Source organism: Aquarana catesbeiana, linkage group LG11 (genome assembly GCF_042186555.1).
Source record: "Aquarana catesbeiana isolate 2022-GZ linkage group LG11, ASM4218655v1, whole genome shotgun sequence".
Lineage (NCBI taxonomy): Eukaryota > Metazoa > Chordata > Amphibia > Anura > Ranidae > Aquarana > Aquarana catesbeiana.
Genome location: NC_133334.1, coordinates 207,647,113 through 207,719,201, shown reverse-complemented (window position 1 = coordinate 207,719,201; position 72,089 = coordinate 207,647,113). Strand labels below are relative to the sequence as shown.

The window sequence follows — 72,089 nt, the reverse complement described above, 5'->3', positions numbered from 1 at the left end:
TTGTTCTTCTGGTTCTTCTTGTTCTTCTGGTTCTTCATCCAGTCTTCTTGTCCGGCATCTTCCTCAGCGGCGCCGTCTTCACTTCATCTTCTTTCCCTGTGGCATTCCCCGTGACGTCAGAGGGGGGCGGGGTCACCCGCCCTGCGTCAGAGGGGGGCGGGGTCACCCGCCCTCTGTTATTTAAGAACTGTCAGAAGAGGAGAAGCGTCACACAGCGGGAGCCTCCCATCCAATCGTGGATGCGGAGCGGCCCGAGGAAAGAAGATGAAGTGAAGACGGCGCAGCTGAGGAAGATGCCGGACGAGAAGACCGGATGAAGAACCAGAAGAACAAGAAGAACCAGAAGAACAAGAAGAACCAGAAGAACAAGAACCAGAAAAAGAAGAAGATGGAGGAAGAAACCGAAGGAAGATAGATGAAAGAAGATAGAAAATAGAAGAAAGAAGAAGCATTTAAATAAAGGAATTGTCAAAAACTGTCTCTTGTCATTTTTAACATTTTTGACATTTTTTTGGTGAAATGGTAGGGGTACTTTTGTATCCCCTTACCATTTCACACAGGGGGGAGGGCCGGGATTTGGGGGTCCCCTTGTTAAAAGGGGCTTCCAGATTCCGATAAGCCCCCTGCCCGCAGACCCCCACAACCACCGGGCCAGGGTTGTGGGGATGAGGCCCTTGTCCTCATCAACATGGGGACAAGGTGCTTTGGGGGGCTACCCCCAAAGCACCCTCCCAATGTTGAGGGCATGTGGCCTGGTACGGTTCAGGAGGGGGGGGCGCTCTCTCGTCCCCCCCTCTTTTCCTGCGGCCTGCCAGGTTGCGTGCTCGGATAAGGGTCTGGTATGGATTTTTGGGGGTACACCACGCCATTTTTTAAAAAAATTTTGGTGCGGGGTTCCCCTTAAAATCCATACCAGACTTGAAGGGTCTGGTATAGATTTTGAGGGGGACCCCACGCCAATTTTTTTTTTAATTTTGGCCGGGGTTCCCCTTAATATCCATACCAGACCTGAAGGGCCTGGTATGGAATTTAGGGGGACCCCCACATCATTTTTTTTAAATTTTGGTTCGGGGTTCCCCTTTGGGGAATTCCCATGCAGTTTTTATCAATGAACTTTTATGTGTATTGTCTAGCCGGCAATTCAGTATAGCCGCGAGTAGTTTTAAATAACTTTTTTCCTTTCAAATGTCATTTTGCTGTCAGACTGTTCTAAACTCGGGAAACATGCGCCCCTTTACAGGCATACTATAGACACCCCCCAGGTACGAAATTTAAAGGAATATTACACTTTTATTGTTTCACTCAAAGCATTATTAAAATCACTGCTCCCGAAAAAACGGCCGTTTTTTAAAAAAAAATTGGCATTGATCCATGTCCCCTGGGGCAGAACCCGGGTCTCCAAACACTTTTTATGGCAAAGAACTTGCATATAAGCTTTCAGTGAGAACTTTGGATTTTGCAGGTTCGAGCCCCACTGACTTCCACTATTCCAAAATATGTGATCTGACAGGCATTATTGCCGCAATAGCGCTGCTTTCCATTTGCATTAGCGCTGACTTTCTGAGAGTTGAAGTCTTCCTGGTCTTCTTTGAGAGTTATTTTTTGGTACTGCAGGAGAATTTTTTGGCGCTATAGTAAATGACCCCCTAAATGTCCATAAATAATAAAGAATGATGAAAATAACTTAGTTGCAGAATATATAAGTGACTTCCACCGCAACAAACGCCCATCACCTTGAAAAGATTAAAGGCTTACCAGACAGCCTTTTAAAAAGGCATGATGACACAAATGTCGAAATCCTAGGTATTTCCTTTCAGCAGGTAATCTTCTTCTGTCATGAAAAGGAACTTCCTCACAGATATCCGGGTGACACTCCAAGCTGCTCACCTTTGGAATGATGGATAGGTATTAGCAGAGTGAACCATATGCATTCATTATCGTTCCAATCAGGAGACCGCTGTTTCTGCTGATACCGACACCTGACTCCAGTCATTTCCTGTGTGTTTGTGGGTCTGTTATAATCACATCATGTGATATATTCTGCAACAAAGTTACTTTCATCATTCTTTATTATTTATGGACACTTAATCTCTTGCTATATATATATTATTTTACCCATTTTTGGTAATATTCACAATAAGTTCATTTGTCCAGCTCTGCACTCTTTTTTATATATTTTAGTGGCCCTTGAGGGACCCCTGCCGGGAAGAAGTTTTATCTTGGGCTGGAGCGTGGCAGGCTGGCCTGCAAGGATCCCATCACAGGAGGCAGTTGGCGGGACCCTAACTGGAGAGGCAGTGGAGAGCAAGGAGAGACAGTGAGTAGATCAGCACAGTGCAGGAACAGACAATGGGAGAGACTTCCAGCTGTAGCAGTGCTATTATCCCCTAATAAAACAACACAAACAAACCAAAGGTCTGACCACTGTATCTGGATGCAAGAAGGAAATGCTGTGTGACAGGCTGTACAGCAATGGGGAACCCTGACATCAGCAACTCTAACGGGAAGGGGGGAGGTAGTGCTACATGACATTACTATCACATCGGGAAGAGGCATGATTTGTTTGACACAGTGATGCTGTGGGGCGGGGTACTGCCCACAAGATGAACAGATTGAAGGTGAATCTCCTCTCCCTGCAGATTCGGGTGCTCTGATTGAGGACTCCAACCATGTGAACCTCCTGGAGGCGGAGCCTGCCTCCTCTTTGGTTTGTCTTGCAGTTTGAGTGGGCAGGAGGGGGTGTGGCTGGCCTCAGAGATCATGCCCAGCCCACCTTCTACATGTGCCTGTTCTCATCAGTAGGAAACTATCCCCGTGCTGAGTGCTTAGCCCCGCCCCTCCAGGAGACTGTCACTATCACCGAACTACCCACACTGGAGTGGTGACAAGAAGGTATGTGTGTTCCATTACAGGGACAGGGACAGGGACAGTGACAGCTCCAGCATCGGCTCTCTGTAATAACACTGCACTCTGTATTTATATGTGTTTTACTGTGGCAGCCTAACAACATACTTGTAGCTCCCAACTGTCCCTGATTCCGAGGGACTGTCCCTGATTTGAAGCAATGTCCCTCTGTCCCTCTTCCCCCTCATTTGTCCCTCATTTTGGTCTGATCCATATAGTTGTATACAAAATGCACTTTTTATCTTTCAAAAAGTGTTTCCCAGTGCTTAATCCTTTCATGCGATTTCTAAATTGCTGCATTTGTACATTTTAAAAGCTAATATAAGGAATAGTAGTGGTAAAAAAAGTCCTTGTGGATTTAATTATTTTTTTTTGTTATTTCTCCTTTAAAGGGGTGTGGCAGGGGGAGTGTCTTATGCCTACATACGTTTGTTAGTAGGTGTTCCTCATTTCCATCTCAAAATGTTGAGAAGTCAGGGAGATGGGCGGAGCCTAGTAGAGCAGACATGCATTGTTAGAGCTCCGCACCGCTGAGGAGAGAAGAGAAGGACAAAGCGGAGCCTGCAGGCTCAAAAGGTATCCATTTGAACCTTTTTGCCCCAGGGAACAAACTGTGAAAGTTTGGGCAGGAAGTATGGTACTGGGAGGAAACCATGGCAGAAATAAAAATCACCTCACAAAGAGCTCACAGGCACTGTAACTAAAGCAGCTCCAGTCACCTCACAATATACAGCATCAGGGCGCTCTCACAGACAGAAAATGTCACAGCAAGACTCTCCATTTGAGTCAGATACAGAACAAATCCTCTCACAAACTTCTCCACAAGCCTCCTCAGCATCCCCAGTAATATTATTACAATTTGAAAAGATGCTTCATAAGGCTTTAAAACAAACCTCAGACCAAATAACAAAAAGCCTAACCAAAGAAATAAGAGAGCTGGGAAACCGCACCGCAGCCCTAGAAATAAAAATGGATGAAATTGAAATTACAACCCAAGTAAATATAACAGAATTGGAACAATTAAAAGAAGAGAATTTAATACTTCAAATAAGCTCGAAGATTAGGAAAATAGAGCCAGACGTTCAAACTTGCGCATAAGGGGAATACCTGAAACTGTGACAGACCTGCAATCTACTATTACTGCTCTATTACAAGAACTAAAGCCAGATATCCCTATTGAACGTTTAGAACTGGACAGAGTACACAGAGCCCTCACAGCCAAAAAGAAAGATGGACCCCCACGTGATATAATCACAAAATTTCATTATTACAGAACGAAAGAACAAATACTAATTGCTGAAAGAGAAAAAAAGGAACTTAATTTTCAAGGACACAATTATCAAATTTTTGCTGACCTATCCCAACTTACTATTACTAAAAGACGATCCATGAAACCCCAACTAATGGAACTGCAACGCCACAACATTATGTATCAATGGGGCTTCCCCTTTTCAGTCAGATTTAACTACCAAGGTACAATTTACAGAAGCAGATCAGCAGATGAACTGCAACAAACCCTTTTAAAATTAAATCTGACAGAACCCACAAGCAGCAACTCTCCCACACGCAGAAGAATGGCATCATCTTCACCTTCAGGCAGCACTCAGAAAATTTCAGAACAAATTGGGAATCATCATTCTCACAAAAGAGGCCGTTATTCCACATCATCCATGGACCAAGAAGATTCAATGGACTGACATCCTAATTCCTGATATCTCTTCATTTATTATACTAAGAGATGGTTCTCTATAAAAAACCTGTATTTATAACTGAATGTAACTGCATTCTGATAGTCACACACTGTGTGGGATCATGTTACATTCCAGTTATATTTCTTATTACTTCTGATTCATATAGCCTTAGAATATATAAGTGAAATAAGGAAATTCTTGTTCAGTTATATATTATCAGGTAATAACAATAGATTTATTACTTTTTAGGACAAATATGTTCAATAATCCAGAAGTAATGGAAGCTTTTTCTTTCTTTTCTTAAAACAAATATATTATTACCTAACTAGTTCCTAGAATTATGTTTTTGTTTATTCTAATCTGAAGCAATACAACCTCAATTTTATGAGTTAACATATCTAAACAGTTACATATGAATAAAATATGTAATTGTTTACTCTAAAAGGGTTAAAATCCCAAAATAATTCAAACTATCTTCATCAATACCAAAGTTATTAACAGTACCTTTCTAACTGAATTATTTAGCCTAGGGCAAGACTAACCATATACAACCACCCTGGAATAAATAATTTCAACAAAAACTATATTCTGCACTCCAATTAATGAAACATCATTTTGATGTCTTTTGACATAGCACTTCTCTCCTGTAAGCGGAAGATCCGTGTACCCCCATTAGCCCTCCTCATTCTCCCAACCATATTATGTGGGAGTGTGACGAAGGCACTTATTCCCCTGAGAGAGATATTTATTCTCTTTCACGGGTAAATTGTGATTACTTGCAAAAAATAATTTATACAATGTATCATCTAATCTCATATGTTTTTTGTTTACTCTTTACTCCAGAATTCACTGGTTTCTTTTCTATCTATTCATCTCTTCAGTCCACACAGGTTGATCTGCGCAGTCAGCTCTGCATAACAAAAAGTAAGTCAAAACTATTTGATCTGTTGCCATGGCACCACTAAATATACTTTCCCTGAATGTTCAGGGAATAAATGTCCCTCAAAAAAGGACCAAAGCCTTCCGTACTTTCCATAACAAGAAGGCTCACATAGTATGCCTCCAAGAAACACAATTTCTCCTTTTTATCAACAAATTTACACGGCTTCTGCCTGTACCAAGCAAAGGGGAACTCTAATTGCATTTCACCGATCCACACCATTCACCTTATCATCAGAAATTAAAGACCCAGAAGGTAGATACCTGATACTCATGGGTTATATAATGGATACAGCAATCACGGTGATTTCCTACTACGCTCCTAACAAACAACCTACACCATTCCTCTCACAAATATTACAAGTGATTAATACACACAAAATAGGAACAGTGATAATGTGTGGGGATTCGAACCAGGTCCTCCTCCCATTTCTAGATAAATCACCTTTTACACCATCCAAAATAACCTCTAGATTACCTTTTTCTCAACTTCTTTCCAAATACAATCTGGTAGATTCGTGGAGAGAAAGTAACCCAATGAAAAAGAAATTCACTTATTTCTCGCACCCTCATCAAACCTTCACCAGAATAGATCATATTTTTCTAACAATAGGAATGATACCAGAAATTATTGCATCAGATATAATTCTGATTCCGTGGTATGACCATAATGCAGTATACACTACTATAGCCTCAGCCATACCAAGAGCGCATGACCCAACGTGGTACTTACCGGACATAATGCTCAGACACACACTACATCAGATGGCCATTGAACAAGCTTTAAAGGAATACATATCAATTAATAATACAACAGACATCTCCCCAATAACACTGTGGGAAGCTCATAAGCCTGTCTTGCGTGGTACAATACAAAGACAAATGGCACTATTTAAACGGGAACGCAAAAATCTAGCAAAAAAACTAGAACTCAGTTTTAATGCAGCCTACATATCATTTCAAGATAATCCATCTCAGAGTACAAAATCTCATCTGGAAAAATCTAGATTGGAATACGATCTATTTCTCACTGAGTCAGTTGATAAATCCCTCAAACGCTCCAAACACAATTTCTACATGAATACAAACAAACCAGGTACATATTTGGCTCGGGCATTAAATTCAACTAACAAATCTTTCAAACCAATACGTTTGAAATTATCAAAAAATGTTTACACTTGTAATCCAGTTAAAATAGTCCATAAATTTCACTCACATCTCGCAACTTTATACAAGACAAACAATGAATTTAATCCTACAGAGGCTGAATCCTTCTTCTCAAAAATAACCTTACCTGAGTTATCTCAGAATCAAAAAAGCAGTTTGGATGAGCCTATAACTATAGATGAAGTTGCTAACGCCATAAAAGACCTAAAACTTAACAAAAGACCAGGCCCAGAGGGCTACTCGGCTTTATACTATAAAACATTCTCAGAAATACTCTCTCCCATTCTCACTGAAACTTTTAACAAACTTCTAGATGGACATTCTTTTCGGCAAGAAACACTAATGGCAATTGTTTGTATGATCCCAAAACCCCTTTCTGATGATACTTCCTGTGTGAATTATCGGCCTATCTCTCTGTTAAACCTCGATATTAAATTATTAGCAAAAATAATAGCAAAACGCCTCAATAGCATTATAGGAAAATTAATACATAGAGATCAAGTAGGCTTCATGCCAAATAGACCAGCAGGCGATAATATACGCAGGGCAGTGTTATTGGCACATATTGCTAAAAAACGGAAAATCCCTTTATGTTTTCTATCTCTCGATATTAAGAGGGCATTTGACACAGTATCCTGGCAATATATGCAATATTCATAACAAAAATGGGGTTTTGGACCCCACTTTTTAACATGGATCAAAGCATTATATAATAAACCCAAAGCCTATATAAAATATGCTGGATACAAATCTGAAGCCTTTAATATCGAAAGAGGTACCCGACAGGGTTGCCCATTATCTCCCTTATTATTTGCCCTTATACTCGAACCCATGGCCCAATACATCAGAACAAACCAAACTATAACTGGCATTGAAGTAGGAGGTATTACACACAAATTATGTATATTTGCAGACGATATATTACTTTTTCTATCATCACCACAGGTCTCTGGTCCTAACTTAATACCAGCTCTTGATGGATTTGCAGCCCTATCCAGCCTTATGATTAATCCTAAGAAATGCTTAGTGCTTAATATTTCGCTCACAAACATGGAATTGATCCCGGCTAGGGCTGCACTCCCATTCACATGGGCAGAAAAATCAATCCCATATCTTGGAATTCATTTAACAGCATCTCATTCTGACTTATTCTCAACCAATTATCCTCCTGTATTAAGACAGATCACAAATCTAATAAAACAATGGTCGCAACTTCCTTTATCCTGGATAGGGAAGATTAATGCAATCAAAATGACTATTCTACCCAAATTGCTTTATCTATTCAGAGTCCTCCCTATTCCAATTCCTTCCTATTTTTTGAGAATAGTACAAAAAAGAGCAACTTCGTTTATATGGGGCTCTTCTAAACCACGTATACCTATACACACACTACATCTTCCCAAAAATAAAGGAGGCCTGGGATACCCTAATTTTACTAACTACTACAGAGCAGCACATTTGGCCAGTCTGTCCAAATACCATGCAAAACAGGAAATCCCATTATGGGTATTTATAGAGGCTTCAGAAAATGACCCTCTATTAATATCAAATTTATTATGGCTTGATCCTAAAGACCGCTTTAAAATTCATAATCCCATAACTAAACACTTCTTATCTCTCTGGGATAAACTAAAAACCAAATATCAGTTACAATCTCCACACAATCCTCTCCTTTCTTTTATCAGAAATCTGGCCTTTTATCCGGCATGGATCTACCCAAATTCTTTTAAAGCTTGGACAACATCAGGCATTCAGACACTAAATGACTTCATAGCATCTAAATCATTCCTTTCATTCCCATCGCTTAGAGAAAAATATGATCTACCAAACTCTGAGATATTTAGATATCTCCAAATCAAAAATTTCTATACACCATTCCTAAAGGGGATACACCATTATCCCAATTATCCATTTTTGAATCAATCCGTACAAAAGATCCATTTGCTAAAGGTACAATTTCATCACTTTATAATCAATTATATGGAGTAGCAAATCTTAATAGACCCTCTTACGTTCAGAGGTGGGAGGAGGACCTGGGACGAACTTTAGAAGACACGGACTGGTCTAACATATGGCTCACATCTAAGTCATCTTCACCCAACATCTTAGCACTGGAGACAAATGATAAAGTCCTAACTCGCTGGTACCTTGTACCCGCTAGAGTGGCAAAATATTCACCTAATACCTCAGCTCTTTGTTTTCGAGGATGCCCAGAAATAGGCACATATTTACACATATGGTGGACGTGCCCAGTAATCCAAACCTTCTGGAAGGAAGTCTTCGTGAAATAATACAACCAGATCCATATTTAACTTTACTTAATCTAAAACCGGAATGGTTAACATTCTCTCAATTCAAACTTATGATCCAACTAATAACGGCTGCAAAACAAACAGTGGCCAAGGCATGGAAATCTCCTACATTGGTACTAGCAGAAACAATTCACAGAATGAATAATACAATGTCCCATGCTAAGATGGTAGCCATTGATCAAAATCAAATTCCAAAATTTGAAAAACTTTGGCATCCTTGGATAAAACAACAGTTCCTGTCAAACTTCAATGACTCTGTCCTGTTGCCATGGTAACAGATTAAATGACTTACAGAGACACCCATTCTAAGGCTTCAAAGAGAACTAAAAAGAATAATAAACTGACGAGCGGGACAACCATACCTCTACCTTTCAACCCTTTTTCTTCTTTCTCTTTCCTTTTCTCCACCTTACGATTAAAGCTCATTATCAGAATTTATTTGACCTATATACACTCTACTTGTAAACAATATGTATAGTAGGTATAAATCATTTAAATACCTACAAAAGTAACTAAGGAAATGATATATATCTTTAATTTAGGTTTACGTGAACCCAATGTTTAATATTTGAAATTTCATGATATTTACCTATATAAACCCTACTGTAAAACAATGAGCTTACTTTATAGATCCTTGTAAACTTACTTTATGTATCTTTATAACATTGTATACTCAATAAACTTCTTTTGACAAGGAAAATGTCGAGAAGTATGCATACTGGTAGGTTAAAAGACAAGTTCACCTTTCTGAACATATTACACCCATATTTAGGGTGTAACATGTTCAAAATCAGACCCCGATCCCCGCCACCTCTCCTTGTGGCAGTGAGCCAGGGATCTTCTCCCCATACTCGTGGCCACAATTAAAAGAAAGAGTGGCCATGTGGGGCTCTGCCCACACAGTCGCCTCATTGATTCACAGATCCCTGTGAATCAATGAATTACAAGTACCGACAGCCTTTGTGGCTGTCAGCTTGGAGTTCTCAATAAACTACCACGATGCTGTTGAACGCAGTGGTAGTTCATTGATTCTTCCTGTCAGTGTGAATCTGCCTGCCTGTACAATGTATGATGTACAGGTAGACAGCTTACACTGACAGCAGTGGCGGCTGGTGAAGTTTTAGGATGGGGGGGCGCCAGACCCCGTCCTTCCTTTTTGACCCCTCCAACTTGACGAAAATGGGCGCGGTTTCAGCAAAATAGTGGGTGTGGCTTAAATGGTGTGGCTCCAGGGGGATGTGGTTAGTGTCTGAGATGAACGAGGGATGGAGGAAGAGGGAGGAAGAGAGGGAGGGACAGCAGGCCCAGATCCTACACAACATTAGAAATATGTGTATTCTAGAAAGTTTAACAATCAGCAGATAAAGATTCTCCAAACACCTGGTATTAGCACTTCAATCATCCTGGCACCATGGTTGTTATGGTGACAGAATGATTGAAGCTCATTATTTCTATTATTACATTGTACATCAGGTGCCCCAGCGGAGTCCGTTCGTACATCAGATACCCCCAGCGGAGTCCGTCCTTACATCAGGTGCCCCCAGCAGAATCCATCCTTACATCAGGTGCCCCCAGCGGAGTCTGTCCTTACATCAGGTTCCCCCAGCAGAGTCCATCCTTACATCAGGTGCCCCCAGCAGAGTCCGTCCTTACATCAGGTGACCCCAGCGGAGTCTGTCCTTACATCAGGTGCCCCCAGCGGAATCTGTCCTTACAGCAGGTGCCCCCAGCAGAGTCCGTCCTTACATCAGGTGCCTCCAGCGGAGTCCCTCCTTACATCAGGTGCCTCCAGCGGAGTCCCTCCTTACATCAGGTGCCCCCAGCATAGTCCCTCCTCACATCAGGTGCCCCCAGCGGAGTCCCTCCTTACATCAGGTGCCCCCAACGGAGTCCCTCCTTACATCAGGTGCCCCCAGTGGAGTCCCACTTTACAGCAGGTGCCCCCAGCAGAGTTCATCCTTACATCAGGTGCCCCCAGCAGAGTGCCTCCTTACACCAGGTGCCCCAGCAGAGTCCCTCCTTACATCAGGTGCCCCCAGCGGAATCCGTCCTTACATCAGGTGCCCCCAGTGGAGTCCATCCTTACATCAGGTGCCCCCAGCAGAGTCCGTCCTTACATCAGGTGCCCCCAGCAGAATCCATCCTTACATCAGGTGCCCCCAGTGGAATCTGTCCTTACATCAGGTGCCCCCAGCGGAGTCCGTCCTTTCATCAGGTGCCCCCAGCGGAGTCCATCCTTACATCATGTGCCCCCAGCAGAGTCCCTCCTTACATCAGTGTCCCGAGCGGATTCCCTCCTTACATCTGTGTCCCCATCAGTGGAGTCCCTCCTTACATTTGTGTCCCAAGCGGAGTTCCTCCTTACATCAGTGTCCCCAGCGGAGCCCTTCCTTACATCTGTGCACCCATCAGCAGAGTCCCTCCTTACATCTGTGTCCTCAGCGGATTCCCTCCTTACATCAGTGTCCCCAGTGGAGCTTCTATTTACATCTGTGCCCCCATCAGCGGAGTTCCTCCTTACATCTGTGTTCCGAGCGGAGCCCCTCCTTACATCAGTGTCACCAGCAACGGAGCCCCTCCTTACATCAGTGTCCCCAGCGGAGCCCCTTCTTACATCTGTGTCCCCAGCGGAGCCCCTCCTTACATCTGTGTCCCCAGCGGAGCCCCTCCTTACATCTGTGTCCCCAGTGGAGCCCCTCCTTACATCAGTGTCCCCAGCAGAGACCCTCCTCACATCTGTGTCCCGGGTGGAGCCCCTCCTTACATCTGTGTCCCCAACGTAGCCCCTCCTTACATCTGTGTCCCCAGCGGAGCCCCTCCTTACATCAGTGTCCCAAGCGGAGCCCCTCCTTACATCAGTGTCCCCAGCGGAGACCCTCCATACATCTGTGTTCCCAGTGGAGCCCCTCCTTACATCAATGTCCCCAGCGAAGCCTCTCCTTACATCTGTGTCCCCAGCAGAGCCCCTCCTTACATCTGTGTCCCCAGCAGAGTCCGTCCTTACATCTGTGTCCCCAGCGGAGCCCCTCCATACATCTGTGTCCCCAGCAGAGCCCCTCCTTACATCAGTGTCTCAAGCAGAGCCCCTCCTTACATCTGTGTCCCCAACGGAGCCCCTCCTTACATCTGTGTTCCCAGCAGTAGAGCCCTCCTTCATATCGTGTATGTCTTTCTCTCCCCTTCAGCTAGTTCCTGTCTTTCTCCGTGTGTTCAGTGGAGAGGGGCCTCCCCTCTCCACTGAATTTAAAAGGATTAGGCGGCGGCCATCTTATTGTAGCCCGCCGGGAGTCGGAAGTGACTTTGTTCTCACACTGAGAACATCAGCGCAATGGATTGCACTGCAAAGCAGCTCCAGACCCCGCCAATGAAGCACCGTGTCTGCAATCTCGTGATTGCATAGACATGGCGCCTGAACTCAATGCACTTAAGGACTTTTTTTTTTTTTTTTAAGGGCCATGTTTAAAAATTTTTTTTTTTTTTTTTTTGTGACTGCCTGGGGGGGGGGGGGGGGGGGGGCCCTATGGACGGGCCGCCACTGACTGACAGTCTGCAAGAGTCTTGCATGGCATCAGCGATCTGCTGATCACTGGTGGAATGCTTTCAAAACAAAAAAATAGTTAATGCAAATTTCTTTACCTGCAAATTTTTTTTTTTTATATTTTTTTGTTAAAAGGTGAACTTATCCTTTACAGGGGCGGCCCATTCATTAAGGGCGCATGGGCTCCGCCCCCTCTCTCCAGCCACCTCCTCTATCACTAATGGATAGATTCATGCATTACATGAATCTATCAATGGCTGCCGCTGCCACCCCCTATTCTGGCGTCCGGCCCTTTTTCGGTCGCCGGGCGCCTGAATTCCAGCGGCGGGGGTGTTTTTTTTGAAGCACCTGATTAGAGCCATAGGATCAATGGCTGCAATTAATAGCACAGTGGCTGCATTTGATGGGCACAGTGAGGCTGCAATCAATTTTTTCTTTTCCGTATTTTTCAGCTTGTTTGCTCCCTCCAAAAGATTTGGGGCATGAGCCACCACTGATCCTTTAATTGCTATGTGGCTACATTGGCCCTATTGTCAGTAATAATATCATAGCATCTACTAAGACTGTCATAGAAAAGGAAGGAGACGTAGGCATATAACTACAGTAGAACATTTTCTGTGAAAAGACTTAAAATGACACAAACTGTTTAAAAAAAAAATCCATTCTTATATAGAATATATAGTATATATTCTTAACTCAGAAAAAGTGTATTTTATTGCTGTCAGCCTTCTTCTTTTTTGCTTCTTTGATCAGACTTCCTGTTAGGGGGGTAAGTTACCAGTACATACCTCCCAACTTTTGAACTTGAATGAACAGAATGAGGGACACTTGAGGGAGGAAGTGACCTGTGGTACATGTCGCGCGGCAAAATGGGTGTGGCCAAATGCTTAAGAGTGGGAGGGACTTAAGGAGCGTGGTTAGAAAAAAAAGCCCGTGCTTCCTTGTACTTATAAAATTTGCTTTGATTGCTGTGCCACAAGCTGGAGTCTCACGGACTCAAACTCCAGCACAATCATTTAAAAAAAAAAAAAAAAAGAGTAAAAAGCTTACATTATAAATGGTTTTGCACAAACTGTGGTTTCAGGTTCAGGAATGCATTACGTGCAAGGTGCAAGTTTCAGAAGTGCGTTTTTGATACAGAGTGCAAGGTTCAAAAATGCATTAGGTACAGAGTACAAGGTTCAGGAATGCGTTACGTACAGAGTGCAAGGTTCAGGAATGTGTTATGTACAAGGTGCAAGGTTCAGGAGTGTGCGCGTTATGCAGTCCTGAACCTTGCACTCTGTATCAAAAACACACTCCTGAACCTTACACCTTGTACATAACGCATTTATGAACCTTGCACTCTGTATGAAATAAACCCCTGAACCTTGCATTCTGAAGGTAACGCATTTCTGAACCTTGCACTCTGTATGTAACGCATTCCTCAACGTTGCACTCTGTATCAAAAATGCACTCCTGAACCTTGCACTCTGTACATAATGCAGTTCTGAACCTTGCACTCTGTATCAAAAAACCAGTGCAAGGTTCAGGAGTGCATTTTTGATACAGAGTGAAAGGTAAAGGAGTGCAATACGTAAAGAGTGCAAGGATCAATAAAGTGTCACGTGCAGAGTGCAAGGTTCAGGAATGCAATACATACAGAGTGCAAGATTCAGGAATGCAATACGTACAGAGTGCAAAGTACAGGAGTGTGTAACGTACAGAGTGCAAGGTTCAGGAATGCATTTCGTACAGAGTGTAAGGTTCAAGAATGCGTTACGTACAGAGTGCAAGGTTCCGGAGTTCATTTCATATAGAGTGCAAGGTTCAGGAGTGCGTTATGTACAGAGTATACAAAACAGATTTGTTGCGCTGACAAAGAATAATAAATAAAAGCCGCTAACAATATTGTTTGGTGCAATAACAAAAATTTGAGGTATAGGTGTAGCGCTATTAAAAAAAGAAAATAATAATAATGCAAAAGTCCATATATTCAATAATAAGGAAAGTTCCAGATTTGATTAATTCTGAATCAGTTCATGAGGACTCTTGGTTAAGATGAAAAAGGAAAGAACCCATCACCAACATCCAAAAACACTTACCCTTACTGTCAGCAAATGGGTTAAACAGCACAACACTAGTAGATGGTGTCCACGTTTCCTCACAAACATAAGAAACTCCCCTCGGTGCCTAGAAATCCTCACTCCACTGATCGACCCAGAATTATGATTATGCCTTTTTACCAGGATGGTTTAGCCATAGAAGTGCACTCCAAAGATTTAGCACCAATAGTCATATATGCAAGGTAATAAGAAAGAACAAACTCATTGCGCAGACATCACAGGTAAGGACAACTTTATTTATCATAAAATCCCAAATACAAACTCACATGTGAAAAATAAATGTAAGGCAATAAAGGAAAGCAACCAGCGCTTCCTACCAATAAGATGGCCGCCGCTCCTCCTTCCTCTCCAGTGCCTCACTCGTCCCTTTGCTCCGGGCACTTCAATCATCATACAGAGTGTAAAGTTCAGGAATGCGTTACGTAAAGAGTGTAAGGTTCAGGAGTGCGTTTCATACAGAGTGCAAGGTTCAGGAGTGCATTTCATATAGAGTGCAAGGTTCAAGAGTTAAACTGCAAAGACACCAATTAAACATAGCACACTTACGTTCTAAAATGTACAATTTGTACATTTTAAAAGCTAATAGAAAGGAATAGTAGTGGTAAAAAAAGTCCATACTGGTAATTTAAAAGATAAGTTCACCTTTCTGAACATGTTACATGTTACACCCATATTTAGGGTGTAACATGTTCAACATCAGACCCCGATCCCCGCCACCTCTCCTTGTGGCAGTTAGCCAGGGATCTTCTCCCCATACTTGTGGCCACAATTAAAAGAAAGCGTGGCCATGTGGGGCTCTGCCCACACGGTCGCCTCATTGATTCACAGATCCCTGTGAATCAATGAATTACAAGTACCGACAGCCTTTGTGGCTGTCAGCTTGGAGTTCTCAATAAACTACCACGATGCTGTTGAACGCAGTGGTAGTTCATTGATTCTTTCTGTCAGTGTGAATCTGCCTGCCTGTACAATGTATGATGTATGGGTAGACAGCTTACACTGACAGCAGTGGCAGCTGGGGAAGTTTTAGAATGGGGGGGCGCCAGACCCCGTCTTTCCTTTTTGACCCCTCCAACTTGGGGAAAATGGGCACGGTTTCAGCGAAATAGTGGGCGTGGCTTAAATTGTGTGGCTATAATCCCCAATCCTCATTAAATTTAATAGGTACGATGCCGGCGGGTGTGGAGAGGAGACTCGTTGTACATATTGCGGCATGTATGAGTTCCTTGATCATCTGATTGAGGGTGAATACTGCTGTGCAAAATGTAAGCTCATTGTTTCCCTGGAAGCCCAGGTTCTGAATCTGGGGAAGCAACTGTCAGCACTGAGAAGTCCCTCCATACTAAAGTAGAGCCAGGAACGTACACGGCAGGTGCCGGCTGGGGCCAGCACAGGGGCAGGTGGAGATAAAGAGGTGCAGGCACTAGCAGAGAGTAGATGGGTGACAGTCAGGAAGGGTAGAGGGGGAAGTGTCAGGGAGGCCGATCCAGGGCTGGAGCATTCCAATAAGTACGCTCCATTGAGTGACATTGGTGAAACCAGTCAGGGACCAGCACTGCTGGAGCTGAGGGACTCTCCTAGCTGCCGGGGAGCCTCCAGTGAGAGTGGGGGGGAAGGAAAGACAGATTCTGGTGGTAGGAGACTCAAATCTTAGAAGGACAGAGAGGCCAATCTGTAACAAAGACCTGAAGCGCCCGAACAGTATGTTGTCTACTGGGCGCTCGGGTTTGGCACATCACAGATCTGGTGGACAGATTACTGGGAGGGGCTTGGGAAGACCCAGCTGTCATGGTGCACGTTGGCACCAATGGCAAAGTCAGAGGCAGATGGAGTGTCCTAAAGAATGAATTTAGGGACTTAGGAGCTAAATTGAAGAAAAGACCCTCCAAGGTAGTATTCTCAGGAATACTACCGGTACATCGAGCCACACCAGAAAGGCAGAGGGAGATTAGGGAAGTAAACAAGTGGCTGAAGAGCTGGTGTAGTAAGGAGGGGTTTGGGTTCCTGGAGGACTGGGCTGACTTCTCAGTCAATAACCGGTACCATAGAAGGGAAGGACTGCACCTAAATGAGGAGGGTGCAGATCAACTGGGAATGAAGATGGCCAAAAAGTTAGAGGGGTTTTTAAACTAGGCGATGGGGGGGAGGGTCCAGAGGTAGAGAACAGCACGGAACATATTCCAGAGGGTAGTATTGGGGGCATTAGTGGTAGGTTGACCAAAGCACATAAACCCAAGGTAAGTATAGTAGCAATCTCTGAACACCCAATAAGAGGATAATATGCGACTGGTCTAAACTACGTGGCATGTTCACTAGACATGTGCACACTGAAATATTTTGTTTCGGAATTTCGTTTTTGTCCGAAAAATACATTTATTTAGTTACTCCCGAAATTCGTTTTTATTTATTTCGTTTTTCGTTAAAAATTGCATTCGTCCAAAAATCCAAATTAAGGTAGAATCTGTCATTGAAGACTTATGGTGTCTGTCGAATGTTCAAAGAAGTTTCGACGGAGCAGCTAAACTGTAGGACGCCGTATAGTTTACCTGCTCCGTCGAATCTTCTTAGAACTTTCAACAGACACCATAAGCCAAAATATGTGTGTACTTAGTTCTAGCTATTTTACTGCTCTTCCTCTTTGGTTACAATCAGCCAATAACATTCATCATCATCATTATTTTTATTTATCTTTTCTCCCCTACGTCGAATCTTTTCTCTCTATGTAGAATAATCTTGGACTAATAGAGCTAAGGTTAGGCACATTCGACCACAGGTTTGATGGACACAGATTGTTATTGTCATCATCATGTCGAATCTGCTATCTATATCGAACTGTTGTAGCAACGAAAATGAAAATAAAGCATTTGTTTATGTCGGATCTTTCGTTTTTTGGACTCTGCACTTTTGTCATCGTTTGTTAAAACGATAACGAAAATACCTGAAATTCGGACGAAAATGCATTTGGACGAAAACGAATGCACATGTCTAATGTTCACCAATGCCAGGAGCCTGGCGGACAAGATGGGTGAACTAGAGATACTGTTGTACGAGGAGTATTTGGATTTTGTGGGAATTTCAGAGATCTGGTTCAACAGCTCTCATGATTGGCTGGCAAAAATTCATGGGTATACCCTTTATCGCAAGGATAGAGAAGGTAAAAAAGGGGGAGGGGTATGCCTATATATCAAGAATAATGTACAAGTGAATGTGAGAGATGAACATCACTAAGGGAGCTAGGGAGGCGGTGGAATCCTTATGGGTGGAGCTCCAAAGGGATGAAGCTAAGGGGACAATAATACTGGAATATGCTATAGGCCCCCTAACCTGAGGGAGGAGGGGGAGACAGATCTCCTATCACAATTTGGATTAGCAGCAAGGATGGGAAGTGTTATCATAATGGGGGATTTCAACTATCCAGACATAGACTGGGTGGAGGGAACTGCGCATTCATCTAAGGCTTGCCAGTTCCTAAATGTCTTGCAGGACAATTTCATGGGTCAGCTGGTAGACACACCAACTAAAAATAAAGCGTTACTGGATCTACTGATTACTAACAATACAGACCTGATCACGGATTTGGAAATACAGGGCAATTTAGATAACAGCGATCACAGGTCAACTGGCTTCAGTATAACACAAATAGGAAACATAAGGGGAATACAAAGACACTGAATTTCAAAAGAGCCAACTTCCCTAAACCACGAGCCTTGCTAGAAGGCATAAATTGGGATAAAATCTTAGGAACAAAGAACACGGAGGAGAGATGGGTTTGCTTTAAGAGCATATTAAATAAAGGCAATGCATCCCATTGGGTAATAAATTTAAAAGAGCGAACAAAAGTCCTGGATGGCTTAACTCCAATGTAAAAATGCATATAAAAGCAAAGGAGAAGGCCTTAAAAAAATACAAGGTTGAGGGATCATCATCAGCATTCAGACTTTATAAAGAATGCAACAAGAAATGTAAGGGTGTAATAAGGACGGCTAAGATAGAACATGAAAGACACATAGGGGGGGGGCAAAAAAAATCCCAAGAAATTCTTTAAGTATGTAAACAGTAAAAAAGGAAGACAGACCATATTGGCCCCATAAAGAATGAGGAAGGACATCTGGTTACAAAAGATGGGGAGATGGCGAAGGTATTGAATTTCTTCTTCTCCTCAGTCTTCACGAGAGAATTGGGGGGGCTTCAGTAACCAAAACTGCATTGTTTATCCTCATGACACATCACAGGAAGAACCTCCATGGTTAACAGAGGATAGAATTAAAATTAGACTTGGGAAACTTAACATTAATAAATCACTGGGACCAGATGGCTTGTACCCGAGGGTACTTAGGGAACTCAGTCAAGTAATTGCCAGACCATTGTTCCTAATTTTTACTGACAGTCTACTGACTGGAATGGTACCAGCCGATTGCAGAAAAGCCAATGTAGCACCAATATTTAAAAAGGGCTCGAAATACATCCCTGGGAATTACAGACCAGTTAGCCTAACATCAATAGTATGTAAACTCTTGGAGGGGATGATAAGGGACTATATACAAGATTTTAGTCATGAGAACGGTATCATTAGCAGTAATCACCATGGATTCATGAAGAATCGTTCTTGCCAAACCAATCTATTAACCTTCTATGAGGAGGTGGGTTGCCATCTAGATAAAGGAAGGCCCGTAGATGTGGTGTAGCTGGATTTTGCAAAAGCATTTGACACAGTTCCCCATAAACGTTTACTTTACAAAATAAGGTCAGTTGGCATGGACCATAGGGTGAGTACATGGATTGAAAACTGGCTACAAGGGCAAGTTCAGAGGATGGTGATAAATGGGGAGTACTCGGAATGGTCAGGGGTGGGTATTGGGGTCCCCCAGGGTTCTGTGCTGGGACCAATCCTATTTAATTTGTTCATAAACGACCTGAAGGATGGGGTAAACAGTTCAATCTCTGTATTTGCGGATGATACTAAGCTAAGCAGGGCAATAACTTCTTTGCAGGATGTGGAAACCTTGCAAAAAGATCTGAACAAATTAATGGGGTGGGCAACTACATGACAAATGAGGTTCAATGTAGAAAAATGTAAAATAATGCATTTGGGTGGCAAAAATATGAATGCCATCTATACACTAGGGGGAGAACCTCTGGGGGAATCTAGGATGGAAAAGGACCTGGGGGTCCTAGTAGATGATAGGCTCAGCAATGGCATGCAATGCCAAGCTGCTGCTAACAAAGCAAACAGAATATTGGCATGCATTAAAAAGGGGATCAACTCCAGAGATAAAACGATAACTCTCCTGCTCTACAAGACTCTGGTCCGGCCGCACCTAGAGTATGCTGTCCAGTTCTGGGCACCAGTCCTCAGGAAGGATGTACAGGAAATGGAGCACAAAGAAGGGCAACAAAGCTAATAAAGGGTCTGGAGGATATTAGTTATGAGGAAAGGTTGCGAGCACTGAACTTATTCTCTCTGGAGAAGAGACGATTGAGAGGGGATATGATTTCAATATATAAATATAATGCAAAGAGATGAAGCGCTAGAGAGAGGATTGGTGAAAAGAAAGTGAAAGAAAAGACTAAGGCATAGTCTCATCAGCATCAAATAATTGAGCAAAGCTAATTAATAAGCTCACGTGCAAATTAATAAAAAATAAAGTGAATATCTGTATAAATGTGAAAAAACACAAAATCTAATCAAAATATCAATGAGTGAAAATTTTTTTTCTGTATATATAAACCTTAAGTAATACAACAGATGGGTGACACATACATAATAAAATGTGTAAAGAAGAACCCACAAGAAAAAACAGTCCTAAAAAACGTGACCAAAAAAGGAAGCAACCATAAAAAGTGCCAAGAAGAGCAAACGAAGAAAGTCTTCTGTGTCTTGTCACACAGAGGGTAGAAAATCAAATGCGCTTACCGGACGGCGATGACTGCTATTACGGCAGTCTCGCCCAGCACAGGAAAATCGGTCTTCCAACAACCATAACGCACAGCAACCGCTAGCAGCAGATGATTCCCAGGGATATAAAACAAAAACATTCCATAGTGTAATACGTCCAAAAGTATTGATTTATTGAGTATAAAAATACACTTACAGGATTGCAGTATTAAAGGGCAGCGGAATAATGCAGCATAAAAAACTCCGGTGTCTCCGTCTGTACCTCCACTTCCTAGGTTCGTGTATAGCCCGTCCGAGAACAACGTGATGATGTCGTAGGCTCCTCCCTACGCGTTTCATCACAATAGGAGGTCGTCTGGGGATTGGCCAAGCTGGAGTGTCATCACGTATGGGCAATATATACACTACAAGCACCATCTTAACTGATGGCAATTTAATTACTGCAATGAAGACGGTTCAGCCATCTTGATTGCTGGCCGTCAATGCACATTAAGAAGCTAGAATCAATCTGTGAAGTGGAGGAAAAGGGAAGCGCCATCTTGTGGCGAAAAAATATACTAGTTAGTAAACACTCGGATGGCAAAAACAAACCATGAAGGGATGCAACAGACGTCAGACACCGCAAATAAATTAAAAATTAATACTTCAGCCGTACATGAAAGCTCTAATAAAAATAATAAATACAATCTTAGAACACTGAAGTACATGTTGATATGAATATTTATCCGCATATAATATTAAATAAAAATGAAATAAAAATTAAAAAAGGGAATGAACTAATGAAATGAAAAAATAAAAAATAAAAAATTAGGAATTATTTATAAAACAATTAATGTCCCAATCAACGTTTAACCCAAAAGGAACAAAAGATTTCATAATGAAGATCCACTTAGTCTCAAGACTAGAAATGGATCTAACTTTATTTGTACCTCTCCAGTGGGGGTGTATCTTATCAAAGGCTAGAAAAAGAGTACCCTTCAATTTTTTATTGTGATGTTTGGCGTAATGTCTAGATAAGTTGTGTTTGGTGAAACCTTGCTTTATGTTAGCCACATGTTCTGATAGGCGTACATGTAGTTCATGTTTCGTTTGTCCAATATACTGTCTAGAGCATGGGCACTGGATAAGATAGACGACATACTGAGTGGAACATGTAATAAATGACTGAATGTCGTATATCTTATTCGTGACTATAGATTGAAAAGTCTCGCATTTTCTCCCCATAAAGGAGTTAATTTGGCAGATACTGCATTTACGGCAGGGAAAAAACCTTTCATAGTATGAAAAAAAGAGATGGTTTTAGGGGGATCTATAACGTTCTTTGCAACACTGTGTCGCAATGAAGGGGCACCCCTGTATATCATTACTGGTCTATCAGGAATGACCACCCCAAGAACTTTGTCATTTTTAGGTATATTCCAGTGTTTCTGGAAGATTTTTTTAACAGAAAAATGTTGATTCGAATAGTCAGTGATCATGGACCAACCAAACTTGTTGTCAGGTACAGGACTAGGTTCCACTTCCCTATGTAACATAAGGGCCCTGTCCATATTGGCAACCTGGATTATGGTGGTATCAATATCGCTTTCAGAATAGCCTTTATCAAGAAAACATTGTTTCAATATGTAGGCTTGTCGATGGTATTCTGAAATATCAGTGCAGTTGCGCCTGATGCGCTGAAACTGGCCCTGAGGAACAGCCCTTAGCCAAGCCAGATGATGACAGCTAGAAAGTGAGATGTAGGCGTTTCTATCGGTCGCCTTAAAATGTGTATTAGTAGTGAGGCGACCATTCTTGACCAAGATGTTAAGGTCAAGGAAATGAATCTCAGAACAACTGATTTCAAATTGAAGGGATATACCCCTATCATTCCGATTCAGTTGTGCAAAAAAACTTTCAAGGGAAGCTTGATCACCATCCCACAGGAGAAGAACATCATCTATGTACCTTCTCCATAGACGTAGCTCTTTGGGGGGATTGCTATCAATGACCTCCATCTCCCATCTGGCCATAAATAAATTGGCCAGACTGGGCGCAAATTTGGCGCCCATGGCCACGCTACGAATCTGCAGAAAAAAATCACCACCAAACTAAAAATAATTATGGCCTGTTGCAAAACTTTAAAGTGATAAAATAAATTCTTTTTGAGGCCGGGGTAGAGAAGAATCTTATCTTATCTTATTAAGATTCTTCTCTACCCCGGCCTCAAAAAGAATTTATTTTATCACTTGTGTGTGGTTGCTTCCTTTTTTGGTCACAATTTTCAGGACTTTTTTTTCTTGTGGGTTCTTCTTTACACATTTTATTATGTATGTGTCACCCATCTGTTGTATTACTTAAGGTTTATATATACAGAAAAAAAATGTTTCACTCATTGATATTTTGATTAGATTTTGTGTTTATTCACACTTATACAGATATTCACTTTATTTTTTATTAATTTGCACGTGAGCTTATTAATTAGCATTGTTCAATTATTTGATGCTGATAAGACTATGCCTTAGTCTTTTCTTTCACTTTCTTTTCACCAATCCTCTCTCTAGCGCTGCATCTCTTTGCATTATATATATTTTTGTGAGGTTTGAGACTAGACCTTAGGTGCTGGCTGCTTGTATATTTTTACACATTTCATATTTTCATATTTTTTTTTGGTCAATATATTTAAAATTTAAATTTTTTATTTATTTTTGTTTTTCGAGCGCAGCTTTTTTCTTTGTTTTTTCAATATATAAATACCATACTGGTGATCCCACAATAGGGATAAAACTTTTTTGCAGAAGGGAGTTTAATAAGACTCGTGGCCACTCATTAAAATTAGAAGAAAAGAGGTTTAACCTTAAACTACATAGAGGATTCTTTACTGTAAGAGCGGCAAGGATGTGGAATTTCCTTCCACAGGCGGTGGTCTCAGTGGGGAGCATCGATAGTTTCAAGAAACTATTAGATAAGCACCTGAACGACCGCAACATACAGGGATATACAATGTAATACTGACATATAATCACACACATGGGTTGGACTTGATGGACTTGTGTCTTTTTTCAACCTCACCTACTATGTAACTATGTAACTATGTACAGAGTGCAAGGTTCAGGAGTGCATTTCATACAGAGTGCAAGGTTCAGGAGTGCAATACGTATAGAGTGCAAGGTTCAGGAATGCAATATGTACAGAGTTCAAGGTGCAGGAATGCAATAGGTACAGAGTGCAAGGTTCAGGGATGCGATACGTACAGAGTGCAAGGTTCAGGAATGCGTTACGTACAGAGTGCAAGGTTCAGGAGTGCACTACGTACAGAGTGCAAGGTTCAGGAATGTGTTATGTACAGAGTGCAAGGTTCAGGAGTGCTTTTCATACAGAGTGCAAGGTTCAGGAGTGCATTTCATACAGAGTGCAAGGTTCAGGAGTGCGTTTCATACAGAGTGCAAGGTTCAGGAGTGGATTTCATACAGAGTGCAAGGTTCAGGAGTGCATTTCATACAGAGTGCAAGGTTCAGGAGTGCGTTACGTACAGAGTGCAAGGTTCAAGAATGCATTACGTACAGAGTGCATGGTTCCGGAGTGCATTTCATATATAGTGCAAGGTTCAAGAGTGCGTTATGTACAGAGTACAGGGCTCAGGAATGCAATATGTACAGAGTGCAAGGTTCGGGCATGTGTTTCATACAGAGTGCAAGGTTCAGGAGTGCGTTATGTACAGAGTGCAAGGTTCAGCAATGCAATACGTACAGAGTGACTTGAGAATAGATAAGTATCTTCCTTCTACAGGTTAGTCAATATAGGTGTTAGGTGGGGTGGAAGCAGTTCTAAGATTAGCTAGTAATAGCCCAGAATTCTACTTTAACCACTTACCCACTGGGCACTTAAACCCCCTTTCTAACCAGACCAATTTTCAGCTTTCGGTGCTCTCACATTTTGAATGACAACTACTCAGTCATGCAACACTGTACCTATATGAAATTTTTGTCCTTTTTGTTCACACAAATAGAGCTTTCTTTTGGTGGTATTTAATCACCGCTGGGTTTTTTATTTTTTGCGCTATAAAAGAAAATTTTTCTTTGTTTCTGTTATAAAATTTTGCAAATTAGTAATTTTTCTATATATATTTTGTACTGCTTTGCACTATTTTGTACTAAATTTATACTGCTACATATCTTTGGTAAAAATAACCCAAATCTGTGTATATTATTTGGTCTTTGTGAAAGTTATAGAGTCCACAAGCTATGGTGCCAATCTCTGAAAATTGATCACACCTAATGCACTGACGGCCTATCTCATTTCTTGAGACCCTAACAAGCCAGGAAAGTACAAATACCCCCCAAATGACCCCTTTTTGGAAAGTAGACATTCCAAGGTATTTAGTTTGAGGAATGATGAGTTTTTTGAAGTTGTAATTTTTACCCCACAATTTTTTGCAAAATCAAGATTTTTTTTTCTTTTTTCACAAAATTGTTATATTAGCAGTTTATTTCTCACACACAAAATATGGATAGCACAACTTACACCCCAAAACACATTCTACTATTCCTCCTGAGTATGGCGATACCACATGTGTAAGACTTTTACACAGCGTGGCCACATACAGAGGCCCAACATGCAGGGAGCACCGTCAGGTGTTCTAGGAGCATAAGTTACAAATCTAATTTGACTACCTATTACACTTTTGTGAGGCACTATAGTGTCATGGATGAGAACTGATGTGGCATGTATGAGCATGAATGGGGATGGATGAGTCGTAGATGGGGATGGCTGAGTATGGTCGGCTATGGCTGAGTATGGATGGGTATGGCTGAGTATGGCTGGGTACGTCTGAGTACGACTGAGTACAGCTGGGCACAGCTGGGTATGGCTGGGTATGGATGGGATGGCTGGCTACTGCTGAGTATGGCTGAGTACGGCTAAGTATGGCTGGCTACGGCTGAGTATGGCTGGGTACGGCTGAGTATGGCTGGGTATGGCTGAGTATGGCTAGGTACGGCTGAGTATTGCTGGGTATTGCTGGGTATGGCTGGGTATGGCTGGGTATGGCTGATTATGGATGGGTTTGACTAATTATGGATGGGGTGGATGGGATGGCTGAGCATGGATGGATGGATGAGTATTGCTGAGGATGGATGGATGGATGGCTGAGCATGGATGGATGGATGAGTATGCTGAGTATGGATAGCTGAGCATGGATGGATGGATGAGTATGCTGAGTATGGATGGCTGAGCATGAATGGATGGATGAGTATGCTGACTATGGATGGGTATGCTGAGTATGGATGGATGAGTATGAATGGATGGATGAGTATGCTGAGTATGGATGGATGAGTAGGGATGGATGCATGAGTATGCTGAGTATGTATGAGTATGCTGAGTATGGATGGCTGAGTATGCTGAGTATGGATGGCTGAGCATGGATGGATGGATGAGTATGCTGAGTATGGATGGGTATGCTGAGTATGGATGGCTGAATATGCTGAGTATGGATGGCTGAGCATGGATGAATGGATGAGTATGCTGAATATGGATGAGTATGGATGGCTGAGCATGGATGGATGGATGGATGAGTATGCTGAGTATGGATGGGTATGCTGAGCACGAATGGCTGAGTATGCTGAGTATGGATAGGTGAGCATGGATGGATGGATGAGTATGCTGAGTATAGATGGGTGAGTATGGATGGATGGATGAGTATGCTGAGTACTGATGGGTATGCTGAGTATGGATGGCTGAGTATGGATGGATGGCTGGAATGGGCACATATCAGCGCTGTGGGCACTACACATCCAGCCCACAGCACTGCTGCCACTGATCTCTCCCCTCTCTCCTCGCACTGTACAGATCGGTACAGAGTGGGAAGAGAGGAACCGGACGTTACGCCGGTTTGTTTACAAGTGATTGCTCCGTCATTTGAGCGATCAATTGGTAAACGGCCACTATCAGCGGCCGTTTACCGTGATCCGTGATGCGCCGGGGATATTCCCGGGTGAGCGCCCCAGGGGGCGCGCGAGAGCAGAATTCTGGGAGGACGTCAATGTACACCCTCCCAGAGCTATCGAGCATTCGGCTATAGCGCGGTCGGCAAGCGGTTAAATCAGATTTAGGGTTCACAAATGTTTGGGTTAATACTATGCCTCTTGTAGAACCAATCCTATTTTAAATGAATGACCCCTCCCCTAATTAAAGTACATTCTCCGCCTACAATAGTTTGCTAGACACAGAAAAAAAAAAAGTGTCCCTAAAAATTTTTTTTGGTGTCAACTATGAAGTTAGTAGTTGATTGGCTATCATGCAAAGCTGCACCAGATTTTGCACTGTCCAGTTTTAGTAAATCAACCCCATTGCGCTAGAGGAGAAACATGTAAAAAAAAGTGTGAAAAATAAATAAATACATAAAAATAGGATAAAATAGCTAGAGTAGACTTTGATCTAGGTCAAAATTAAGGTCAAGGTTAAGGTCAAAGGTCAGGGTTAACGATTGGGAGTCAAAATTCAGGGTCAGTGTGTTTTAGGTAGGATTAACCACATCAACACTGGGCCTATTCTGACACTTCTCACCTACATGTAAAAATTAAAAAAAAATTTTGCTAGCAAATTACTTAAAATCCCCAAACATTACATATATATTTTAAGCAGAGGCCCTAGAGAATAAAAAGGTGGGTGTTGCAATTTTTTTATGTTGCACAGTATTTGCGCAGCAGTTCTTCAAATGCAATTTTTTTGGTAAAAAATACACTTTACTGAATTTTAATGAACAAAAACACAATATACTACCCAATTGTTTGGTAAAATATGATGTTATGCTGAGTAAATAGATACCTGACATGTCATGCTTTAAATTGCGCACGCTCCTGGAATGGCGCCAAACTAAGGTACTTAAATATCTCCATAGGTGACACTTTGTAAGCCTTTACAGGTTACTAGTTTAGAGTTACACAGGTGGTCTGGTGATTGAATTATTGCTCTCTCTCTATAACGTTCACAGCAATACATCATATGTGTTTTGCGATCGCCATTAGACATGTGTAAAATAGAAACATTTGTTTAGTTTCATTTCGGATAGATTTATTATGTTACTAATTTTGTTTCATTGATTTGTTTTCAGAATTAGTTTATTCATTTTCTAACAAATTCCAAATTTTCAGAATGATTTAAACTCGGATCAATCAAAAAACGATCGATCGATTCAAATTCTTTGTGAAGAATAGCTGGTTGTTAAGGAGTGGTCTGGGAAGCCGTCCGCCACGTCCTTAACCACTTGACCTCCGGGAGATTTACTCCTCTTTCATGACCAGGCGATTTTCGCGTTACGGCACTGCGTTACTTTAACTGACAATTAATAAATAAAATTTGTGTCATTTTTTTCCCACAAATAAAGCTTTCTTTTGGTGGTGTTAGACCACCACTGCTTTTTCATTTTCATTAAACAAAAGAAGCCCAACAATTGTAAAAAAAAAAAAAAATTTGAAAATTTTACTTTCTGCTATAAAACATATCCAATAAAATTGAAAAAAAAATCTAATTTCTTCTTAAATTTAGACCAATATGTATTCTGCTACATGTTTTTGGAAAGAAATCCCAATAAGCATATATTGATTGGTTTACGCGAACATTATAGCGCCTACAAACTATGGCATAAGTTTATGGACACTTTTGACACTTTGTGGGAACCAGTGACACTAATACAGTAGTCAGTGCTAAAAATGTGCATGGTGGTCGTTAATGACACATGGCTGGGAAGGGGTTAAACATCTAGGGCGATCAAAGGGTAACTGTGTGCTTAGCCAGTGTTTTTTGTGTACTGTGTTAGGTGCTTTTACTAGGGGAACGGATGGATTTTATTCCCTGCTTTGCAGGAACACAAAATCCATCCCTTCCCCCCCCTGTCAGAACGGAGATCTGCCTTGTTTGCATAGGCAGATCTCCGTTCTGTGTGTTTTACCAATGATCTGGCACCCACAGATCAGCTTCTGCTGTGGTTAATCACAGCAGAAGCGGCCTGCACATGCCCCCTGCAGGCAGGAGTGCAGAATCACAAATATATATACATGAACCTGCACAGGAGAACCGCCCTGTAAAAGTAAATATGCTATGGGGCGGTCCTGAAGCGGTTAACAACCGATGACTCATCAGCTGTTAATCTGTCATGCAAACTGAACTGCCGGCAAATAAAATTTCAGAAAAAAAAAACAGCATGCCCCCCCCAATCCTTACCAGGCCCTTTGGGTCTGTTATGGATTGTAAGGGGAACCCCATGCCAAAATATTTAATAAAATGGCATAGGGACTCCCCCAGAATCCATAAATCCAAGTCAGGCCCTTATTCGAACATGCAGCCCAGCAGGCAAGGAAATGAATGGGACAAGCGAGACCCCCCCCCCCCAAAGCACCTTGTCACCATGTTGATGAGGACAAGAGCCTCTTCCCCAAAACCCTGACCTGGTGGTTGTGGGGTTGACTTATCGGAGTCTGGAAGCCCACAGATCCTGGCCCCTCTATGTGAATGAGTAGGGGTACATAGTATCCCTACTTATTCACCAAAAAAGTCAGTAAAAACAAAATAGTTTTTGACTGTTTTAAAAATAAAAAATAAAATGAATGCCCCCCAAAGTAGATCCAATGTCAATCGCAATGAACGCTGGCCACCAACCCGAAAAAAATTTGCAAATGTGTGCAAACAAAGCCACTTTTTTTAACATAAATTGTTAGACAGTATCAATTTGGTTGTCTTGCAGGCTGGCTGAGAAGTGTGCTGGGAAATCTTTGGTGTGTTTTTGACTTGACAGCCACCCCTGAGTCTGGGGCAGAAGTGGGATAAACATGTGCTCCCCCACCACATAGCAATTAAACACATGGGGGACATGCAGCCCAGCATGCAGCTCCCATTACATTATAAAAAGTTATCACAATTTGTATATTTTGAGGCCAGTATTTTATCATTTTGCTTTGAAAGACACTAATCCATGAGTGCAATACAGCCCTGTGCTTACCATGCATGCATTTTACATAAAAAATGATCTGTGATGCTGATCCCATTTTAATTGTTGTACAATTTTCTAAAATCTAAAAAGAATAATAACAGATTTGCATAAAAATATTCATTACAATGTGAAATCTTTAAATTACTTTATTGTTCATTAACTTAAATTACTGAAAACAGCAAATTGAAAGTAATAAATATATGACAACACAAAATGTGAATATATACATATAATCAAACAATCAATAGGAATTTACCAGTTTGACTTTCCAATGCCCATTTAATTACATGACCTATAAGGTATGGAAGACTGTACTGTGCATCATTTTGCTCTGCTATAAATGACCTATTCAGTGAGAACAGCAGAGAAACCGCTGTCATGTTATAAAATGTATACAGCGGCGACACATAACTGTTTCCTGCAAATCTATAATACACAGGAAATTAAAGGGGCACCTTGGACAAATACAAATAAATAAATAAATAATAAAAAGGCCATAAGAACAGCTGCCTACCTGGGTCTGAATCATGTTTTTGGATTCACTCTTTGGCACAAATCTATTGATTAACTTCAAACTGCAGCCCACAGTAACAAAGATCTGCTTATAACACAAAGGCTCAGTGCATGATTGGGTAACTTTTTCTAATGTTAATCTTGCATTCTGTGTGAATTGGGGTAAAGTAGACAAACCCAACATTCATGGCTGGTGATTAGCACCTAACCTGGAAACTGGAGGGGATAGAAATTGTATACTTCAGAAGTACTTCTGAAACTTAAAAAAAAAAAAACTAAGTTAACGTAACCTACTAGTCTGCAAGTCCACTGATATTTCTTGTCTTGACTGAAGTTTTCCTTAGAGGTTAGAGATAAAAAAAAAACTTGCTAAATTAACAAATGTCACCTACTGCATCTGCATATTGTGCTTGCTGTTTTCTGTACCATACCTCCGTCTGACCTCCTGGTATACCCAATGCTGGATAATAGCAATGGGCAATGTTGGTAAGGAAGATAATCATTTTCTTGTACTACTGAAGTAAATCCATTGTTTCTCATATGTGACATTCTCATAAGCTTTGTCTTTTATGATTGTAGTTTAAGTGAAGCCAAGAGATGGCCCAGTACCCTATGAAAAGTCTCCAATGCAAGTAAATTGTGATTTTAATAACCATTCGTGTTTATTTTAACATCATTCTGAGAGTCTAATCACTGGTAAATTGTAGAGTACATAACAGGAAAGATGCATCAGATGAACTAGATAAAACATGCACAAAAAAGTGTCTTTGAAAGTGTTTTAAATAAACATTAGTACAAAATGGCTGTACATATTCGACCAGTTTAGGTGTAATAATTTTGATGCTGGAAAATAATAAGAACCATTATTAATGGCATCCTGCATAAATTGAGGTCTTAACAGTGACCATTGAGATAATTTAGATTTTATTTAAAAACAAAGTTGCTGTTGTTTATTCTATGGTGTTAACATTGTTCTTGTGCAGCACAGCAATCCAAACAACTGCAGCACTTTGCACACATGGAACAGTTCAAACAGCTGCTGCACTGGAAACATTTAAGGCAGCCGCAGCCCTCTGAGCACTGGCAGATGTTGCAGCACTGGGAGTCCTCTGAGCACGGGCAGCAACTAAAACACTTGCAAGGTTTATCAAAACACTGCAAAGAAAAAACATGAAAAAATATTAGTCAAAGATTTAGGAGTTCTGGCAGGATCAACAGACTTTTTTTTTGCGCTTACTGAAACAATATCACACAATTCTTTCAATTGTATATAAATTAAAGAAGTTCATTGTTAAGGATTTACATATACTTTTTTTTTCATCTTGTGAGCTTATGAATCAATTCATAAGTTCACAAAACAAAAAAAGGACTGACCATATTTATCATGATAATATAAATAGAATAGTATTATTATTCAATTGTCCATCTAGTTTACATATCTAGTTTATTTATAACAAGGTCTAAAAATATATATAAAATATATATAAAATATATAAAATATATGGATTCCCCTCACTTGTCACCATTTGCTGGTAACATTTGTTGGGTCTTTTTAAATCTGGCCTGCAGCTTGTGGGTGTTGGTGAATGTTTGTTTCAGTGTAATAAATGTTAAAGTGGTTGTAAACCCTAGAAAAAACAAACGAACAAAAAAAAACAATAAAGAGAAAGGCATAATGAGCTAGTATGCATAGCTTACTAGCTCATTATGAATTACTTATCTGAGATCAAAGCCCCCGCAGCTGTCCTCGTACCCCGCTCCGGCAGCCAACATTGCTCTCGGAGTTACTCCCGGGTTTCGCGAACTGCACATGCATGCGGGAGCCGCCGGTAACTGCACAGTCTAACTGAATCAACGGCAATTACAGGGGATATCTCCTAAACTGTGCAGGTTTAGGAGATAATCAGTGTAGCTACAGGTAAGCCTAATTATAGGCTTACCTGTAGCAAAAAGTGGTTGTAAAGGGTTTACAACCACTTTAATAGGTGATGTTTTTGGTGAACATTATGATAACTAACATTTAACATGAACACAAGGATAAATTCAAGTGGCTGTTAGTCTTTTATTTTTTAATTGGTGAGTAATTATAAATTAGGGGAATGATTAGCAGGCAAATATATGGTTAAATCTGACATTTGACCCTTTATAAGTAGCCCCCCACCTCACCCCAGTCACACTGGTTTCCTAAAAAAAATAATTTTAATATTATATAGTCACTTACTGAATTGCAGTAGCAAAGGCAAGATAGCACAGCTCCAATGACCGCAAATCCAATAATGATCCACTGAATGATCAGGATGGAGAAAACAAACAAATACATGCTAGTATTACATTGTAGATTTGTGGGTCGATAAATCCCGAACACCCACACGCTGCCTATAAGAATGAGAAAATTTTAAGTCCATTAAGTTGTGCAATATAATATGTGAATAGATTGACATGAATCTAGAAAACATTACTTTGATATATATTTATTTGCAGTACATGTGAACATAGAGTTCTGGGTATACTAACAGTAACGCATTTTCTGTAACCTACTTGTTCCATATTTAAAATTATTTTACTTTAGACATAAACAAATGTAAATGTTTCCTCTAGCATCTGTATATCAGGCAGTCCGTTATATATCTGTACAGTGACCTCCACACCCCCCCCCCCCCCCCCCATACAAATGGCTTAAAAAAAAGCCATTGTAAAAAAATGAAATAACAAAAATGCATACAACCCAGATTTTGATGCTCCCATGTGGTGCAGGTGACATCATCATAGATCCAAGGAGAGCTGGGTACTTAGAACTCAGAATTGCTGGATTTTGTTTTAGTTTCACTTTTCTGAAACTGCAAACTAAGACAATGTGCCCTATAACTTGGGTTTGAGTAATCCACACGATGCAAAGAAATAGCATGAATTAGTTAAGGCTACCTTTACATTCAGATGGATGCATAGCAGCATCCAGTACAGTGATGAACATTGAACCTCTTTTTGCTGGAGTTCTCAGGGAGTTTCATAAGTTAATATGACATCTGATTTGTGCTTGCGTGGACATTGTAAATATAAATGATGAGACGGTGTTATGCTATGTTTCATGATCTCATGCAGCATGTTAAACTGTAAAGTCAGGAATCAAGCCAAAGGTTGCCATAATTAACTAGCACTTTAGTTATGATCATTGTCTTTTTTTAGTTTGCCACATGAATTTGTACTGAGATTTGAGGTGGTACTTCTGTGTGTGCATACAAAGATGACATTGTCCTGTTTTTAGAAACATTAAATATGTCCCTACCTGTAATTAACCAGGCAAACACAAAAAGAAAAACAATGATGGCGAGGATCTTTTCGAGAGTGTAGGAGATGCATCTCACTGGTAATATAATCCAGGATGCAAAGTTGAAGGCTCCAGCAACAATCATAAATATTGGGATATATGGCTGGGCTGGACATGTGTTTAGATTTTTCGCACCTACAGGTAAAAAAAAGGACAAACATTTTCCATATTTATTACCATAAATACCATAATTTATTGTAGAAAATATGTATATATCAGACAACAGATTAAAAAAGACAATTCAATTGTATTTTTGCTCTTACCTACTACAATGAATGCCACTCCTATTGCGGTCCATATTAAAAAGAATGCATACTGAATTACTAGAATATAAAGAAGAAATTTTCAAATATGTTCAGCCCACAGAATTAAATGTACATAATTTTATAATAAATTGAATCATACTGTATGATTGTTTATAAAAAAAAATGCAAAACATTAAACTTATTTTATTTGTATATTTAACCATTTGTAACATGGAACATGAATGTGGAACATTAACACAAGGAAATCTGTGCTGTAAAATTGACAATGTAGCAACTGCTAACCTAGTTAGCTAATGCTAGTTTTGTGACTGATCTAATGGCTCTAATACCCAGTAACAAGTTCGCATATCATGGTTTTTCCCTTCCTGACTTAAAGTGTTACTAAACCCACAACAGTGAAAGCAGTCTGTACAGTATATGCAAAGCATGCTTGTTTTATTCTCTGTGGAACCAAAGGGGTTAATCCTCCACATTGTGTAAAAAGGCCGTTTGATGCTGGCTTCTCTGATCCTCCCCTCCTTCCACTGACTTCTAACAATTTCCTGATAACACATTGTCTATGGAGTCAGGCTGCACATGCTCAGTTTGGTGTGTATTTCTAGAGAGGTTTTTTTCTTGGGAGGATGCATGTGATCAGCATTTCCATGTTCTGTGTACTGTGGAAAACCAGATATAGAGAATGCAGGGTCCTGGGTTTAGTAACACTTTAAGTAACTGCATGCTTCTTTTGGGTATATGACTTACAGGGTATTGTAGCCATCAGCAAGATACAAGGTAGAACTGGGGTTGTGGTGGTGGCTTTGAATGTAGGTACTTCTCAACCCAGGCATGAACACCTGGTGGGCATTATATATTTTAGCTTCCTGCTCCCTGTTCAGACCTGTGCTCAAAGAGAGAAGTCTTCCAGCACTGAATTCCTTTACAGCTCTGGGATATCATGTAACCAAATGAACACCCACCTTTTACCATGGCCACTAAAAACTGCAGCACCATAGCACACTTTGCATGATACACTTTGCTTAGCTCAGAGAAATGTGTCCCTACCCCAAAATGGCTGCTTGTTTGTAGTCACCCCCTAGGCCTTTCAGAAGGTCATCAGTATTGGCAGGCCACACCAGATATGTATGTGACATACACGGGCATCTTGGAAAAAAGTGAACCTTCATTCTTTTTTTTTGCCTTGCACATTTTTGTCAATTGCCTGGAAAATTATTTTACAATAACATTGACAGAAGGTGACCCAAACTTATTTTAAAGGAAACTATAATGGTCAACCTTAATTTTCATTATTTAAGGAATACAAGCTTATAAAAAAATATTTTATAAAAATTGTAAGTATTTAGTACAATTTGTATTTTTGAAATAAACATTTATTTTAGTGTGGATCTGTGACAATCGGTTTGTAAAGCATGCTGGACTTTTAATAACAAAGCCTAGCCCTGCCTGTATGCTTGTTCACAACAACAGCTGTATGAACAGCCTAAAATAGGATCAATCGCCTCTGCTAATAGAGAGGAAATGAGAATAAAAAATGGTGTTACAGCAAAAGTATTATAGAAAAAGTCATAGGGTATATGAACATAGTCATATTATCACAAATAACATGTTTGTTAGGTTTGCCAGCTTTATTATTTTTTTTTAAATAAATAAAACGAAAAAAACAATGGAGCCACCACATTAAAAATTGGTAAGCTGCTATATATATTACATATTTGTCTGAGGTTTACTACCACTTTAAGTGAACACAAAGTGTAATGTGTGTGTAATAAACTACATAAGAATATATTTGGTGTACCAAACATAATACACCTCTCAGAAATAAAAAAAAATATATATATATATATATTACCAAGTATGCCACCAGATAGATAACTTGATCACATACATACAGTAGGTCAGTAGCTAATCCTATAAAAATTATCTGTTCTGACCTATTTCTGTTTAATTACTCCTGACCATCATTATTTTCTCTGACCACGCCTAAAGAGATATGGGCCATTTGGCCAATGTCACAAGACATGCTCATAGTAAGATAATGTCAGGAATGACAGGCTTGGAATTCCTGTTTGTACATGTCTGTTGTCCTCATTTAAACTACAGTTGCGGAACAACTGAATGCAGTAAATTGCATAGCTAGACACAGACATCAGGTAATTTCAGTGTTATTCAGACTAGGCTGAGCAGTGGTTTTCCTGAAAGTTACTTTGCTATGAAATTATACATTTTGCCACAAATATACCAAACATCAAAATTTATCTCAAATTTTACCATTTCGGCTGCTTAGGTAAAATTTGCTTGCAAAAAAAAACAAAACAAAAAAAACATGGCTCTGTTTTATAACAAAGCCATTGTTCACCAGGTCTGTGCTCACATGATGGTAAATGGCTTATGTTTATTTTGTCAAACCATTACATTTTATCTTTAGAAGGTTACTGAAGACCAAACTGGCTACCGACTGGTTGCCTTGAGGCTACTGTACCTTTTGCCATACTCTTCACACTCATATATACAGTATTATATACATACATTTTAGATTGAATAGATAAAATACAACCTTTCATGAACAATTAATTGGTAAAAAAAAAGGCAATTACAAGTACAATCAAAAAAAGCACATTATTCTGCAGAGTTTCTAATTCTACTTCCAGGTGCTGTTAGAAATAAGTACTTACTGATGCTTAACTTACCTTGTAAAACACCATTTACTGCCATGATGCCTGCTGCTTTTTTCTTTTTCTAAAGGAAAATATATATAATATTAGTTTTACAATTGTTCAAGACCAATAACCTGTAATGTTTAACTTCTTTTTCTTCTTACTACAAGGGATCAATGTCAAAATCATATACACGGTAATTCAGTATTGTCATTTTTAATTTCCTAGAAGGGCTTAACCCAAGACAAAGGCTTTCCAAGCTCCATCTCATAGATAAATCTGTCTTTTCCTTACAGTTGTAAAAAATTTTCTCAAACAAGCTGCACATAAATCTGTCTACGTTCTGTTGGGGGATTTACCTTTACTTCCTGTCCCAGAGAAAATTCAGGTAGTAAAAGGATATCTCTTCAAAAGCGAGGGGATAAAGAAAGTTGTCCCCAGAACAGGAATATTGAAGAGGGATTCCCTCTCACCTCCTGTTTTTGTGACAAATCAGACATTTTGGCTTTCCTATCACTTTCTGTACCAAAGATAATGATCATCAAGGCCAGTTGAGACACAGACAGAAATAAAATCCACATCATCTCCGGCCATGTTCCACGCTGGTTTCTGCTTCCTGGTGGCCAAATGACACAATGAGGATTCAACATCTCTCCCTGGAAAGCCCGAGAATGGCACAGAACCCATATGGATTCGCTTCCCTTCCCTGGATTTGATGAGCTTGTTCCATTTTTTATCCTGTAAGTGATTTTTTTCCTTGCGCATTAAAAGATTGTTTTAACTACTGCACTTAGGTGGCGCTTCCCTTCTCTTCCCCCTTCTTGTCTTGACACAGAGCTGGCTATACTCTTATACCCCATACACATGAGCGGAATTTCTGTCGGAAAAATCTTGGATGGTTTTTCCGACGGAATTCCGCTCAAGCTTGGCTTTCATACACACAGTCACACAAAAGTTCTCTGAACTTTCAACCGTCTAGAACGCAGTGACGAACAACACTATGACAAGCCGAGAAAATGAAGTTTAATGCTTCCGAAAATGCGTCAAATTGTTTCCGAGCATGCGTGTTTTTTTGCGCTTCGGAATTGCATACAGACGAACACATTTTCAGATAGGAACTTTTCCCAACCGAAAAATAGAGAACCTGCTCTCAATCTTTTGCTGGCTGGAATTCTGCCAGCAAAAGTCCGATGGAGCATACACACGGTCGCAATTTCCTACCAAAAGCTCTCATCAGAGTTTTGATGGCGGCATTTCCGATCGTGTGTACGAGGCATTAAGATAGCTGCTGCCTTCCATGTTCCATATATACAGGTATATACATGGGTATACATTCCTTATGTGCTAAACGGACTTCATATGGGCTATTTAATTCTTTAACTCTTGATTTTAACTGATTCTGATTCAGTTCTTACTTTGCACCAGGAAACCCTGCAATCTAATACAGAAGATCAGAGGTGTCTTATGGAGGTAAGTGGAAGTAAATAAATCACCTTGTTAAGAAAAAGAAGAATATTCTTATCCTAAATATCTGCAAATGTATCACAACACTGTTACAGAGGCTCCTAACCTCACTTTTAGTTAATAAACACGTAATATAGCACGTAACAATAAAACTGAACAAGCTGGGATGTAAATATGATGTACATGTTAATCAAAGTACTAAGAAAAATCTTTTTACGATGATGTGCTAAAAACACATGAAATTGCTGCCACTTTAAAAAGGTTACTTAAAAAAACCCCACATATTTAAAAATATGGCTAAAATAAAACTAGAAAGAGGTTGTCAATGTACCGATGCCAAAATTAAAACATACAACATTGCCACCTATAATAAACTAGTGTACAGCCACAAACTAAGCCAATGCCCCCAGAGAACTAATATATACTTTACCCAGATTAAAATCCAGAAGCTCACCACCAAACGTAGACAATGAAACCCACAGCAGTTTCCAAGTAACTGTACAAAACTACCTTAAGCTGTCCTTGTTGAATAGGTATAACAATGTAGTACCTTGATGATGATCTTCAGGCTAACTCCAAGTGCCAAGAGTTGGAAATGATTACAGTTTTGAAAGGAGTTCTATTTATATAAAACCGTCAATTATCACTCCTCTTATTTACAATGATGTGTTCATTCTTCTGGTATGCCAACAATCAGCAATTAATTAATTCACACAATTCCCGGTCCCCTCATTTTTGTCTAAATAATCCAATGAATTCCATATGCCAGCTACAACAAATCCTGATGTAAAGAGTCACCTTTAATACCTAACAAGCACATGGATGAGAACAGATTTCTAACATGTCTGTGTCCGTGGGACATGTGACATGTAGATTTAGAAGAGATTGAGCAGAATTTAATTCTAAGAATTATAAGATTCAATCATCGCTATTACTGCCCTATACAACCTGTAAAAGACCAGATAAAACTATAGTCAGAGCAAACAGGAATGTTTCACCTTAATTTAAAGTGTCATGGGCAGCAATTAAAAAAACTGTCATGCCGCGTACACACGAGCGGAATTTCCGTCAGAAAAAGTCAGATCGGAATTCCGTCGGAGAAACCTTCAGAGTTTATTTCGATGGCAAAACCACCCGTGTGTTCTTTCTGGTGAAATAATTGGGAATTGTCGCCAATGGAGCCCCAGATAGCTGTAGACTCGCAAGAATTTTTTCTCAATAAAACAACTTCCGCCAAAAATAACAAAATGAAAATGAATAGCTTAATGAAAAACAAAATAACTAAACCAGCTTTTGTTGAAATATTCACCTTCAATCTAGAGATTTCTCCCACATTCCTTTTTTCCTCCACTAGATGCCCTCAGTCTCGTGGCCAGCATTTTTGAACCCACTTCCTCTGAGCCCTGACTGTTCTGGACCCGTCACCAGCCTTGGAATTGGACAGTGAAAAGAGAAGCAGCACTAGGTGTCACTAATGACACATGGCTGGAAAGGGGTTAAACATCTAGGGAGATCAAAGGGTAACTGTGTGCTTAGCCAGTGTTTTTTGTGTACTGTGTTAGGTGCTTTTACTAGGGGAACAGATGGATTTTATTCCCTGCTTTGCAGGAACACAAAATCCATCCCTCCCCCCCCTGTCAGAACAGAGATCTGCCTTATTTGCATAGGCAGATCTCCGTTCTGTGTGTTTTACCAATGATCTGGCACCCACAGATCAGCTTCTGCTGTGGTTAATCATAGCAGAAGCGGCCTGCACATGCCCCCTGCAGGCAGGAGTGCAGAATCACAAATATATATACATGAACCTGCACAGGAGAACCGCCCTGTAAAAATAAATCTGCTATGGGGCGGTCCTGAAGCGGTTAACAACCGATGACTCATCAGCTGTTAATCTGTCATGCAAACTGAACTGCCGGCAAATAAAATTTCAGAAAAAAAAAACAGCATGCCCCCCCCCAATCCTTACCAGGCCCTTTGGGTCTGGTATGGATTGTAAGGGGAACCCCACGCCAAAATATTTAATAAAATGGCATAGGGACTCCCCCAGAATCCATAAATCCAAGTCAGACCCTTATTCGAACATGCAGCCCGGCAGGCAAGGAAATGAATGCGACAAGCGAGACTCCCCCCAACAAAAAGCACCTTGTCACCATGTTGAAGAGGACAAGAGCCTCTTCCCCAAAACCCTGACCTGTTGGTTGTGGGGTTGACTTATCGGAATCTGGAAGCCCACAGATCCTGGCCCCTCTATGTGAATGAGTATGGGTACATAGTATCCCTACTCATTCACCAAAAAAGTCAGTAAAAACAAAATAGTTTTTGACTGTTTTAAAAATAAAAAATAAAATGAATGCCCCCCAAAGTAGATCCAATGTCAATCGCAATGAAAGCTGGCCACCAACCCGAAAAAAATTGCAAATGTTTGCAAACAAAGTCCCCTTTTTTTAACGTAAATTGTTACACAGGATCAATTTGGTTGTTTTGCAGGCTGGCTGGTAAGTGTGCTGGGAAATCTTTGGTGTGTTTTTGACTTGACAGCCACCCCTGAGTCTTTGGCAGAAGTGGGATAAACATGTGCACCAAATAGCAATTAAACACATGGGGAACATGCAGCCCAGCATGCAGCTCCCATTACATTAAAAAAAAGTTATCACAATTTGTAAATTTCGAGGCCAGTATTTTATCATTTTGCTTTGCAAGACACTAATCCATGAGTGCAATACAGCCCCGTGCTTGCCATGCATGCATTTTACATAAAAAAATGATCTGTGATGCTGATCCCATTTTAATTGTTGTACAACAAATTTCTAACAGCTAAAAAGAATAATAACAGATTTGCATAAAAATATTCATTACAATGTGAAGTCTTTAAATTACTTTATTGTTCATTAACTTAAATTACTGAAAACAGCAAATTAAAAGTAATAAATATATGATTGACAACACAAAATGTGAATATATACATTTAATCAAACAATCAATAGGAATTTACCAGTTTGACTTTCCAATGCCCATTTAATTACATGACCTGTAAGATATGGAAGACTGTACTGTGCATCATTTTGCTCTGCTATAAATGACCTATTCAGTGAGAACAGCAGAGAAACCGCTGTCATGTTATAAAATGTATACAGCGGCGACACATAACTGTTTACTGCAAATCTATAATACACAGGAAATTAAAGGGGAACCTTGGACAAACACAAATAAATAAATAATAAAAAGGCCATAAGAACAGCTGCCTACCTGGGTCTGAATCATGTTTTTGGATTCACTCTTTGGCACAAATCTATTGATTAACTTCAAACTGCAGCCCACAGTAACAAAGATCTGCTTATAACACAAAGGCTCAGTGCATGATTGGGTAACTTTTTCTAATGTTAATCTTGCATTCTGTGTGAATTGGGGTAAAGTAGACAAACCCAACATTCATGGCTGGTGATTAGCACCTAACCTGGAAACTGGAGGGGATAGAAATTGTATACTTCAGAAGTACTTCTGAAACTTAAAAAAAAAAAAACTAAGTTAACGTAACCTACTAGTCTGCAAGTCCACTGATGTTTCTTGTCTTGACTAAAGTTTTCCTTAGAGGTTAGAGATAAAAAAAAAACTCGCTAAATTAACAAATGTCACCTACTGCATCTGCATACTGTGCTTGCTGTTTTCTGTACCATACCTCCGTCTGACCTCCTGGTATACCCAATGCTGGATAATAGCAATGGGCAATGTTGGTAAGGAATATAATCATTTTCTTGTACCACTGAAGTAAATCCATTGTTTCTCATATGTGACATTCTCATAAGCTTTGTCTTTTATGATTGTAGTTTAAGTGAAGCCAAGAGATGGCCCAGTACCCTATGAAAAGTCTCCAATGCAAGTAAATTGTGATTTTAATAACCATTCGTGTTTATTTTAACATCATTCTGAGAGTCTAATCACTGGTAAATTGTAGAGTACATAACAGGAAAGATGCATCAGATGAACTAGATAAAACATGCACAAAAAAGTGTCTTTGAAAGTGTTTTAAATAAACATTAGTACAAAATGGCTGTACATATTCGACCAGTTTAGGTGTAATAATTCTGATGCTGGAAAATAATAAGAACCATTATTAATGGCATCCTGCATAAATTGAGGTCTTAACAGTGACCATTGTGATAATTTAGATTTTATTTAAAAACAAAGTTGCTGTTGTTTCTTCCATGGTGTTAACATTGTTCTTGTGCAGCACAGCAATCCAAACAACTGCAGCACTTTGCACACATGGAACAGTTCAAACAGCTGCTGCACTGGAAACATTTAAGGCAGCCGCAGCCCTCTGAGCACTGGCAGATGTTGCAGCACTGGGAGTCCTCTGAGCACGGGCAGCAACTAAAACACTTGAAAAGTTTACCAAAACACTGCAAAAAAAAAAAAACATGAAAAAATATTAGTCAAAGATTTAGGATTTCTGGCAGGATCAACAGGCTTTTTTTTGCGCTTACTGAAACAATATCACACAATTCTTTCAATTGTATATAAATTAAAGAAGTTCATTGTTAAGGATTTATATGTACTTTTTTTCATCTTGTGAGCTTATGAATCAATTCATAAGCTCACAAAACAAAAAAAGGACTGATCATATTTATCATGATAATATAAATAAAATTGTATTATTATTCAATTGTCCATCTAGTTTACATATTTAGTTTATTTATAACAAGGTCTAAAAACATATATGGATTCCCCTCACTTTTCACCATTTGCTGGTAACATTTATTGGGTCTTTTTAAATCTGGCCTGCAGCTTGTGGGTGTTGGTGAATGTTTGTTTCAGTGTAATAAATGTTAAAGTGGTTGTAAACCCTAGAAAAAACAAACAAAAAAAAAAACAAGAAAGAGAAAGGCATAATGAGCTAGTATGCATAGCATACTAGCTCTTTATGAATTACCTACCTGAGATCGAAGCCCCTGCAGCCCTCCTCGTACCCTGCTCTGGCGGCCAACATCGCTCCCAGAGTTACTCCCAGGTATCGCGAACTGTGATTGGCCAGGGCCGTGATGACGTCACTCCCGCGCATGCAAGAGCCGCCGGTAACAGCACAGTCTAACGGAATCAATGGCAAATACAGGGGATATCTCCTAAACTGTGCAGGTTTAGGAGATATCTAGTGTAGCTACAGGCAAGCCTAGTTATAGGCTGTAGCAAAAAGTGGTTGTAAAGGGTTTACAACCACTTTAATAAGTGATGTTTTTGGTGAACATTATGATAACTAACATTTAACATGAGCACAAGGATAAATTCAAGTGGCTGTTAGTCTTTTATTTTTTAATGGGTGAGTAATTATAAATTAGGGGAATGATTAGCAGGCAAATATATGGGTAAATCTGACATTTGACCCTTTATAAGTAGCCCCCCACCTCACCCCAGTCACACTGGTTTCCTAAAAAAAAAAATAATTTTAATATTATTTAGTCACTTACTGAATCCTTGCAGCAAAGGCAAGATAGCACAGCTCCAATGACCCCAAATCCAATAAAGATCCACTGAATGATCAGGATGGAGAAAACAAACAAATACATGCTAGTATTACATTGTTGATTTGTGGGTCGATAAATCCCGAACACCCACACGCTGCCTATAAGAATGAGAAAATTTTAAGTCCATTAAGTGCAATATAATATGTGAATAGCTTGACATGAATCTAGCAAACATTACTTTGACATATATTTATTTGCAGTACATGTGAACATAGAGTTCTGGGTATACTAACAGTAACGCATTTTCTGTAACCTACTTGTTCCATATTTAAAATTATTTTACTTTAGACATAAACAAATGTAAATGTTTCCTCTAGCATCTGTATATCAGGCAATCTGTTATATCTGTACAGTGACCTCCGCCCCCCATACAAATGGCTTTAAAAAAAGCCATTGTAAAAAATGAAATAACAAAAATGCATACAACCCAGATTTTGATGCTCCCATGTGGTGCAGGTGACATCATCATAGATCCAAGGAGAGCTGGGTGCTCAGAACTCAAAATTGCTGGATTTTGTTTTAGTTTCACTTTTCTGAAACTGCAAACTAGGACAGTGTGCCCTATAACTTGGGTTTGAGTAATCCACATGATGCACAGAGTAAGAAATAGCATGAATTAGTTAAGGCTACCTTTACATTCAGATGGATACATAGCAGCATCCAGTACAGTGATGATCATGGAACCTCATTTTGCTGGAGTTCTCAGGGAGTTTCATAAGTTAATATGACAACTGATTTGTGTTTGCGTAGACATTGGAAATATAAATGATGATACCGTATTATGCTATGTTTCATGATCTCATGCGGCATGTTAAACTGTAAAGTCAGGAATCAAGCCAAAGGTTGCCATTAATTAACTAGCACTTTAGTTATGATCATTGTCTTTTTTTAGTTTGCCACATGAATTTGTACTGAGATTTAAGGTGGTAGTTCTGTGTGTGCATACAAAGATGACATTGTCCTGTTTTTAGAAACATTAAATATGTCCCTACCTGCAATAAACCAGGCAAACACAAAAAGACCAACAATAACGGCGAGGACGATTCCGAGAATGGAGGAGATGCATCTCACTGCTAATATAATCCAGTACGCAAAGCTGAAGGCTCCAGCAACAATCATAAATATTGGGATATATGGCTGGGCTGGACATGTGTTTAGATTTATGGCACCTACAGGTGAAAAAAAGAACAAACATTTTCCATATTTATTACCATAAATACCATAATTTATTGTAGAAAATATGTATATATCAGACAACAGATTAAAAAAGACAATTCAATTGTATTTTTGCTCTTACCTACTACAATGAATGCCACTCCTATTGCGGTCCATATTAAAAAGAATCCAATCTGAAGTACTAGAATATAAAGAAGAAATTTTCAAATATTTTCAGCCCACAGAATTAAATGTACATCATTTTACAATAAATTGAATCATACTGTATGCTTGTTTATAAAAAAAAAATTGCAAAACATTAAACTTATTTCATTTGTAACATGGAACATGAATATGGAACATTAACACAAGGAAATCTGTGCTGTAAAATTGACAATGTAGCAACTGCTAACCTAGTTTTGTGCTAGTTTTGTGACTGATCTAATGGCTTTAATACCCAGTAACAAGTTCGCATATCATGGTTTTTTCCTTCCTGACTAAAAGTGTTACTAAACCCACAACAGTGAAATCAGTCTGTACAGTATATGCAGTAAAGCATGCTTGTTATACTCTTTGTGGAACCAAAGGGGTTAATCCTCCACATTGTGTAAAAAGGCAGTTTGACGCTGGCTTTTCTGATCCTCCCCTCCCACTGACTTCTAATAATTTCCTGATAACACAGTGTTTATGGAGTCAGGCTGCACATGCTCAGTTTGGTGTGTATTTCTAGAGAGTTTTTTTTTCTTGAGAGGATGCATGTGATCAGCACAGGGCCAATCAGTACTGTTCAGACAGAGTGTCAGGGGTCTTGCAGTCTCATAGGTTCATCAGAAAACTCCTCCTACAAGATTTAACCAGTGCTTGGCTCAACACTGATAGAAGTCACTAGACTGCTTTAACTGCCGATGAGAAAAGGTATTTAGCAGTTTATATTTACTAAAATAATTGCATTTCATTGTGTACTGTGGAAGACCAGATATAGTGAATGCAGGGTCCTGGGTTTAGTAACACTTTAAGTAACTGCATGCTTCTTTTGAATATAAGACTCACAGGGTATTGTAGCCATCAGCAAGATACAAGGGAGAACTGGGGTTGTGGTGGTGGCCTTGAATGTAGGTACTTCTCCATCCAGGCATGAACACATGGTGGGCATTATATATTTTAGCTTCCTGCTCCCTGTTCAGACCTGTGCTCAAAGAGAGAAGTCTTCCAGCACTGAATTCCTTTGCAGCTCTGGGATATCATGTAACCAAGTGCCAATTGCAAAGAAAGTTGATGCTGGAGGTTGTAAATAAGGTATGTCACTCTTGAACACCTACCTTTTACCATGGCCACTAAAAACTGCAGCACCATAGCACACTTTGCATGATACACTTTGCTTAGCTCAGAGAAATGTGTCCCTACCCCAAAAGGGCTGCTTGTTTGTAGTCACCCCCTAGGCCTTTCAGAAGATCATCAGTATTGGCAGGCCACACCAGATATGCGTGTGACATACACAAGCATCTTGGAAAAAAGTGAACCTTCATTCTTTTTTTTTTTTTTTTTGCCTTGCACATTTTTGTCAATTGCCTGTAAAATTATTTTACAATAACATAAATGACAGAAGGTGACCCAAACTTATTTTAAAGGAAACTATAATGGTCAACTTAATTTTCATTATTTAAGGAATACAAGCTTATAAAAAAAATATTTTATAAAAATTGTAAGTATTTAGTACAATTTGTATTTTTGAAATAAACATTTATTTTAGTGTGGATCTGTGACAATCAGTTTGTAAAGCATGCTGGACTTTTAATAACAAAGCCCAGCCCTGCCTGTATGCTTGTTCACAACAACAGCTGTATGAACAGCCTAAGAAAAGGATCAATCGTCTCTGCTAATAGAGAGGAAATGAGAATAAAAAATTATGTTACTCATACTTACACATTTGCCATTTACAGCAGCCTGCAATGTGAAAATAAAGCAATATTACAAGAGGGTCCTCAATGACACCATAGAGTAGGTGCCAGCAATAGTTTAAAAGGTGTTACAGCAAAAGTATTATAGAAAAAGTCATAGGGTATATGAACATAGTCATATTATCACAAATAACATGTTTGTTAGGTTTGCCAGCTTTATTATTTTTTTTAAATAAATTAAACGAAAAAAAACAATGGAGCCACCACATTAAAAATTGGTAAGCTGCTATATATATTACATATTTGTTTGAGGTTTATTACCACTTTAAGTGAACAAAAAGTGTAATGTGTTTGTAATAAAATACATAAGAATATATTTGGTGTACCAAACATAATACACCTCTCAGAAATAAAAAAAAAAAAAAAATATATATATATATATATTACCAAGTATGCCACCAGATACCAGATAGATAACTTGATCCCATACATACAGTAGGTCGGTAGCTAATCCTATAAAAATGATCTGTTCTGACCTATTTCTGTTTAATTATTCCTGGCCATCATTATTTTCTCTGACCACACCTAAGGAGATATAGGCCATTTGGCCAATGTCACGAGACCTGCTCATAGTAAGATAATGTCAGGAATGACAGGCTTGGAATTCCTGTTTGTACATGTCTGTTATCCTAATTTAAATCACAGTTGCGGAACAACTTAATGCAGTAAATTGCATAGCTAAACACAGACATCAGGTAATTTCAGTGTTATTCAGACTAGGCTGAGCAGTGATTTTCCTGAAAATTACTTTGCTATTAAATTATACATTTTGCCACAAATATACCAAACATCAAAATTTATCTCAAATTTTACCATTTTGGCTGCTTAGGTAAAATTTGCTTGCAAAAAAACAAAACAAAAAAAAACATGGCTTTGTTTTATAACAAAGCCATTGTTCACCAGGTCTGTGCTCACATGATGGTAAATGGCTTATGTTTATTTTGTCAAACCATTACATTTTATCTTTAGAAGGTTACTGAAGACCAAACTGGCTACTGACTGGTTGCCTTGAGGCTACTGTACCTTTTGCCATACTCTTCACACTAATATATACAGTATTAAATACATACATTTTAGATTGAATAGATAAAAAAATAAAACCTTTCATGAACAATTAATTGGTAAAAAAAAGCCAATTACAAGTACAACCAAAAAAGCACATTATTCTGCAGTTTCTAATTCTACTTCCAGGTGCTATTAGAAATAGGTACTTACTGCTCATTTTACTTTGTGAAACACCGTCTCCTGCCATGATGCCTGCTGCTTTTTTCTTTTTCTAAAGGAAAATATATATAATATTAGTTTTACAATTGTTCAAGACCAATAACCTGTAATGTTTAATTTATTTTTCTTCTTACTACAAGGGATCACTGTCAGAATCATATACACGGTAATTCAGTATTGTCATTTTTAATTTCCTAGAAGTAACCCAAGACAAAGGCTTTCCAAGCTCCATCTCATAGATAAATCTACCTATGTCTTTTCCTTACAGTTGTAAAAAATTGCTTTAAAGTAACATTTTTCTCATACAAGCTGCACATAAATCTGTCTACGTTCTGTTGGGGGATTTACCTTTACTTCCTGTCCCAGAGAAAATTCAGGTAGTAAAAGGATATCTCTTCAAAAGTGAGGGGATAAAGAAAGTTGTCCCCAGAACAGGAGGATTGAAGAGGGATTCCCTCTCACCTCCTGTTTTTGTGACAACTCAGACATTTTGGCTTTCCTATCACTTTCTGTACCAGAGATAATGATCATCAAGGCCAGTTGAGACACAGACAGAAATAAAATCCACGCTGCAGGTATCTGACATATCACCTGCATTTTTATACATTCCTTAAGATTAGCATACAATCCTGTGTACTACTGTTTAGTACTTGTTCATATAACCAGTTTAGGCTTTAGGTTTATGGTATGCTATATTAAACAGAATCAGCCTCATATATCAATTACATTTCAGTGATTAATGGTTTAGGAGAAGCTGTTCAAGTTTCCTAATAAGATTTTAATACAGAAGATCAGAAGGGGCAAGGAGACCCCCGGCCATTTGTTGTTCAGGTGATGTCATCTCCGGCCGTGTTCCACGCTGGTTTCTGCTTCCTGATGGCCACATGACACAATGAAGATTCAACATCTCTCCCTGGAAAGCACCCACACGGATGCTGAGGCATGGCACCCCCGCTTCCCTTTCCTGGATTTGATGAGCTTGTTCCATTTTTTATCCTGTAAGTGATTTTTTTCCTTGCGCATTAAAAGATTGTTTTAACTACTGCACTTAGGTGGCGCTTCCCTTCTCTTCCCCCTTCTTGTATTGACACAGAGCTGGCTATACTCTTATGCCCCGTACACATGAGCGGAATTTCCGTCTGAAAAATCTTGGATGGTTTTTACGATGGAATTCCGCTCAAGCTTGGCTTGCATACACACGGTCACACAAAAGTTCTCTGAAATTTGACCATCAAGAGCGCTGTGACGTACAACACTACAACGAACCGAGAAAATGAAGTTCAATGCTTCCAAGCATGCGTCAAATTGTTTCCGAGCATGCGTGTTTTTTTGCACGTCGGAATTGCATACAGACAAACACATTTTTGGTTAGGAACTTTTTCCGACCGAAAAATAGAGAACCTACTCTCAATTCTGCCAGCAAAAGTCCAATGGAGCATACACACGGTGGCAATTTCCGACCAAAAGCTCTCATCGGAGTTTTGCTGGCGGCATTTCCGATCGTGTGTACAAGGCATTAGGATAGCTGCCGCCTTCCATGTTCCATATATACAGGTATATACATGAGTATACATTCCTTATATGCTAAACAGACTTCATATGGGCTATTTAATTCTTTAACTCTTGATTTTAACTGATTCTGATTCAGTTCTTACTTTGCACCAGGAAACCCTGCAATCTAATACGGAAGATCAGAGGTGTCTTATGGAGGTAAGTGGAAGTAAATAAATCACCTTGTTAAGAAAAAGAAGAATATTCTTATCCTAAATATCTGCAAATGTATCACAACACTGTTATAGGACGTACACACGGTCGGATTTTGTTCGGACATTCCGACAACAAAATCCATGGATTTTTTCCGACGGATGTTGGCTCAAACTTGTCTTGCATACACACGGTCACACAAAGTTGTCGGAAAATCCGATCGTTCTAAACGCGCTGACGTAAAACACGTACGTCGGGACTATAAACGGGGCAGTGGCCAATAGCTTTCATCTCTTTATTTATTCTGAGCATGCGTGGCACTTTGTCCGTCGGATTTGTGTACACACGATCGGAATTTCCGACAACGTATTTTGTTGTCGGAAAATTTTATCTCCTGCTCTCCAACTTTGTGTGTCGGAAAATCCGATGGAAAATGTCCGATGGAGCCCACACACAGTCGGAATTTCCGACAACACGCTCCGATCGGACATTTTCCATCGGAAAATCCGACCGTGTGTACGGGGCATTACAGAGGCTCCTAACCTCACTTTTAGTTAATAAACACCTAATATAGCACGTAACAATAAAACTGAACAAGCTGGGATGTAAATATGATGTACATGTTAATCAAAGTACTAAGAAAAATCTTTTTACGATGATGTGCTAAAAACACATGAAATTGCTGCCACTTTAAAAAATGTACTTAAAAAAACCCCACATATTTAAAAATATGGCTAATATAAAACTAGAAAGAGGTTGTCAATGTGCCGATGCCAAAATTAAAACATAAAACATTGCCACCTATAATAAACTAGTGTACAGCCACAAACTAAGCCAATGCCTCCAGAGAACTAATATATACTTTACCCAGATTAAAATCCAGAAGCTCACCACCAAACGTAGACAATGAAACCCACAGCAGTTTCCAAGTAACTGTACAAAACTACTTTAAACTGTCCTTGTTGAATAGGTATAACAATGTAGTACCTTGATGATGATCTTCAGGCTAACTCCAAGTGCCAAGAGTTGGAAATGATTACAGTTTTGAAAGGAGTTCTATTTATATAAATCCATCAATTATCACTCCTCTTATTTACAATGATGTGTTCATTCTTCTGGTATGCCAACAATGAGCAATTAATTAATTCACACAATTCCCGGTCCCCTCATTTTTGTCTAAATGATCCAATGAATTCCATATGCCAGCTACAACAAATCCTGATGTAAAGAGTCACCTTTAATACCTAACAGGCACATGGATGAGAACAGATTTCTAACATGTCTGTGTCCGTGGGACATGTGACATGTAGATTTAGAAGAGATTGACCAGAATTTAATTCTAAGAATGATTCATTCATCGTTATTACTGCCCTATACAACCTGTAAAAGACCAGACAAGACTATATCCAGAGCAAACAGGAATGTTTCACCTTGATTTAAAGGGTCATGGGCAGCAATTAAAAAAACTGTCATGCTGCATACACACGAGCTGAATTTCCGTCAGAAAAAGTCAGATCGGAATTCCGTCGGAGAAACCTTCAGAGTTTATTCCGACGGCAAAACCACGCGTGTGTTCTTTCTGGTGAAATCATTGGGAATTGTCGCCAATGGAGCCCCAGATAGCTGTAGACTCGCAAGAATTTTTTCTCAATAAAACAACTTCCGCCAAAAAAAACGAAATGAAAATGAATAGCTTAATGAAAAACAAAATAACTAAACCAGCTTTTGTTGAAATATTCACCTTCAATCTAGAGATTTCTCCCACATTACTTTTTTCCTCCACTAGATGCCCTCAGTCTCGTGGCCAGCATTATTGAACTCACTTCTTCTGAGCCCTGACTGTTCTGGACCCGTCCCCAGCCTTGGAATTGGACAGTGAAAAGAGAAGCAGCACAGTAATAAGCTCATCTCACTTGCACCCTACTCTCTCCTCCTATCAGCATACTTCTTGTGCTACTCCCCCCCCCTTCCAATCTGAGCTCTGCTGTACAGAGACTGCAAGAGGCTGATATCTCTGTTTTGCTGTGAAGTCTGTAGTAAACAAATTATCTTTATACCATAGTTTAACTACTTGCAGACCGCCCACCAGAAATGTACTGCGGATGGGTGGCACATACAGGCAAAGCGACATACTGGTTTAGGGCACGCTCATGTGCGCTCCCGTGCTGACACCCTCTGTGATTGTTCACAGTGGGAGTCGGTTAGCGGGTGCTTACCAGTGATTCATGGCCGGGACCTGCTAATTAGCTGTGTCCAATCACAACCCAAAGCCCTGTGCTGACAATCAACAGAGGGCTCTGTACAGAGAGAAGGATCTCTCTGCTCCTTATCCGTGTAAAGCAGGGACAAGAAACAAAGATATTTATTAAAAAGCCACACACATTACACACTTTAACACTTGGTAGGCACACATTTAACCCCTTGATCACCCTAGATGTTAACCCCTTCCCAGCTGGTGTCATTAGTACAGTGACAGTATATAGTATTATCACTGATCACTGTATTAGTGTCACTCGTGATGTCAGTGGCAGGTAGTCAGTTCCCACTCAGTGTCAGTTAGTGTCAGATTTCTCACTGCGCTATTGGAGTCCCATTATAAGTCGCTGATCATCGCCATTAGTAGTATTAAACTAAAAAAAAATTCCAGTATATATACCATAGTTTGTAGATGATATAACTTTCCCGCAAACCAATCAATATACATTTATTGGGATTTTTTTTTTACCAAAGACATAGAGTAGAATACATTTTGGTGAAAATTTATAAAGAAATTTGTTTTTTAATTTGCAGCCTTTTTTTTGTTTGTATAATAAAAAATAAAAACCCAGTGATCAAACACCACCAAAAGAAAGTTCTATTTTGTATGAAAAAATGATATAAATTTTGCTCAGTGTTTGTCATTTTTCCTGTACATATTTGGTATGCAGTAGGACTAAAACTAAAACTTTTTTTTACATTTTTGATAGACTAAAGGAGGGTTCTAACCCCTATCATGTTTCTTTTGCCATCTGCGTCCCATTGGGGAGATTTCCTTTTATTTCTTGTCCCATAGTCAAAATAGGAAGTGAGAGGAAAACCCTCCAAAGTGAGAGAATCCCTGGTTATCACCAGGTTACCAAAACTAGTGCCCCCATTGGAAGATTTCCTCTCTATTACTTGTCTGAGGACAACCTAAAATTTTGAATTTTCTTTCACTTTCGGTGATAATGGTAAACAATTAAAAACAAATGGAACGGATAAATATCCTGAACGAGGGCACAGACAGCAATAAAAATATGACCGGTGTTCTAATCCAAAACTTAAAAAAAAAAAAGTTTTGCCTTTAGTTACACTTAAAAGAGAAGGTAAACATGAGGCAGATCAGGCCATGTGGAAGGGTATTATACCCCTCAATAATTTTGAAAACTGGACTGAGGCTACTTTACTCATTTACCTAAGATATGAAAATATAATTCTCAATGTGAGGCTGAAAGCATGTCATAATTACTGTATTCACTGAGACTAAACATCACTGTGAATGACCCCAACACCTATTCCCTCCCAAACTAAAATCCTTAACACTTACCAAATACACTTACCTAATACCTACTTAACACTTGAGGCCCCTTTCACACGGGGGGATTCTGCTCTGATCAGCAAGAGATCTGTGAACTGATCCCCTGCTGATTGGAGCAAATCAGAACAAACACGAACAGCCCCTGCTCTGCTGTATGGGTGGCCAGGTGTAGACGGACTCCATTATCTGTTTACATCAGACTACCTCCAATCCAGTCCATAAAAATGCAAAATTTGATGTAAAAGGGTACCCCGCGTTGCCTAGACTAGTGGTAGCAACTAACACAACAAACAGATATTTTGTTATAATCACAAGAGTGTATAAGTGTAGCGCTAAAGTGTTTGAGTTGGTTACCATAACCCAACCATTACCATTGAAAGGTGAATCACAAAATCTCTGTAAATCAAATTATATAAATCTACAAACCATGATGGCTAATGAAAAATCACTAAAAATACCACGTGTGATAAGTGCCGTGTAAATTACTAGAAGATATATATAAAAAATTAAATAAACGAGTCAGTGAAAAGATTTAAAGTCCACAGTGTGTATATATAGAAATTGAAGATCCTTATCACCGCATTGGCATCCAACATAATGGGTGAAAACTGAAGATACCGGTGCAGTAAGGCCACCACCAAGGCAGATGTAAGCTTACCAGATGGTTTGAACCCAAAAGAACATACGTTCTATGAGTCAAACAAGCATATGTTATCAACCGACAACCAGGATGGAATCTTAGAAATCCTCTGTAATAGGAACCCAGGGCGTCCCGAAACTCAGAAGAAATCGGTCTCCATCCAGGAGTAATTGCACATCAGATGTTGCAAATGTTGATCAATAGAATAAGGGAAATGGAAAAAGAGGGCCACATAGCATAATTCTGTGTGAACTGTTTAAAATTTAATTAAAGTAAAACACTTACATTTAGAAAGTGATTTCAAGTACTTGCATAAAACAATGGCAGCAGTGGAGTCCTTCCCGATGCGTTTCGTCTCATTAGACTTCATCTTCGTCACCCCAGACGACGTCTAATGAGAGGAAACGCGTTGGTAAGGGTAAGGAGACTTTTTTGACTTACAAACCAACGGCATCACGGTGTCAATATGAGATCCCACAAACGACTGGGGCACGGGACTCCAAGCTGCTCCGACTCCGGGGCCAACTGCCGGAATCTGTCCCACTGTAATCGGGAAAGTACATCAGCCACCTTGTTCTCAATCCTAGCACACACAAAAATATTCAACTGTAAATACAACACCAAGTGACGAAGCAAACGGACCACAGGCAGGGAAGATGCTGACAAGGAATTGATGGCCTGCACCACCCCCAGATTATCGCAATGAAAGCGAACCTGCCGGTTCCGGAAATCTGACCCCCAAAGCTCCACAGCCAGCACAATAGGAAAAAGTTCCAACATCAAATTCCAAATGAGCTCAGACCCCAACAACACCTCCGGCCACCGACCTGCACACCATCGACCATTGAAATAAGCTGCATAACCCACCGACCCTGCTGCATCAGTAAAGAGATCCAGCTCGGCCATCTGCACCACCGGCCCTTGCCAAAAAGACCGGCCGTTGAACTGCTCCAAGAACATGTCCCACACCCGCAAATCTTCCCGATGTTCCCGACTAATCTGGACAAAGTGATGCGGGGCCTTCACCCTGCCGCCAAGCGTCTACAAAACACACGCCCCATGGGCATGATGCAACAAGTAAAGTTGAGCTTTTCCAACAATGATTCCAACTCTCTCAACTGCACTTTTGAACGGCAGATCACCTCGGCCACTGTCCGCTGGAGATCCTCCAGCTTGTCGCTCAGCAAGCGGCACTTCATCAAAATTGGTATCGATAACGATCCCCAAAAACTGCAAAACCGTGTGTGGGTCCCTCAGTCTTGTCTTTAGCCAACGGAATCCCAAAACTTGAAAAATATGCTGTAAGGTGGCCAACAAGATGAGACATGACAGATCACCCGGTGGGCCTATCACCAAAAAATCAACCAGTGCAAAATATCACTCAGGCTGGTCAAGTCCTTGATGACCCATTACAGAAAGAAACTGAACATCTCAAAATAAGAACAAGAAATGGGGCAACCCATTGGTAGGCAAAATACTTCCCCTCCCAACAACAACCCAACAAGCGAACACTGTCCGTGTGTACCGGCAACAAACGGACTCTATATCCGTCTTAGCCATAAGAGTTCCCTTCCCGAAACTTCTTCACCCACCGCACCGCTTGGTCAAATGACGCGTAAGACACCGTACAAAGGGAAGGATCGATCACATCATTCACTGACCCACCCTTAGGGTGAGACAGGTGGTGAATGAGCCTAAATTGATTTGGTTCCCGCTTGGGTATGACACCCAACAGTCAAACCACTAAGTTCCCCACTGGTGGCAACACAAATGGGCCGGCCATCCTTCCCAATGTCACTTCCTTCAGCAGCTTACTAGAAACTACATCAGGATGTTCATAAGCAGACTTAAGGTTAGCCGGAACGGGGGGGGGGCACGGTCCAACGCACTTAGAATCGGCAAGCCCTCCTTAAAGCCCAACCACAGCATCCGTGTAGCTACCCTGTTTGGATACCTACTTAGATACGGCACGATTTTTTCCACCCTCACGTCGTCCCTCTTTGCAGCGTTGGCCGATTTCTTTCCTTTTCTGAAGCATTTTTGACAAGGGGTGAGCTCCTCTGCAGCCCGAACACTCGTGACGGAAACAGCAGGAGCCTCCAAATTTGCAAGTGCCCCCTTTAAACTGCCAACAGAACCCCTTGCGCTTTGTGGCGATGGTGAAAAAGCTTGGGCAACCCCGGACCCCCCCAAGAAAGGGAGGTGTCGCGACCCTAGCTTGTGTCATGAGTTTCATCCACAAGCTGATGTCTTTGTGATCCCATCGTAACAGCCTTCTGCTGCCGAAACTGCTCATCATAGCGCAGCCACGCCATGCCCCCATACACCCTCTGGACTTCACTGATGGAATCCAAGTAACAAAACAAAACAATAGAAAAAACACATGCGATAGAGTTAGCCGCACACCCCAAACAGTATTACAGAAGAACAAAAATTGGAAAATCCCCCGGGGGGCTTTTTAGCGGCAATTATAATATATTCATACAGAAAATGTAGTAAAAGTATAATAAAATAATTTATTGTGCAAAACACAACTTGAAGTCATTTATCAAAATTGTTATACAAATACAAAACTCTGGTAACGGACATATCTCAGAATATTTTATCTGAGTTTGGTACAATTCATTTAAAACACAAAGTCAATACATTAGTAGACATCCACATGAATACCCCGACGCGTTTTGACCTGTGCTATTATTTTAGAAAATGTATGTGTATATATATAATGTTGTTATATTTACCACTAAAAGGGTGAGTTTCGACCAAAAGTCACATATCCAGAGGTTTCCCAAAAGGGCAAACACTGATCCAGGGATCCTCATGCGTCAATCCCCACCCCTCCAGGTGGGCACCAGCATCAAAAATGGCTTGCAAGAAGTCACACCTCGTTGGGACAGAATGGGGGGGGCGATGGACGACACCTGAAATGTATTGTAGTAGTTAGTTAAGTGTTTAAGTATTTAAAGGTGATGTCCTAGCACCTAGTGAGCTATATTCCCAGCTATATATGCAAGTATTTGTATTCTTAACCTAATATATGTAGGGAAAATGCAGGAATTTGAACTATACTAGATTACTAATGCTATATCTAAATTATCTTATTGCGGTTTCCTAACCCAAGGGAGGATGCAATAAGAGAAATGAAAAAAGTATTGTTTATCAAATTACAAATGTAATATTATTATATGTGAATGGAATGGGTGAGTGCGGGTACTCAAAGGGTGAGCAGAAAAGTGTTGGGTGTATGAGTGAGAAAGCATTGAATATGTAAAGGTGATGAGTGAATATGTGAGGATGTGTGTGTGGGTAAGTGAAAAAATGCAGAAGAAAAAGAAAAAAGAAACAAACTGCAGAACAAAACAAATAAAGTGAAAGAAAAACGTGCATGAAAAACTGTTGTAGTCAAATTAATAATATGTGATAGTTGTAGTGATATCATATACCTAGGGTGTATGGCCTACATAGTGTAGTCTATATTAGATAGGAAGTGGTCAAAATTAGGAACGATATTAAAAGATGGTGTTATTATATTAGTGCCGTAGTGTCAGTAATGTACGGCACTGATAACAAGCTTAAAATGAATATAAGGTAAATAAGATACTGAATGAAACTGTAATAGAGAAGTGGTGCACCATTCTGGCTGTACGGTCTGGCAGAGGAATATGAATCACAAAAATAGGTGCACAGAATTATAAATCTTTTGGTAGATGAAAAATTTCACATATGTGTGTGAATAGCTGTTTGCCTGGTGTTCATTTTGAAAGCAGAACTGCAGCAAGATAAATAAAAGAAGCCAATTAAAAATAAAATAAGCCCTCCAGTTTGAAGGACAGCCAGCCTCATTCAACGGCCTTCCTCAAAGCCCACACTGGAATGTACATGCCCTCAGCCTGTCATTCAACAAGTAAGGAGAAGCACAATGATGATCCCACCCAGTGGCGGCTGGTGCTCAAAATTTTTGGAGGGGCGCAAAAAAGCAGAAAAATTCTGAAAAAAAAAACATCAATTGCAGCCTCACTGTACCATCAAATGCAGCCACTGTGCCCATCAAATGCCGCCACTGTGCCCAGCAAATGTTGCCAGGGGGCAAATTACGTGCAGCCGGTCTGGAGAGTCACCGGCCGCTTATGGTGGTGCCAGTACCCAGGCCAAGCGCGCCCATAACATTTACAAGTGCGGCGTTACATGCTCAGGGCTGTATTTGTGCAGGAGGTGGCCGCGGGAGCCGGGACTGGGTCAGGGGGGCTTTTATTCGTGCGGGGCGGCTTTTTTTGCCACCCCTGCAAAGTGCCGCCCTAGGCCTGGGCCTTGTCGGCCTAGGCCAAGACACAGCATTGAGACAGGGTACAGACCATGAGACCATAGACAGACAGGGTACAGACCATGAAACAGACAGGGTACAGACTATGAGACTGTAGACAAACAGGGTACAGACCATGAGACCATAGACAGACAGGGTACAGACCATGAGACCGTAGACAGACAGGGTACTGGGGACAAACAGGGTAAAGACCATGAGACCATAGACAGACAGGGTACTGGGTACAGAACATGAGACAGACAGGGTACTGGGTACAGACCACGAGACAGACAGGGTACTGGGTACAGACCATGAGACAGACAGGATACTGGGGACAGACCATGAGACAGACAGGGTACTGGGGACAGACAGGGTAAAGACCATGAGACCATAGAAAGACAGGGTACTATACAGACAGCATGTAGTAAGATGTTTGTGCCTGCTCCTCGGTCCCCTACTAAAGGCAGCAGGAGAAGCCGGTGATGTTCTCTTTGAGCTCCCTGCAGTGCAATTTGGGAGTTGTAGTCCCTGCAGAGCACAGGCACCAGAGGGCCAAGTCTGTGTGTCTGTGCTGTGAACTACAACTCCCGCCATGCACTGAGGCCGCCGACTTTGGGGGAAAGGCTAGGAGGACGGCGCTGCGACGGTGGAGCCTGCTATTGGATGCAGCCGAGAGCCGACTCGCCGAGATGATGTCATCTTCTACCTCGTATGCGGACCGCGGTGGCTCATCAGCTCTGACAGGCGGCGTCAGTCTGTGTGCAGCGCCCGCCCGCTCACCCCAACGGCTTGCTTGGGCACACTGACCATGACCGGGGGATATTTCCTTCCACTCCTGAGTCCCACACTGTTCCGTCAGGCAAATTAGGTGGCCGCAAGGCCCTTGTGAGGGCGCGGCCTAAGGCGACCGTCTAATTTGCCTAATTATAGAGCCGCCTCTGGCTCTTGTGATAACTTTTGAGACATAAAAGAAAAGAAATTCGGGTACCCCATAACCTCGATGGGAAACAGCTCCTGTGATCTAGTCGTAGTGATATCATATACCTAGGGTGTATGGCCTACATAGTGTAGTCTATATTAGATATGAAGTGGTCAAAATTAGGAACGATATTAAAAGATGGTGTTATTATATTAGTGCCGTAGTGTCAGTAATGTACGGCACTGATAACAAGCTTGAAATGAATATAAGGTAAATAAGATACTGAATGAAACATAAAAATGTTTTAGTGTATCAAGATTATGTAGTATACACTAATATGTGTATTTACAGATGACAAGTGGTGTAGTATGCTAGAAGTTGTACTTACATTTGTTTAGATCCTTCCTGTGTATGGGGAGCTCTCCTCGGATCACAAAAAGATCCCCAGAGAATGGGTGCTTAAATAGTAGTTAGACTAATTGGTTACAGGTGTCGTTTCTAAACGTCCCACCTCCTCCTGGCCCTCACCGCAATGGTGGTCACGGTGTGACTCCCTCAGCATTCCTGTGAGCCGAAGCTCTGGCCGTCGCCGTCTCCCCCGTCGCAAGGGCGTGACGTCATGACGCCGCGCGCACAAGGAGCCGCAGCCTCCAGTGCACGCTGCGTTATAGCTGTCCAGTGGAGATCAAGGGACGCCGCCGGCACGGCGATGCTCCCCCTGGTGGGCGAAAAGATTCCCATCGTCCCACCATGGATGGGAGCATAAACAAGGGGAGAACCTGGAAAATCTCCATGTCTCCCCACCGTGCCGGGAAGCCTAGAATGAAACCGACGCCCAAGGAAGGAGGGAGGGGAGTGATAGGCTGATGAGGAAACCAGATAGATCAAGTAATAAAACAATGCCAAGCAGTTCTCCGGCGCCTTCTCCCCTATAACGCTTGCTAGTATATAAAATGCCTGAAGCCAGTTGGGGAACGTCTGTGGAATAAGTCTATAGTGCAGTTTCTCTTCTTCCTCCTTTTTGCTCTCATCAGGCTTAACCTTGTCCAGGTTAAACCTCTCCAGCGGTAGCAACGAAAAAATCCCCACGTAGTCCCCTTTCCAAATCTTCTCCTTCTCCCTCCCCTTTAAAGAACCCAAGGGGCCTTTGTAGCAGACATACACTTCACATCGCGCAGCATCTGCCAGCCTTATGCCATCTAAAGACGACACCCCCTGGGTGACCCCCCCCACCGCAATTACCTGGGAAGATTCCGCACTACTGGGGAGCACCAAAGCCAACCTGGGAGCCTTAGGAGGTGGTTGTGGCGGAACCTGCATCACCGGTAAAACGATAGGTGGTGACATGGCCAGAGCTGACCCATCCCCCCAGCCGTCCAGGCTGAGACCGGTGACACTGTGGGTGCGAGGGGACCCGCAATGGCACCCCTGCCCACCATGTCCCTGAAGCCCCCACCAGAGCCAACAACAGGTGCTGGAGGAATGCATCCCTTGTTCCCGGGAAGAAAATCCCACTACCCAGGGCCCCCACAACCCCAGACACCATGGCTGGCGTCAGGACCAGCCCACCCTCTAATGGCACCCCAGGAGACCCACTAATGGGAGGGGAAGACACAGACAGCATGTTCACAGCGTTAGACACAGACAAAGGGAGAGATGAGGACTTATCAGGCTGCCCAGGGGAAACCGACTGACCAGCCGCTGTTCCGGATCCCTGAAGAGGTCCCTGCTGGACCGTCGCCACTGTGCCCCCTCGGCCAGCCAGCAGATGCCGCTCTCCCGCCATCTCCATCTCCACCAGACCTCTGCTGCTGTGCACGATTGCTGCGGACGCCCTGGGGGAGAGGCCCACGCCAGCAACTGCCGACCGTCCATGCTGGGCCGCGCCACGGACTGCTCTAAACCTGCCTGCAGGGTTAACAACTGCTTCATCTGGACACTCATAATCAAACATTCTTTTGGTCCTGCGTATCCTGAACTGTCGAAATTCCCTTGGAATGTCCATTTCTTCAGCAATTTCTCTGGCAGTAACAATGGCAGAATTAAAGCCATTTTGTCGATATTCTTTCAGCCAGCACAGGAATGCCTCCAAATGTTTTACTGCAGTGTCCAGCTGCATACAAGACTTTTGCCACACTGTGTTGCGTTTGTTACATTGTTACGTTTTATTAAACCGACTTACGATACATGGGACATAACATTACACAATAGTGGTTGGTCATAGAGATATTGTCAGTTTTTGGCTTGAGTAGATTTCTCAAACAAATGCTGTTTTATACAATGGGGGTAAATATCATTGTTGTATTCAATTGGCAGTTCAATTAACAGGCTATTGTCTCTATAGCTACAGTAAACAAGTAAGAAATGTACTTTTCTGAGGTTCTTTCAGCTTTCAAACTGAAAGAATGACTGTTAGATTACTGTCAGGTGTTGGCTCGATTAGACAATGGGTACGTAGATGCAGTTTTCAACAGTCCATTGTTTCTACAGCTACAGTAAACAGGCATGTTTTCTGTTGTTTGGTAACTATGGCAAACAGCCTGACACATAAAGGGGGTGAGTAGGGACACAGACACACACACACACACACACACACCATCATGCTTTGAAGATCAGAAGCCGCCACTCATGATACAAGAACACTGCCTGGTGTCCAAGAAGCATCGTTGCCAATGGAAATCATGAACATACAGTAACAGAAGATAAGTAACTTTTAAGTGTATTTGTACTGATATAGACTATAGGCTGTTCAGTTTGCTAGGCATTTTGCTTGTTATAGATATCAGTCTTGTATTGTATTCCTAAGATTGTAATAGTTTTGTATGTACAGCATCTTTGTATAGTAAAAAGCACATTTACACACTGCAGAAATCTCAGCTTCCTTGCTTAACCACTTCCCGCCCGCCCTATAGCGGATTGACGTCCGGGAAGTGGTTCTGTTATCCTGACTGGACGTCATATGACGTCCAGCAGGATAACATGCCGCAGCGCGCCCCCGGGGGCGCGCATCGCGGCGATCGGTGGAGCGGTGTGTCAGTCTGACACACCGCTACACTGATCTTGGTAAAAAGCCTCCGGCGGAGGCTCTTTACCACGTGATCAGCCGTGTCCAATCACGGCTGATCACGCTGTCAATAGGAAGAGCCGTTGATCGGCTCTTCCTCACTCGCGTCTGACAGACGCAAGTAGAGGAGAGCCGATCGGCGGCTCTCCTGGCAGGGGGGGTCTGCGCTGATTGTTTATCAGCGCAGCCCCCCCCGCAGATCACCACACTGGACCACCAGGGATCGCCACTAGGACCACCAGGGAAGGGGCAACATGTGGATGGCCAGGTATGTACCCCATGGCCATCCACATGTGCCCAGTGTGCCAAATCTGTGCCAATCAGTGCCCACAAATGGGCACTGATTGGCACAATTATGTTGCAGTGATGCCCAGCAATGCCACCCTTAGGGACATCACTGCAAACAAGTAATGCCATCAGTGCCACCCATCAGTGTCCATTCATGCCACCTGTCAGTGCCCATCCGTGCCCATCAGTGCCCATCTATCAGTGCCCATCCGTGCCCATCTGTGCCAACTATCAGTGCCACCCATAAGTAACCATCAATGCCACCTACAAGTGCCCATCAATGCCACCTATGAGTGCCCATCAGTGCCGCCTATAAGTGCCCATCCGTGCCACCTATGAGTGCCCATCAGTGCCGCATACCAGTGCCACCTATCAGTGCCCATCAGTGCCACCTATCAGTGCCCATCAATGCCACCTACAAGTGCCCATCAATGCCACCTATGAGTGCCCATCAGTGCCGCCTATAAGTGCCCATCCGTGCCACCTATGAGTGCCCATCAGTGCCGCATACCAGTGCCACCTATCAGTGCCCATCAGTGCCACCTATCAGTGCCCATCAGTGCCGCCTATCAGTGCCCATCATCAGTGCCCATCAGTGCCACCGTATCAGTGCCCGTCAGTGCAGCCATATCAGTGCCCGTCATTGAAGAAGAAAATGTACTTATTTACAAAAAGTTTTAACAGAAACAAAGAAAAACTTGTTTTTGTTCAAAAATTTCGGTCTTTTTTTATTTGTTGCGCAAAAAATAAAAACCGCAAAGGTGATCAAATACTACCAAAAGAAAGCTCTATTTGTGGGAACAAAATGATAAAAAATTTGTTTGGGTACAGTGTAGCATGACCGCGCAATTGTCATTCAAATTGTGACAGCGCTGAAAGCTGAAAATTGGTCTGGGCGGGAAGGTGTCTAAGTGCCTGGTATTAAAGTGGTTATACCACAGAGTAACCTTGCTAGATAGATGTAAGCAAAACACACACCTTACTGATAAGGTTGATTTTTACTAAAATCCTATACCATACAATTAATGACAAAACAAACTCGTATGACAAAATTTCTTCGTTTAGTGAATTACATTCACTACAGAAAGCAGGATCAGCATTCTCTGTGTCATCTCTTCCAGGCACTCAGTGATTTCTTTTAGTTGGTAACGGACAGCCTTTACACTCTCAACTTTGCACTCCCATCTGGTTTCTGACAATGACTTGAGGGTAATAATTACCTTCTCTTTTAAAATTGCCCATCTATTGGATGAGCCAGAATTTGGCTTTTGCACAAGATGCTGCTGCATCACCCAGAACCAAATTCCAACTATGACAACCACAGGGTGTAAAAAAAGCTAAAGTATTGATACTTAATATCCTAGTTTTTACCTCACTTTTCTCTCCTTGCATGTTTGCTCCATTGTCATATCCTTGACCATGGCAATTTTTGATGTCCAAACCTGATTCCTCAATTTCCAGCAGTATGGTTTTAGTTAACTCTTCAGCTGTCGTTTTGTCAACTGGTAAAAATCCAATAAAATGCTCTTCAACATTTCCTGATTTTTCATCAACATATCGTAATACCACAGTCATCTGTTCAATGTGGCTCACATCCCTAGTGCAATCAAGAATTATGGAATAATATTTTGCTTGAAGAATCTTTTCAATAACTTTAGTTTGACAAGTTTGGCAATCAATAAAATTAGTTCATTTTGTATGTTTTTTACAAAGTAATGGTTGTGAATGCGTTTCTCTTCAATTTGTTGCAAGTGTTGACAAAGAACAGGATCAAACCTTGCACAAAGCTTTATCAGATCAATAAAATTACCACTATTCTCTTCCTCTAAATTATCTCTGTGCTCTCAAAATGGTAAGTTATGGCATGATAAGAATTGAACAGTGGCTATAAGCCTTTCCAGAATTTCACGCCAATGTTGCTTTTCCAGGAGTATCTGCTTTTGCACCGACGCATAAATAGTTTTCTCACATCTAAATCTTTTGTCAGTTTCCATCCATGTGATGTTCTCTAAGTGGTCAGAACTGTTTTCATGAAGACCAAGTCGATTGCTCAGGTTCTTCCAGTCATTGCAGCCATCAGACACTAAAGCGCTCTGTAATGGTGAGAATAAACGACAGGCAAAACAGAAAACACAGTCCTTGCTTCTGGAATAAACTAACCAGCGCCTATCTTGTGTTTCCCTGTTGCTTAGAACCCTGGTGTAATGAAAGTTAGAAAAATGTCTTTTTCCACTGTCTAATGGAAAAGTTACCTTTTCTTCCCTTACTGGTCCTTTCTGAATATAACAGATTCTGTCTTTATCTTCCACTGGGAAAGTCCATTCTCCAGGATCATAACTTAGAGGCTGATATGTAGACTCTGGTTGCCCAGAACCTGAAACATGAGTCTTTTCTCTAATTCCTTCTTCTGTGCTACACAAAATGGTATACGATTCAGATTCAGTAGAAGTGCTTGGCTTTGAATTATCTTCTCTTTCAGTCAAAACTGATTCCATCGTCTCATGTTCACACACAGGCACCTCTTCACTTGTACTTATCTTGCCTGTCTTCAAAAACGTATGCATAGAGCCATGTAATTCTTGTTTGCATTCCTCAAAAGCAATATTCTTTTATCTTTTTTGGTGACCAGATTCAAATTTTCGCCCTTTGTCACGTTCTCTTCCACTTTTATGCATATTTGTTTTAAAATTCTGGAAAACTAATGTAAATTCTGCTAATCTAGTAATTACACACAGTGTAGTAACACACACAATTTTAGAACAAAATAAACATAATGTTAAAAAGACTAATGCAGGAACAGAATTGAATTGATCGAAGTGGTTTCTGCTTCTGGTCTCTCAATTGGTCAGACTGTTTTCATGCTAAATCACTTCCTTGCTGTTGTCACGTCCTTTATAAGCAAACAAATACACTGTCTAACAAGTGTACTTTATAATGAGTTTTTCAGTGTATATCTGACAAAAAAGCTAAGAGGAAGTCCAATCCAGTTAAGAGGTAGTCCAATCTGTGGGACAGTCAAACCCAGCTGAGGGACAGTCAAACCCAGCTGAGGGACAGTCAAACCCAGCTGAGGGACAGTCAAACCCAGCTGAGGGACAATCAAACCCAGCTGAGGGATAGTGCAATCCAGCTATGGGAGTATGACAGTTCAATCCAGCTATAGGACTGTGACAATCCAATCCACCTAAGAGACAGTGCAATCCAGCTAAGGGACAGTCCCAGATAAAGGACAGTCCCAGATAAGGGACAGTCCGACCCAGCTGAGGGATAGTCCCAGATAAGAGACAGCCCAGCTAAGGGACAATCCAATCCAGCTGAGGGACAGATCAACCCAGCTGAGGGACAGCACAACCCAGCTGAGGGACAGTCCAGCCCACCTGAGGGACAGTCCAGCCCACCTGAGGGACAGTTCAACCCAACTAAAAGACAGTCCAATCCAGCTAAGAAACACAGTCACAGACCTCACATCCATGAAACAAGAGATGGTCAGAGACTGCGTGGCCATGATATAGGAGATGGTCAGAGACTGTGCGGCCATGAAACAGGAGATGGTCAGAGACTGTGTGTGGACAATGATACAGGAGATGGTCAGAGACTGTGTGCGGACAATGATACAGGCGATGGTCAGAGACTGTGCAGACAATGATACAGGAGATGGTTTTATTATGCTAATGACAACCAAACTCTTCCCTGGCTAACACGGTAACAAATATTGGAGCCACAGACAGGGTGCTGACAGACAATCACGCCACAAAGATGCAGGAGATGTCAGAGACTGTGTGGAAAATGATACAGTAGATGGTCAGACACTATGCAGACAATGATACAGGAGACGGTCAGAGACTGTGCAGACAATGATAGAGGAGACGGTCAGAGACTGTGTGTGGACAATGATACAGGAAATGGTCAGAGACTGTGTGCGGACAATGATACAGGAAATGGTCAGAGACTGTGTGCGGACAATGATACAGGAAATTGTCAGAGACTGTGTGCGGACAATGATACAGGAAATGGTCAGAGACTGTGTGCAGACATTGATACAGGAAATTGTCAGAGACTGTGTGCAGACAATGATACAGGAGATGGTTAGAGACTGCACGGACATGATACAGGATGCTGATAGGGGAAAAATACAGAATGAGCATAATTGATAACTTATCAGTGTGATACCTCGTACACACGAGCGGACTTTTCGACGGACTAGGTCCGACAGTCTTTCCGACGGACTTTGCAGTGTAGGTCCGCCGGACTTTCAAACGAACGGACTTGCCTACACACGATCACACCAAAGTCCGACGGATTTGTACGTGATGACACATCACATTACTGACACATAATCACACACATAGGTTGGACTTGATGGACTTGTGTCTTTTTTCAACCTCACCTACTATGTAACTATAATGACGTACGACCGGACTAAAATAAGGAAGTTGATAGCCAGTAGCCAATAGCTGCCCTAGCATCGGCATACAGACGTGTGGATTTTTCGACCGGACTCGAGTCCGTCGGAAAGATTTGAAACATGTTTTATTTCTAGGTCCATTGGACTTTTGGGGGAAAAAAATCCGCTGGAGCCCACACACGATCGAATTGTCCGACGGAGTCCGGTCCTCCGGACCAAGTCTGCCGGAAAGTCTGCTCGTGTGTACGTGGCATAATGCTTCTTCATTATCAGCAGGTTTAGGGAGAGGGTAAATAACACTGCTGTATTAGTTAACTGCAATAGAGAAGGTGGTGCACCATTCTGGCTGTACTGTCTGGCAGAGGAATATGAATCACAAAAATGAGTGCACAGAATTATAAATCTTTTGGTAGATGAAAAATTTCACATATGTGTGTGAATAGCTGTTTGCCTGGGGTTCATTTTGAAAGAGGAACTGCAGCAAGATAAATAAAAAAAGCCAATTATAAATAAAATAAGCCCTCCAGTTTGAACGACAGCCAGCCTCATTCAACCGCCTTCCTCAAAGCCCACACTGGAATGTACATGCCCTCAGCCTGTCATTCAACAAGTAAGAAGAAGCGGAACAATGATGATCCCATCCAGTGGCGGCTGGTGCTCAAAATTTTTAAAGGGGCGCAAAAAAACAGAAAAATTCTGAAAAAAAACCATCAATTGCAGCCTCACTGTACCATCAAATGCAGCCACTGTGCCATCAAATGCAGCCACTGTGCTCATCAAATGCAGCAACTGTGCCATCAAATGCAGCCACTGTGCCCATCAAACGCAGCCACTGTGCCCAACAAACGCCGCCCTGTGCCCTATCAAATGCATCCTCACTGTGCCCATCAAATGCTGCCACTGTGCCCCATCAAATGCTACCACTGTGCCCCATCAAATGCCGCCACTGTGCCCCATCAAATGCCGCCACTGTGCCCCATCAAATGCTGCCACTGTGCCCTTCAAATGCCGCCACTGTGCCCATCAAATGTTGCCAGGGGGCAAATTACGTGCAGCCGGTCTGGAGAGTCACCGGCCGCTTATGGTGGCACCAGTACCCCCGGCCAAGCACGCCCATAACATTTACAAGTGCGGCGCTACATGCTCAGGACTGTATTTGTACAGGAGGTGGCCGCGGGAGCTGGAACTCGGGAGGATGGGTCAGGGGGGCTTTTTTTCATGCGGGGCGGCTTTTTTTGCCACCCCTGCAAAGTGCCGCCCTAGGCCTGGGCCTTGTCGGCCTAGGCCAAGACACAGCACTGAGACAGGGTACAGACCATGAGATCATAGACAGACAGGGTACAGACCATGAGACAGACAGGGTACAGACCATGAGACCGTAGACAGACAGGGTACTGACCATGAGACAGACAGGGTACAGACCATGAGACCGTAGACAGACAGGGTACAGACCATGAGACCGTAGACAAACAGGGTACAGACCATGAGACCATAGACAGACAGGGTACAGACCATGAGACAGACAGGGTACTGGGTACAGATCATGAGACAGACAGGGTACTGGGTACAGACCATGAGACAGACAGGGTACTGCGTACAGACCATGAGACAGACAGGGTACTGGGGACAGACCATGAGACAGACAGGATACTGGGGACAGACAGGGTAAAGACCATGAGACCATAGAAAGACAGGGTACCAAACAGACAGCATGTAGTAAGATGTTTGTGCCTGCTCCTCGGTCCCCCACTAAAGGCAGCGGGAGAAGCCGGCGATGTTCTCTTTGAGCTCCCTGCAGTGCAATTTGGGAGTTGTAGTCTCTGCAGAGCACAGGCACCACAGGGCCAAGTCTGTGTGCCTGTGCTGTGAACTACAACTCCCGCCATGCACTGAGGCCGCCGACTTTGGGGGAAAGGCTAGGAGGACAGCGCCGCGGCTGTGGAGCCTGCTATTGGATGCAGCCGAGAGCCGACTCCCAAGATGATGTCATCTTCTACCTCGTACGCAGACCGCGGTGGCTCATCAGCTCAGACAGGCGGCGTCAGTCTGTGTGCAGCGCCCGCCCGCTCACCCCAACGGCTTGCTTGGGTACACTGACCATGACCGGGGGATATTTCCTTCCACTCTTGAGTCCTACACTGTCCCGTCAGGCAAATTAGGCGGCCGCGAAGCCCTTGTGAGGGCAAGGCCTAAGGCGACCGTCTAATTTGCCTAATTATAGAGCCGCCTCTGGCTCTAGTGATGACTTTTAAGACATAAAAGAAAAGGAAATGGAACTATTTTATTCTGGTACCCCATAACCTCGATGGGAAACAGCTCCTGTGATCTAGTCAAGTGAACTACCCACAGTCTTAGCATGCATTATTGGAGCTGTGTTCAGAGATTTGCTCATATATATATATATATATATAAATATATGAAAAAAAATAATAAACTAATGAAAGCATTGCATGCCAATTGGTGGGCCTGGGATTTCCATGGCAGGTGCCGGTGGCTGGAGGGGAAGGAGAAGAGTGGATACACATCCGCTCTCCTCCCCGTCTTCTTGTGACCCGGAAGGCGACGTCTCTGAGTCAAGTCTGGGTCTTCCGGGTCAAGCTCTCGGTGTCCCCGGCTCGCTTTGCCGAAAAAGGATGTTTTGCAATGCAATCTGCATTGCAAAACATTCAGTGGAGTACAGGGGAGACACTGGGGGACTGTTTGTCCTCTATGTGATGAAAAAAAAAGTTAAGTAAAAAAACATTTTTTTTTTTGCAAAAAAATAAAGTTACACCCAAGCACATAAAATCCCCCCCCAAAAAAATTTGAGGCCCCCCCAACCCCACATATACACATGCACGAACGTAAACGCATGCATCGGGGCGCCTATGTGTGAAAATGTCGATCGCGATACACATGTTACATATTGTCGCGTAGGCCGGAGTAAGAGCAATAATTCTAACACCAGACATCCTCTGTAACACTAAACTGATAGCTATAGGGAGCTTTTGAAGCGTTGCCTATAGAAAATATAGGGTACTGAAGTTTGTCGCCATTTCACGGGTGCACATAAATTTAATGTTTGGCATGTTGGGTATCTATTTACTCGGTGCAACCTCGTCTTTTATATTTTACCAAAAATGTGGGTGATTTAGTGTTTGTTTGCCCTAGAATTCATGTTAGTGTGTTTTTTACTGAAATTTTGCGGTAACATCGCGTGGATTTTGTATAATCTTCAGGCCTAAAATGATTTTTTAAACATGTGTGCAAAAAACGCAAAAACGGCTCTGGCAGCGAAAAGGTTAATGGCTATGTGCTGAGTTATTTTGAGGGGACAGCAAATTTACAGTTATACAAGCTGTACACTCACTACTTTACATTGTAGCAAAGTGTTATTTCTTCAGTGTTGTCACATGAAAAGATATAATAATAAAATATTTCCAAAAATGTGAGGTGTGTACTCACTTTTGTGAAATACTGTATATGTATATATACTGTATATATATATATATATACATATATATATATATATATATATATATATACATATATATATATATATATATATATATATATATATATATATATATACATACATATATATATATATATATATATATATATATATATATATATATATATATATATATATATATACTTTTGTCACACCTAAATGATTCAGATCATCAAACAAATTTTAATATTACACAAAGATAGTAAATACAAAATGCAGTTTTTAAATGATGATTAAATTTATTAGGGAAAAAAGCTGTCAAGACCTTCCTGGCCTTATTTGAAAAGGTAACTGCCCCCCCTTGCTAAATCATGAATGCACTCTGATTAACCACATTTTTTGGAAAACTGATTTAAATTTCACTTGCCACACCCAGGCCTGATTACTGCCAGACCTAATAAATCAATAAATCACTTACATAAATGCTGTCTCACAAAGTGAAGCACACTAAAAGATCTCACAAAGCAACACAACATGCCACTATCTAAAGAAATTCAAGAACAGATGAGAAACAAACAAATTATACAGCAAACGCATTTTGCATCGTCCTTGACTCCGCTATATTTTGACGCTCGTTATCGCCAAGTGCATCATGCTACTGCTCCTAACAAACAGCTTGGAATCCTTATTGCATTTCATAATCAAGTTCCTTTTACATGCAAGAGATATATTGCAGGCCCACAGGGCAGTTACCTGTTACCTCAGGGTACCCTGATGGATTTAGAGGTAGGTGAAAGTCTCTTCCAATTATGCTCCTAACGAGTGTCAGCTTCATTTTTATCTCATCTATTTAAAGTGGGGGTCCACCTATCTATCGTTTTTTTTTTTTTTTAGTTCATTCACAAACTTTTCTTCTCAGCATTACATACTCAAATATTGTATGTAATATGTCCGCTTGTTTCAGATTTCGTCGGAAAGAATAACTTATATTATTCACTGCAGGCGGTTTCCATCTTCATTGTGGGCATTTGAAGCCCACAAGCATTTATTTCCTGGATGTGGTGAATGCTGTGCTCCCAGCATTCACCGCTCGTTCCCGCACATGCTCAGTGGCATCCTGGGAAGCCTGAGACTAGCTCCCAGGAGTCTGGGAGAGGCTAGAAACACACCTACTCCCACGGAAGGAGAACCAGGAAGTGCAAAGAAGAATAGAAAAATAAAAGGTAATTACGGAGATTTAAATTTTTTTAAACGGCATGTCAGCATCTAGGCAAGGAAGAGAATACATACAGATATTGTTCAAAATTTGGGTGGAACTCCGCTTTAACCTTGTATGCACCCACTCCAAAGGCACTTTGTTGTTCTGTGGAGATTCTAACATGGTGCTCAACCCCAGTCTGGATCATTCAGTTCCTCATCCAGGGGGTGTGGACTCTCCCTCCAAATCCTACAGGTACCTTCTGGATACTATGGGCTTAGTGGACATTTGGAGAGAATTACATCCCTTGACAAAAGATTATACTTACTATTTCCATTCCCATGCATGCTACTCTCGTATTGACCAGGTGTTCGTCTCTCGACCGCTTATTCCTCAAGTCTGCTTGGCTTCTATATTAACGGTGCCCTGATCAGACCATATCCAGATTTTGGTAGTTTGCAATTCACTTTCACTTAAGCCCCCGTTATCTAACTGGTGTTTGAATGATTTCCTCCTATCCCACGATGCGTTTGTCAACAATTTACATTTCTGTTCGGCGGAATACTTTCAATTGTAACTCCAGTAATTGCCAGACCATTGTTCCTAATTTTTACTGACAGTCTACTGACTGGAATGGTACCAGCTGATTGGAGAAAAGCCAATGTAGCACCAATATTTAAAAATGGCCCAAAATACATCCCTGTTTATTACAGACCAGTTAGCCTAACATCAATAGTATGCAAGCTCTTGGAGGGGGTGATAAGGGACTATATACAAGATTTTAGTAACAAGAACAGTATCATTAGCAGTAATTGGCATGGATTCATGAAGAATCGTTCTTGCCAAATTAATCTATTAACCTTCTATGAGGAGGTGAGTTGCCATCCAGATAAAGGAAGGCCCGAAGACGTTGTGTATCTGGATTTTGCAAAAGCATTTGACACAGTTCCCCTATAAACGTTTACTGCACAAAGTAAGGTCCGTTGG

At 41.2% G+C, this 72,089-nt stretch overlaps 2 protein-coding genes across 6 annotated transcripts; both read right to left on the bottom strand.

The window, feature by feature from the left end:
- Positions 1-30,185: 30,185 nt before the first annotated feature.
- Positions 30,186-38,438, bottom strand: LOC141112396 (uncharacterized). Of its 3 annotated transcripts, none has more exons than XM_073605200.1 (6): positions 38,290-38,438; positions 36,309-36,357; positions 33,619-33,678; positions 33,314-33,490; positions 32,252-32,406; positions 30,186-31,185 (listed from the first exon to the last, which is right to left on the bottom strand). In XM_073605200.1, exons 2-6 carry the CDS (start codon positions 36,331-36,333, stop codon positions 30,994-30,996), a joined length of 609 nt encoding a protein of 202 aa, XP_073461301.1. In that variant the 5' UTR covers positions 36,334-36,357; positions 38,290-38,438; the 3' UTR covers positions 30,186-30,993. The 3 variants fall into 3 exon arrangements, with proteins under 3 accessions (XP_073461301.1, XP_073461302.1, XP_073461303.1); XM_073605201.1 differs by having other exon boundaries at positions 38,170-38,358; XM_073605202.1 differs by having other exon boundaries at positions 38,194-38,358.
- A 2,161-nt stretch (positions 38,439-40,599) lies between these two features.
- Positions 40,600-50,380, bottom strand: LOC141112395 (uncharacterized). Of its 3 annotated transcripts, none has more exons than XM_073605197.1 (7): positions 50,287-50,380; positions 47,587-47,647; positions 46,337-46,357; positions 44,556-44,615; positions 44,251-44,427; positions 43,202-43,356; positions 40,600-42,139 (listed from the first exon to the last, which is right to left on the bottom strand). In XM_073605197.1, exons 2-7 carry the CDS (start codon positions 47,621-47,623, stop codon positions 41,948-41,950), a joined length of 642 nt encoding a protein of 213 aa, XP_073461298.1. In that variant the 5' UTR covers positions 47,624-47,647; positions 50,287-50,380; the 3' UTR covers positions 40,600-41,947. The 3 variants fall into 3 exon arrangements, with proteins under 3 accessions (XP_073461298.1, XP_073461300.1, XP_073461299.1); XM_073605199.1 differs by lacking the exon at positions 50,287-50,380 and adding an exon at positions 50,191-50,281; XM_073605198.1 differs by lacking the exon at positions 50,287-50,380 and adding an exon at positions 50,167-50,273.
- Between the last annotated feature and the right edge of the window lie 21,709 nt (positions 50,381-72,089).

Coding starts and splice junctions, on each gene's coding strand:
- LOC141112396 (XM_073605200.1), bottom strand. CDS start 36,333: ATGGCAGTAAATGGTGTTTTACAAG. Junction 33,679..36,308: donor AGTAAATGGTGTTTTACAAG/GTAAGTTAAGCA, acceptor TTTATATTCTAG/TAATTCAGTATGCATTCTTT. Junction 31,186..32,251: donor GCCTTTGCTACTGCAATTCA/GTAAGTGACTAT, acceptor TTTTCTTTGCAG/TGTTTTGATAAACCTTGCAA.
- LOC141112395 (XM_073605197.1), bottom strand. CDS start 47,623: ATGGCAGGAGACGGTGTTTCACAAAGTAAAATGAGCA. Junction 43,357..44,250: donor GTTTGCCTGGTTTATTGCAG/GTAGGGACATAT, acceptor TCATTCTTATAG/GCAGCGTGTGGGTGTTCGGG. Junction 42,140..43,201: donor GCCTTTGCTGCAAGGATTCA/GTAAGTGACTAA, acceptor TTTTTTTTGCAG/TGTTTTGGTAAACTTTTCAA.